Below are 56,780 nucleotides of genomic sequence, written 5' to 3'. Positions count from 1 at the left end.
CTTACATACAAAAGTATGTGAGTCCAACTTAATTATTAAAACATATCATAACTCGATTAAGTTTCCATATTACCTCTGTTTGATTACCTTTATTTCCTTTCCAAGATTAATGACAAAAAATAGACAAACTTGTTTAATTAAACTGAAAGTTACTCATCAAGCTGAACCAAATTAACATAATGTGCAGAACTTCTTTTATTTTATGAGTATATCAGTATATTTAGATTAAAATGAATAATCATTATTATCATGTCTTCTTACAATATATATAAATAAATAAAAGTAATAAGAAAGTGATCTCAGACGAACTGGACCAAATATTTCTGGAGAATAGGAGGTACGAGCTTTCTGTAAACACTTTCCGAAGGATGAAAACCATCCCAAAAAACGTAGTCTCCCACATTCTGACACGTGGGGTCCAAAGAGTTGCAGAACACTGCAGTCTCTATTTTTCCCGTACCACAACATCCTCTGTCTCCCACTTTAAAACCTGCAATCATCACAAAATTATAAACTCAACTTTTCTTACATTTTTTTCACTTCACAATTTTCACTTAACACATTTGGTATAATCTGCAGCACTCTACTCAATTTATTTGCCCTCAGAAGTATCATAGTTGATTTGTTAAGAAATATATAATAGGAGTGAAAGTTGAGATTACCATAATTTTGGTAATTTAGAATGATATCAAGTAGAGGGTTGTAAACATCAAGGTAAACCATCCTGGCATTAGGCAAATTTTGATTAAGAGAATCCAATTCCTTTGCAAGTTTGATGTTGAATAACTTGGCCGCATCGTTATACTTTTCTGCACATTTTCTTAGCAATCCTCCCAAAATTGTTCTCTGAAATGGCACACACCCAATTGGTGGGGCACTCAATACTCCTATCCTCCGAGCACCTAGTTGATATATTTCCTTTCAATTATATTGACAATAATTAATGTATGTACATTTTGGCCACACAATTTATCAAAATCATATTATTGCATATATTCTTTAATTACTGATACCTTTAAGAAACTTGAAGCTGAGCTAACCATTAGGTCAGTATAAGTAGGAATATCATATTGCAGTTCTCTAGCGTGAGTCAAAAAGTAAGTGTTGGAAATGTCGTTGCTGCCTTCCACCACAAGGACAATGCTATTGGCTAGGATGAAGTTGGTTCTCTCCTCCCCGACAAGTTTTTCGAGCTTTCTTATGTAGTCTTTGAACATGTCTATTTGACCGGACAATGATATAGCTGTCTGGTATTAAAACAGGAATAAAAAGTTCGTTAAAGAGAATCTGACTTTAAAGTTAACTCAATTCACAATAACATTTGTATCTTGTAATATTCTATGTAAGTCGACGAGACTTTCATCAAAGGTAGAACATGTTAAACCAAAATTTAGGAGGTGAAGGAGAAGAATGAAAGTGAAAATATCCTTACCGCCATTTTAGCAGTGAGAGGATCGTAGCCTGAACCACCGGATGCAAAACAAACACCAGTGAGTAGATCATTAGGTTGGAGATTTGGATCGAAATATGGTGGTAGAAGATCTTTAATGCCTAGTTCTTCAGCTGATCGTATAACAATAACAAATATTGTTACTCTTCTTCCCAAATACATCAATAAGTTCAATTGTTTCAAATTCGGGAACTTTAAATACTACACTAGATTTTAAATTATATATAAATGAATTTCTTTTATTATCCGTGTATGTTTTTCAAAAACTATTTTTATGGAAATCAGAAACCAACACAAAACCATGTACAGCACTGTAGCACTGTAAGAGAACGAAAATGTTAACTTTAAAAACATTTTGTTCTGTTCCGATATTTTTTTATCCTTGTAAAATTTAATAAAAGTTATTTTTTTTAATCGATAATGGAAAAAAATTAATTACTAGTATTTGTAAATAAAAATTAAATTCAATAACAAACTGTAACGTGCCAAAAACATTAAGATTATGAAAATACGAAAGATAGTGGATGATTTACTTATTAAAACGCTGATTTAAAACACACGTATACTTTTTACTTTAAATTACAAAAATATAATATTTTCTTATCATTTTTCTAATTTCAAATTTAAATAAAAGAATGTTAGAACATAGTTAAATTAAATTAAATAATAATTTTATTAGAGCACGAAATAATATATTTTTAGCGTAAGAAATCTTCTATATTTGAATCTCACACGTAATGCAGATAAACGTCTATTCAGTAAAAAGTAATGATATTTTAATTTATTTTAACTCACCACTCCGAACATTTTTCAGTTATTTATTTTTTAATCTTTTTTAAGTGGTGTAATGTGATAATTTTTCTAAAATAACACGTGATATAGGTAGTGTCTATTTAAATTATAATTAATGGTTAATTATGTGTTAGGATCTTCCAAGTGTATTTTGTTTTACAAGAATGACTCGGGTATTTATTTATGTCTTATAATTATAGTTTTACTTAAAAATTTACTAGCTAGAAATGAGGGTTTTTCCCATCATTCATATACAAATCATTAAATCATTGTAGTTGGATTTATTCATAAGTATATAAATATGATTCTAATTAATTTACAATTTATTGTCCTTGGATTTATTAAAACCTATTTAATTTTGATTTTTTTTTCTTTCCAATAGATCGAATAAAAAATATGCTTCAACTATTGACATAACAATACAAATCATATCAACTCAATAGTCAACAAAGAATTTTATTATAACTAAATGTTTCATTATATAATGCTAAAAGAGGAAATTCAATATAATAGTAATTGGAATTAAGAAATGAAAAAAATACAAATAAATAAAAATTAATATTATAATTACATAATAGTAATTTCATTTATATCATAAATCTATATGTTTTTATACTATTTTATATTTATCAACTACTATATAAATTACTTTATGAAATTCTTAGAATCCAATAGGTTAGTTTATCAATTCAGAATTTATATGCTTGGAATTTATCAGTTACCAGCTAGTTAATCAACTACCAACTAACTTATCAATTGCTTTTACCAAACTCTAAAGAGTATAAAAATTTAGTTAAAAAGAGAGTTTTTCTTTGGTATTATTATTATTATTATTATTTTTATTCATTCCTATATATGCTTTTTATCATTTAATAGATGTTAGTAGCATTTGATTATTGAATTCAATTGTTAATAATAAAATGCAAATATATTTTTCTACCCTCGGAATTTGTTTTTCCTATAATGGATAACCATTATATTTGGTGTTTTCATTGACTTATTACGAAGAATAATCGTCTGAAAGAGCTCACCTCATACGTGTGGGAGCTTTCGTTCGCCTTAAACACCTTTTGAACTTGCAATACTAAGAGTGTAATGAGATATCAGATTATTGAATCTGCGTTGAACAAATTGATGAAACAATGCACACAACAAGGGACTCAAACTCTGGTATCATCTATCAACCATTTCAAATACGAAATTTTAAATTGGATTTTTCTAAATTCACGATATTAATGCACTTCATGGATATTTAAGGGCAACAAATTTTTTAGTTGCTACCAAACTTCATATGAACAATGTTTAGTCATTGTTGCAAAGAGCTTAAACTAAGAAAATTATGTATTATATTGATTCGTTCAATTATAAGATGGCGTTTCTTAAAAATCTTGAATTAGAATTCAGATCTTTAAAATCTTGTCTAACTCCTACCGGATCAACTATATATTTCCTAAATGTTAGTGAAAGAGTTGAAGACCAAATCTTTTTTATCTTTTTAACTTTATCATTAACTCAATTTTATATCTCTTATCTCATTATTCTATTTGAAATAAAAGTAATGCATACGACGGTATAAATATGTCATTAATTAATTAGTTATCCAACTTTAAAAGATATATAAATTCAATTGTATAACGGTATAAATACGAAGTAAATATTAAATTACTTTTTTTAAGAGAAAAAATACTAAATTTACGATTTTAAAACAAGACAATGATATTTTAACTATTTTTTTTTTAACCCACATAATCAATTATCATTAAAATTACTTCATATTATTAAAAAGAATCCTAATAAATTATTTAATGATAATTAAAATAATAAATTAAAAATAAATTAAAAAAATAAGTTAAAATATTATTATAGTTTAAAATAAACAGAGAAGGAAAGAATAATGTACCTATAAGGTCGGAAGGAACCTTTCCGTTACCAAATCGACCGGTTGGAATGCCTCCTTGGAAGTCTCTACCATAGGGAGGGAAATTGCATTTCGCAAGCGTTTGCGTTATGTTGTTGTTGTTGCCAGTGTCCATTATCGAATCTCCGAACACCAACACTGCAGGAACCGTAAAATTTGGTGGAAGTTGCACTGCACCAATCGTTTTGCACAAAATCATCATCAACAACAACGGTAACATGAGTGAAGAAGAATCCATGGCGCTGCTACTTCTTCATCACTTCATCACTTCAACTGCATTTAAATAACTCTACTCACACTGCCACACCAACAACAAAACCAGTGTCACGCAACTATGTCCTCTCAGTTTAAACTCATTCATTGCACGCAAGAAATTTTTGCATCTAACTTCTGACTGCACGGACCATTCATTTATGATCTCTCTCTACTTTTTTTTTTCTTTCTATTTACATATTTATTTATGCTAATAACACCACTACAGCTTCAAACATTCCCATAAATTAAATACATTCCTCTCGTCAAAATCATGCTAATTAACACTTTACTTTAACTAACTCATTATTATCAATTTCATGTGTTTGCTCTGTCCATTCATCACAGGTTCATTAAATAATAAGCTGGTGTCACGGAAAGTCACGGAAAGAACTTCACTTAAGATTTTACTTAAAAGTACTTATGCATTCAAAATCAATAATCAAAAGAGTACTTTTTTCACACGACATGTTACTTCACCAGGCTTTTCTCAGCCTCATCTTTTCCACTTCGAATATAAAACAACTAAAAGGGTTCAAAAGGTTTGGTTAGTATTTTAATTCTTATATTTAACTTTTTTATTTGTTTTGATATATTTAAAATTATTGTACTCTTTTCCGTTAGATTTAATTTAACGCTGTTGAAAGGTAATTATGTATTATTTTAATATAAATAATTAATAATTGAGTCTCTATTTTAAATATATATATATATATATATATATATATAATATAATAAATTTAATTAAATATAAAAAATATTAGGACAAAAATGGATCATAAAATTAAATATAGATATCAACTTACTAATTAATATTTTTAATAACGTAATATATTGTCAAATATATTAGCATCAACTTAATGAAGGAGACCACGTGAAACCAAATTACTAGCTAAGCCTCTATTTTTGTATTTCTTACTTCATTATAGAAAAAACTATGAAAAAAAAGAATTAAAGAAGTGGTTTTTCTAATCTTTACTATAATTTCTTGTTTTTTATTTTAATTAATTATAAATTTTTAAAATATTTACAGACTTATGAAAATTTAACTAAGCATATTTTCCGATCACAAGATTCTCATGAGTTATCTTTTATAAATATGAAATCTTAAATTGAAAGAAATGTTACGTTTCTCATACATAATTGTGTATTTTGTATATTATAATTATTTAAATATTTTCAATTGTATAGGGTAAGGTATCATACGCTTTAGTATACATATATGTTATGAACTATTTTAAAGGAATAAGTATATTTTATGTAATTTTGTATCAAATATTGTATGCAAATAACATCTTTATTTAATTACAAATATAAGTTTAATCTATTTTTTACTTTTCTCCCTTCTTGACTCGTAAAAGATAAAATATTACATCAAATCAAAGTTTGTAGATAAATGATATTGCATTATATCTATTGTGTGGCTATGAAATTATCTAGTTTTGGTCAAATTTTTAAGGTAAAAATAAGAAATTAACTAAAAGTATGCGAAAAATTGTGGAGCAATGAAATATTAAAATTAGTAATATAAAATGTTCTGACACTGGGATGCCCTACTCATTAGGGCAAACTGTACAGTAAGAATCGTAAAAATTTAACAGCACAGACAGAGACCCATACTGCCAAAACATTACTGACTCACACTTTGCAGTGCTGTTTCACTGCAATTTTATTTCATTCATTACCCTAAAACTAATATATATATATATATATATATATATATATATATATATATATATATATATATATATAATTGTTACAACCCCACGTAATTTTGTTTATTATGAGTGATTTGAATTTACAAGAATAAAAATATGCATTGACATCTTCTAAAATAAATAAAAAATAGCAATTTAACAGTTATTTAATGATATAATGAAACAAATTGAATTTACTAAAAGAAATAAATAAGCTTAAAAGAAAATTTTGGACTCCATATTTATATCATATACCTATTCATCAACTCCCCCACCGAATCCTATACAGCATCTCTTTCATTCAAACTTTCAATTCCACCAATTTTGCATTCAATAACTCATGTCTCTTATGTCCTCCTTTTGTTCTCTGTTACAGTGTCTCTTTCATAAACTATGCGAAAAAATTAAATTGGAAATTAACTTTTTTTCTTTTACAACAAAATAAATAAATATCGTCTTGTCTCTAAAATGAATAAAAGAGTCTGAAGAAAAATACTAATTTTGAAACGTACATATAATATGTAATAGAAAAATAATATAACATGATTTTTTTTAGGTACAATAAGTTATCCCAAATGTACATATATTTGAGAGGTTGAGTTTATGTACATATATTTTCATATATACGAGGGTTATAGTATATATAGTATTCGAGAGATTGCAGTTTTATATATATAACATTAGTTTTACACGTATAAACATATAAGACATTTGACATTATTTTTATCTCAAAATTTTAAGACAATGAGATTATTGATTTTTTATCTTATATAATGATTAATTTTATCTTTTCGAAAGATTTTAATTCGCAGTTGGATTATTTCCGATACATAGTTCATATATGATTTAAAAATTATTCATTTTAATTTTAATTTATTTATAAGTTTATGTGGACTATGTCACCTACTGATTGAAGAAATATTAATTTCCTTATCTGTTCGTCCAACTGTATATTACCGTAATGAAGAGAGTAGTTATGTTTGTTTTGGGCCAAAAGTTTGGAGTGGGCCAAGTGATCGAAACGGAAAAGGTGTACGTTATTTTTGTTGTGCTATTTTCTATAATTGGTGAATAGCTTTCAATCATTCTTGCTTTGTCTTGTAATAAAAAACATTTGAATGTACTCTCATATAAGGGTGATTGAATTAGGTAAAGTTTAAGTAAATAAACTACCCATCCAAAAACTATTGGGTTTGATTGTTTCAAATTTTTTCATTTTTTATTATACTTAATGTGACTCAATTTTGTTTTTTTTTTTACAAAAAAATGTAATTTTAAAATATTATTTCGTTATATTTTTTAGAATAATTTTTAAAAATAAACTATTTATCTAATATTTCAAAATTTTCAGTATTATAATATTTAAAATTACATATCTAACTGACAAAATATTAAAATAAATTCAATCGTATTGTTATTTATATTATTTAGTAATTTCAATCCAATTTTGTGGGCAAAAATATTGAATTTAAAACACAACAAAAACCTAATCAATCTATTTAGATTGAATCGGGTCATATTAAATATCAAACTATCTGACCTAACAGAAAGTCCTCTAACAATTTTTCCATCATTATTATATTTCTGTGATGTTCATTTAACAATCTTAACATTTTCATTTCATTTGAAAAATGTACTTTTAAAAAGTGCAGAATAGTCGTCACCATATTTTTATTTTACTTGAGAAAATTTGATAAATCATGTTCACTTTCAAATGAATTTAAAAGAAAAGAAAATTCATGTTTGAAACCTGAACTTCTTTGTAAGTTAAAAGAATAGAAGTGATATTAAAACACAATTTATTGGTAATAAATCTCTGTTTCCAAAAAGTACTGACATATTTACATTTTTTTAAATATATTAGTCTTGTAAATAAATAAAAAATAAATTACACCACTTTTTGAGAGAAAAACCTAAATATAACATCAACTGAGATAGTGTTGCAAATACATGGCAGAAGGAATTTAAGTTGATGAAATAGGTGGCGTATCACTGCACATGGCATAACAGTACATCAAAATTCCAATAATCTACGCGAGCTCATTTATATTTCTGACAAAAATCTCATGCAAATGTGATGTGAGGCAAACACATATCGTTTCACATGCGATTCTACAATTTATTTAATTTTTATAACTTCTATAGGATTGTAATTTGATTTTTTAATATTTAAACTTTTTTAAATTTAATTTTAATTGAATTGAGTTTTTATTTTTCTAAAAATATTCAAATATTTAATTTAGTTCTTATTTATTTTTTTTAAATAATTCAATCTGACCATTCTTGTTAAGCTTGTTGTTAGTTGGAAAAGTATTATATATCAAAAGTTTAAATCTGTTAGGGTTATTTTTATGATTTTAACATATGATACCTTTTAAGGAACAAATGATTAAAATTTTAACAAGTGACACTTTATAAATATGAAAAAATTTAAATAAAAAGAATATATTGAAACTTACTTACAAACACGTATAGATGTTACAACGTATTATCATGTGATTTCAACAAACTCAGTCAACTTATTTACCCAAAACAAAACAATTTTAGGTCTAAATTTTATGAATAAATATGCTTTTAATTTTTGAATTTTCATTGAAATTGAATTTTATCGTGTTTCAAACTGTGAATCACTTTTATATTTAAATTCTTAATCAATAAATGTATTCATTGTAATCGAATAATATTAAAGATTTTTTTAGATGGCAAACAATATTGTTAAGGATGTAAAGAATAAAATCGTTTTTTGTTGAAGTGTTGGATGGCAATAATAGCCCAATAAGTGAATAACCCAACCACTCTGCTTTTGGTTATTTTGATTTCCCGAAATATCCCTATTTCCTCTCAAATCATATCCCTAACTTTTTCTGCATATTGTTCAAATATTTCTTTTATTATATATTTCTGATCACTACAGAAACAAATTTCCTTAATTTATTCTTTCATTACTAAAGTAAAACTTGACACTACAAAAGCTACTACTACTACAAATTAAAATTAAAATATAAATTCAAAAACACAGGCCTGTAAGATGTTTCGCCCCTAAATAATAAAGCCTTCTTGAGAATCCCAAAAATAATGGTGCTATAGTCGTTGATTCACCACCGCCAAGGGATATATTTTTGTAATCAGTTACGTAAATAACTACATTTTCATCACATCAATGATATAAAATCTAATTTTATTTACTTCAGTGTGTTAAGGTATAACGACTGCTTTATACTTTTTTTAAAAACATCCTACATTTATTTGGCCGTACATCCAAACCATTTTAAACCACAGATTGTAACACGTAGTAGTAGTTAATACGAGGAAAAACATGATAAGGATATAATGTAATTGAGGATAAACTTATCCTTTAAATGTAATTGGATATAATGTAACATCGGGAATGGAATGAAACTAAGGGAAGATTTGTGAAAAAAAATCCACACCCTATTTCTATTAAAGTTGTGATTCCACTTAATCAGAAATATAAAAGATATTGATGAAAAAGGCAAGAAATTCGGCTAACACCACAATTTATCGGGTGAATTGATCTTAATATTCCAGACAATGTTAACCTTCTGATCTTTAGTGGTCTTTTAAATATCACTCAGAGCTGAACCAACGAATAAACCAGAATGAATTCACCATACATACCTATACATTTATGTATACGTTCAGCGTCTATTTTATACAAGGGGACAAATAAATTGGAGAGAAGTACTCTAAAAAAGCACACCAAGTTGAAGCACAAAAAGAAGAAAAAAAAAGATGAACGTAAAATTAGGTAATGCAACAAACCCAATGATTATAGTAAAAAGGAAAGCGCAGTAATTATTAACGTGAAATAGATAGGTCCGTGAAACAATTGAATTTTAAACATGACAAGCATATAGACACCTTCATCCGCACTAATGTTTATCTGAACTCAATGAGCACTCACAAGAAATGGGTGCTGGCACACTCCACATTCAATGGTCTCTGAACCCGAGCTGGGCACCTGAACCTGCAATAACGTCCAAAATAGCGCCATATAAAGATGATGTAATGATGTGCATATATGAGAAAAGATAGGGCAATTATCACTAGATTCAAACCTGCAGGTGGACAGTGCAAATAGGACATGCAACTTCCTTCATCCGCCTTGCAGATCCATCAGACTTGGAACCTACAAACCAGACCACTTAACAGCTCAAGAGATAATTTTTAAGAATCACAACAACAAAAATTACAGTTCTTAAACTAAATTGTCCACACGAAACATTGTTGAAAGTCTACGTCAATTAACTTTTATCATTCCATTTAATGTAAATATTCTGCTTTTATTACAAGTAATCAGAAGTAGAAATAGATTATTTTGTAATCAGGAAACTGTTTGATCTCTTTCCAATATACGATTTGCAAATTCGTTATTTCCTTTTCACATGGACTTTTCAGATTACAAGACCAGGCTGATCACAAAGGGATTACCTGAAGCTTATGGAATTGGAAATTGACTATGGGAAAACTTTTGCTCAAGTATCTAAAATCAATTCTATAAGAAACACTTCGATCAGGTAGGAGACATTCTCACCACAGATCAGGTAGCAGGCATTCTAAGCAAGGGGATAGCTAAGAAACACTTTGATTACATGATTGGCAAGCTGCCCATGTAAAACATGTTCAAGCCAGCTGAGGGTGACTGTTGAAAGTCTACATTACTTATCTTTTATCTCTCCATTTATCGATGACATTCTGTTTTTATTACAAGTAATCAGGTTGAAAGGAAACAATTATCTCTCATAATTACGGGATTTGCAAATTCGTTATTTATTTTTTCACATGCCATTACAACGCCCTACTTTTTAGCCCCCTTTTTTTCTAGGAGCTGGTTTGCATTATTTTTTTCAATTAAGCGCAAAATATCACCTTCCTAAGTTTAATTACACAATTGACTAACTCAAACTACCAAAATTGAACACATTACAGTACCTGATGTCTTTCGATTTCTCTCCAGCTCCTCCTGCAAGGACATACCAACATATTACTCACGTAATTCATAGAATTATAGCCTTCCACTGGCAATAAAAACAACACAACAAATGTTTTATTGTCCCAATCATTTACCTGAAGTTTCCTGGCAAGATCCTCATGACTCTGCAAGGTAGGTTTACTTGATGACTCCCTGGCACTAGTTAGCCGCTGAGAAACTTCTACCTATACAAGAATGGAACTATATTTAACTTAACAACATCACTTCTTAAATTTCAACTGTTCAGGCACTAATTTAATTGACAACGAAGAGTAACAGAAAAGAGGTATGGGGTAGGCCCATTGACAGTATGGGGATAGGGGTAAAGTTCCTACTTGGATAACCCATTTAATAGCACTACAATGTCAGCAGATACAAAGAAAGAACGTATTCCAAAACAGTATCCATATGTTTATTATCTCTAACAAGAAATGTAACACATACCATGCACCGATCACAAACTCGAACAGGCTGTGCATTCTCATCAGCAGTTAGAGCAATTCTACCATGTGTACATTTGTCACAGAAAATGTCACCACAGTTCCTACAGTGGTGCTGTTAGAAGCACAGAGGATCATGTGATTAGTAACAGAGCAAACAAAATAGAAAACATTGGTTGAGAAACAAAACAGGAAATTCAACCTTGCGAATAAAGGCCCCAAAATCAGTGCCACATGCTGTACATTTTGTTACAGCCTCATCTGGAACCTACACAAAAATAAAACCTGGTAAGCAGCTCCAGTTTTGAGCAAACATTAACAAAGATCACAATCCAACAGAAGCAAGTTAATATGTTTGGTCAATTAATTTTCATTAAAATTAAATCAACTTCGCAAAACTTTGAAGAAGTGAAAAAAATAAAATTTAAAAATAAAGTCGACTAAAATACCAATTGAAGCAAGAAAACATGTTCAAACAATCACAACCCTCTACTAGCAGAGCACTGCCTCCTTGGAAAAATGAAAACTGTTTGAAAGAAAACATTTCTTCTAAAACCTTAGAATCCTATTTTCAAGACAGGAAGAGATACAATAACACGGAAACCAAAAGAATGCATTTAATCTTTACCCAATGATCCTTCTCTTCATTGGCAGGTTTAATCAGATTCATCCAATCGCCAAAACCTTTCTTTCTTTCTTGAGTCTGTTCATTTGTTTTCACAGGTTCAGAAGGCCTTCTGCTTCCACCCATTTCCTTGAACTGCATTATGAAAAAGAAAACAAGGGCAATCAAGACATAAAGAAAAAACAGATCCCACTATTTAAAACAATTTAATTGTTGAGAAGGAGCTAAAACCCCCAAGATCAGCTAGTTAACAATAGATTAATTGCCAACAATCAAAATCACAGATAGCAGCGTTCAGTAGCTGACTCCAAAACTGCTAACTGAGATAGTGGACAGGAAGATAACATGATTACAAAATTTCTACAAAATGCTAAAATAAGTTCAACAAGGAGGCTGCTTCCTAGTTTCATTCAATACAAATCAGTTTGTTCTCGCTGCTATGTTATCAGCACTGTCAAGGTACCCAGGGGATGAAAAGTACGATAAGCTAATGTTTATCACGCAGTTTAGAAACTGCTTGGGCCATCTATATCTTTCTATTATCGTTCATCTACCTTTCACATATAAGCCCTAATTTATTTTTTCAGAAATTACTACAGTAGGGCACATATAACTCAGCCTGTTCTCTGACCGTCACTTCTGGACATATCAAACGGTAACTCAAACTATGCAAGCAATTTTAAATTAAAACAAAACTATATGTCCAGGTAACCTTTTAAAGGAAGGAGCCAGCGTCTTCCCACAATTTTTTTTGAAAGAAGACATGTTCTAGCCAAATTTATCATAAAAAATGAACAATTGTTGAAAGAGAAAGTTGAAAATATTGAATACCTGTATTGTTGCAGCAGTCACTGTATCCAAGAGTGTGTTAGTGGTATAACTGTTAGATTGCAATCTGATTCTCCTTGGCTCAATATCCACAGGGCTTTTTGACCAAAATGCAAAGGTGGACGAATCGACTCTCTGCATTTTACAATTAGCAAAATATTATAATGAAATTGACATGCAAAACTAATTTCATGGATGTATTGAAGTTTTCTTAAGAAATGAAGAAGCTCACATCACATCTTGTTATATTCTCAAGGGGATAAATCCTCAATGTCCGGCTGGTATTTGGATCCAGCATACGAATTCCATCCAGACCAATCTGAGCAGACAAAGGTTGACAGAGTTCAGGTCAGCAGCAATAAGCTAGTGTGATAACATTTTTTACGAACACATAAAAGCAGGAATTGAACATTTAAGTTAAAGTCCTCTAATAAATTTGCAGAAGCAGTCAGTAAAAAGGAGCAGCATTTTGGATACATAGGCATGACAAAGATTTGTGATCAGTACAATGAAAGAACAAATAATCTACAATGAGAAAGAGAGAGGGTATCATATTCAAACGAGAAGGAAGTAATCCTTTGGCAAAGTATATAACAGCAAACCCTTTCGGCCAGAAATTATTACTTTTGGGTCAAGGTCATAAACTAGATGATCCAGACCCTTAATTAGCCTAATTACAAAACAGATTAAGCACCTCTAAACATGGTTATCAAACTCTCGAGTTAACTCTTAAACCCTTACGAATGTATGATTTTATGTCATAAACCCTATTTTGAATAAATTCAGATAAACCCTTTAAGCTCTCGAGTCACAAAAAGAGGTCAACGAATTTGAAATTAATGCAATTTGGGCACTTCATTGATCCTGAAGTGATAGTATTTTATTACGATACGAACTATTTGAAGAAATTAGCTCCATTTTGAAATGTTTCACTTAAGAATTTGTTTTTATGAATTGATATATGATCTGACCATTAATGTAAAGTTTAATTTTATTTACATTAATGTACTATCACGGTAATCTTAGTCAACTTTACGGAAAATTCCACAAATATTCCGTATCCCCACAGCTATGAACCGTGGACACGTAAAATAATAGTAATTACCACATTTTGCAATTGTTATTTCAAATTCCATAAAAAAAAAAAACACAAAATACTATAACAATTAGATAAATGATACCGTTCAATTAACCAAAGCTAACTTTCAAAATATTGAAGCTATCTTTAAAAAAATATGCAAAATGCTATCCCAAAATCCCATGTTCTGTGGCACATGCCTGCCCCTAGTCCCAAGCCTGACTAATGTTTACAATAACAGAACAAAGGAAACAATTTAGTTAGCCTGTTTGATTAAAGTTAATTACACTTTCACTGCGCATTGAACATGAACAAGTCTGATTTAGTCCGGCCAACATGTGATATTGAAGCAAAAACACACAACCATAACATATGACTCTAGCTGCAATTTTCATACCTGACAGAGAACATCCATGGTGCTCTGACCCCCACTTTCCGCCAATAGCTTGACCCGAAACTTTTGCACGCCACCGCCTTTCACGTCTTCATGGGTATCAACCTTGGGCACCGCTTTCACAATCTTACCCCCGCCAGAAGATTCCTTATGCGAGGGGAAACTGATAGACCTGCCGTAATCATCAAACGACGCCCAAGTCGATGATTTCGGCGCTGTGCCACGCGCCCCATAGGGTTCCACTTTCCCTCCCTGATAAGCATACACCCCATCCCCGTAGCCATCATCACTGCCGCCGCCGCCGCCTTCGTACCTCGAATTACCACCGCTCTTTCCATAATAATCGGATCCCAACTCAGAACGGCTCCGATTGAAGCTGCCTCCGTACCTGTCGTCTAAATATCCGGCGCCGTGATCAGGCCTCGCGGGAGGCTCGTAGGCGGGTGGTTCGTAGGTCGGAATAGGCGGAACGGAAGAGCCTCCGGTGTAGCTGTAGGGAGCAGGGTTGTATAGGGAGGGAGCGGGATTGGGGTTGGGAGGGGCGTAATTGGGATGCGTTTGATGCTGATCATATGGTGGGAAATAGGGCTGTTGCTGTGGTTGTTGGTAGGAAGGGTTTGATTCGAAGGGCGAATTGAAAGTAGGGTTGGAGGAAGAGGGAGGGAAAGAAGGAGGAGCAGTGGGTGGAATAGGATCGGGATTTTGAGGGTAGGAAGGATGATAGTTGGTGTAATCGGAAGGAGCGTAATTGGGGGTGAAGGGAGGTGCAGAAGCGTAGAGGTTGTTGGGGTTGGGATCGGAAGGGTTGGGATTGGGGTTGGGGATGGGGTTTTGGGGATGAGAAAATTGATAATACGGAGCGGAGGTGAAATCTCCTTGCTGCATCTTTTAACTGCAGCTGGTTGAATTGGGATTAGGGTTCTTGAGGAGCGTGTGGTGGAAGATGGCGATGATTGATTAAATTGATCGATTCCGAAGACTCTCTGAGAAGGGTTTGGGAAAGGAGAATCTGTGAAAGTGTTTTGAATGAATGCTGTGGAAGTAACTTGGGTGCTGCGCAATGTCCTTCACTGGGCTCAGGGAAAGAGAAAGAGAGGAATACTGTAAATAAATAGTGGAACTAATTATTGGGCCAACTCCATGGGTTTGTTGCTGACTACAAAATTAAAATATACAATATCATTAGGCGTTGGCATTTATAATTTTCTGGTATAATAAGATAAAATTTCTAACTAGAATGTGTGAAATATGTAAATAATAAAGATTAAAATTAAATTTCCTTTTATGAAATATGTCAATATATTATATCTGTATTTTGTTTTCTAATTCTATTAATCTGTTAAAATTAAAATAAATTCAAGGAAATAAATTTATTTATTATCCTATAAATTATTAGCTTTATTGTTTTGTGAGAAAGAAGATTACAACTTCGACTTTTAACAAAAAAAAAAAATGTATCTTTATGTGGTGGAAAAAACCTGCTACTAAAAAAGAAGGTTGCTAACATTCTTTGTCCCAATTTAGCTTGGTCACATGAAAGAGGTAAAAGGAAGGTTGCCAACATTATATGTCCCAATTTAGCTTACATGACAAGTAACGAGCTCATGAAAGATAATACCAAAACTGGAACAAAAATTTGTTCATAGTATGGCCGAACCATAGTACAAAAAACATGCACACAATTTCAGAGTGTTATCATAGAAAACATATGTAAAATAATAAAAACTAAAAAAAGACAACTAACTTGAAAAAATAATAATTTAAAAGATAAAATTAGTAAGGTAATTATCTTAATTTAAAAATAATTATTTACTAGGATATAAAATTAGAAAATAAATATATAGACCAAAAAAAAATTAATTACTTGTATATAATGATATAGATAGGAGTAATTGGTCCAATCTTACTAAAGAAAAATATAATCTGTCTAACCTTTTTATGTGAGTCGATAGTGTATTGATTATTGAAGTATTTAGGCTCAATATTTTGATTAAGAATCAATGGAAATATTAACGACTTATCATGTCATCTGTAGATCTTGCAATATTTGAGGTAACAAAATAAACCACTCAATAGGTGTAAAATGCACACTGTATTATGAACCAAACACTCAACTCCGAAAGTTCTTGTTTAAAATCCTAAAAATCTTATAACGGCTATTTTGAGTGAAAAAAAAAAAAACAATTTTACCATTTATGATTTAAACAAAATAAAAATTATATATTTCATCGTCTATTATTTCCCATTTATCTCTCTATTTATTATATTTTCCTCTATGAATACATGTTGTATCTCTTCTATTTATCTTTCTTACTTTTCTGTTTCAAAAACTCCAATTTTATAGTTAAAATCCTGGATGTCAAGATTAGGATGTCAATTAAGACGGGTAAAATATAAGTAGTAGCTCTATGGTACCATACCTGCTAGATAAATATCCGTCTCGTATCCATACCTATATTCATGCGCGTATCCATTATACAGATTCTCGCATATATTTTTAATATCCACAAATATTTGTGGGTATTTACAAAAAAATAATTTAATATTTAACAATATATTTTAACTATAAATTGAAATAAAAATACAATACAAAATATTCATAAATTTCAAACAAATTGCAAATAACCTATTTAAATAGTACTGAATGACAATTTATAAAAAAAAAATTAAGATTTTTCAAAATCAATTGATAAAAAATAACTCATCCAAAATCAATGTGTTAATGTTTTAATCACATTTTTTAATTTAAATTAAAATATAACAAGTACATGTATCCACGGATACTATGATAATATCTAATCCATAAATAGGTATTATTCATAGATAATTATTTTTTTAAAATTTAAGTGACAAAATCAAATTATTAGTGAGATAAATATTAATAATGAAATTTGATTACATATACTTTTATGTTTTATTAATCATGAAAGCAATTTTTAAAATTTGATTTCATATAAATATTAATCACGTACTATGAATCATTGACACTTCTATCTATATCTTAGTTAAACTTTTTATTATATAGTACCTCACTCAAATTGTAATTAAAGAAAAACTATTATATATTTTAATTATACGATACATATAAACCTTAACATAGTGCTTAGAGCTTAACTTCACCAACCTATGTCCTGCTCGTAAGCTCTATTATTTTTAGGTTCGGAGGCAGAATTTTTTCCCCTCCAATTAAAACCTCAAAATATGTAGTTTACTTAAGGTAGTCAGTGGTTTGTTCTCTCACTCTTCATAACAATACTCGAGTGTAGATCATCATGATCCTTACTCCTTAAGCTATAATAGAAGAAAACGTCAATTTTTACAGTCCAATAATTGCATGATTAAACAAGATGAAGCAAAAAGAGATACTGTTGCGCTTGTCTCAGCGTCAGATAAACATTTATTGTATATATATATACCCAGATTTACCAGAACAGTATGTGATCACAAATCACTGCATCCACAGGATAAATTATAAGTGTTTGTCGTGTTTACTAACACTCAACAAACTTAGTAAAATAAAACTCAATTCATTTCTTCGTATGGGATTGCTTAACCTTTCTAGCTGTGCTCACTCACCCTACAAGACTGTCCTACTGCACCATCCATTTCAGAAAACCATTTCCCAATCCTGGTGTGCTCTACCATATCTCTACCTGACTGGAGATGGCCGATGGGTCTCAGAACACCAAACACAGCAAGATCTGCTAAATTAGGATCCAACCCACCTGCAGAAATCAAGAATATATAAGAGCTTGTTGAGTACTCGTGGTAACTTACATACCCAACATTTTTTTAACCAAGTTAGTTGAACATACCAAGAAATTTACGGCCGTTCAAAGCATCAACCCATTGTTCGGCAGCTCCATACAGTGCTGCTCGCTCATCAGTGATGTTGTGTCTCTTCTTCAATTTCTTTGACACAAAATACATAGCTGCAGCCCCACCATACTTTGCCACTAACCTCTCAGAAAAACTGAAATTTCCTGCATGTAGAAGGAAACATAAAATTGTTTACAAAGCATCACACGGTAGACTTGAGGATAAAAAGAAATTAAGGTTAAATAGGAGAGCGAGAAGGAAAGTTAGCAACAGTGAGGTGGAGGAATAATTAAAATAATAATGCTTGAAAGGTTTGATAAGCATTGGCTTACAAAAGGCATACAACTAGTGTATATTTTAATAACAATTGAATTAAAGTTTCCCCTCCCTCCCTCCATTGGTGTGCCTCAATTAAGTGTCACTATTTACAGCCATGCGGGTACAATTTAACAAGGAATACTTAAATTTGAAGAAGAAAAATAGTTTGATGGATCAAGAGGTCTGTTTACTGTCATGCATTAATAGGTTCAGGTTACTATCCATTCCATTGTACGTATTTTATGGTCACTGCAGAATAATCAAATAAGCATCAAGTAACTGAAAATAACAAAGAATTATCGGGATCCAATAATGACTTTCCTCCATATGCAGAAAATGAGACCGAAGAGCACCGATTGCAAGAAATATAAAAAATTATGGTAAAATGAAATATGTTCAGTATTTGTCAATCATTGTTTTTTGGAGAAAATGAAATATGGCTTAAAGGGTTACAGAGCAGCACAATGTCAGCCAGAAAAACATTATCAGCCTATATTTCATCTGTTAGATGTAACCAACGATAAACAACACATATCATGTTTGCTAATATGTTAAACTATCCTTTTTTGTGTTTTGAAATAGACAGACTTTTAGTCAAATCTTACCTTGGGTGGTGATATAATTAAATGATTCAAGAGCTTCAGGAACACTTCGATATATATTTGGTGACAAGACATGCACCAAGTGATTATCCACCCACCTATATAACATGTAACAGCATAATGTTCATATTTATGGAAGCAGTTGGTTATAGATACAGGTACTTAATCTTGCATCAAATATTACAAAAAAAGACAACCAATAGCTACAATGCAATAAAACAGTACTCCTAATAATGGGGCATCAGAGGTGTGACCATGTGTTACCAAAGAACTGAGATAACAATGCAACCATGTAGTTCAGAGTAAAAAATAAATCTAGAATAAATAATCAGAGAAGCACGATAACAAACATACTCTCGCCACTTCTTCTCTTCTTCCGCATGTAGATCATAATCTGGATGTATCCTTTTGATCAACTTATCAATTATGTCTGCCAAAAAAGGAAGGCGAGTTTAGTTACAATACAACCACGTTTGCTAAGAGTTTCTGTTGTAGCAACATGAGGTATCTGAAACTTCTTTCTTTCTTTTGCACTTAATTAATCTCCCTAACACCAGATTGACCCGTTTTAGAATAAAGTAATGTCCACAATAGCGAATTTATGTAATGGGGATTGAACCTCAGTTCTTAGTTACGAGACTGGAGAGTCGAATCACTCGTCTCAACTACTGTTGGTTTTATTGGTTTTACTAAAATGCATAGAACACAGCATAATAAATGAAAGCATTAATAATAGAGTTACTTAAGAACCTGAAGAATCAACCATCTGTTCACCGTCAACAGTGAGGATGGGCACTTTCTTGTAATCGGACCACTTGATTTCCTTCTTGTTGATGGGATTCACCTCAACCACTTTGAACGGAATATCGTAATAGTCCAGAAACGCTGCAAAACCAAAGCAATGAAATAGTAAATTAAGTTCTGAAATTTCAAGCGCTTAATAATTAGAAGCTTAAATATGTTTTTAGCCTCTGTAATACGAAATTGACAAAATTGGAATTCCTTCTTGTCTCAAAATAGCTTAGTCTTCAAACTTTAATAACAAATTTAATTCTGTTGGAATGAAATTACTATATTCATTCTTAAAATTTGAAGAGATAATAAAATCGTATTTAACCCTAACTAAAAAGATTAGAGAAATAGAGAATTATTAAAAGGGGAATTCACCTGCAACCTTATTGCAGAATGGACAGGCCTGGTACTGAAAGAGGACAAGTTCTTTGGGGTTGAAAGCCTTGGTCTGGGCGTCATGGGCCAGAGAGGTGGCAGAAGAAGAAAAGTATCTAAACCCAGTAACAGAAGGATTGTTGCCTCTCACGGTGACCGTGTCATGGGGAACCACTCGGTGAAGGGTGGCGGTAGCACCGGAGCAGGTGGTGAAATTCCTTCTCATGGCTCTGCTTAGAAACATTGCTCTGTTCAGCCCTCTCATCTTCTACCCAAATCACCGTCACACACAGACAACTTCTTTTACAACCACCAGATATCGTACAACTTCAGGGTTTAGGGTTTTACTTCTTCCTACAGCATAAAAGAATTATTTTTTATACTATAACTGGAGTTTTTTTTTTTCGGGATATAGATACACTCCCTCTCGTCTAATCTTGTCAATCGTCACCATTAACTACACTCTTTTTAATATTTAATTTTTTTAAAATTGTAAAATCATAATTAAATTTGTACTATTTAATATATATATATATATATATATATATATATAGATACACGTTATTATTAGAATCCTTACCAAATTAGGTTGCTGTCTTTTAATTAAGAATGTAATCCTATTTTAGGATAGTTTTTTTATTCTACAATGACGTATGGTAACATTAAATTGAAATATTATTACCTATATAGCTTAAAATGATGCCAATTGACCAAATTCGACATAATCTTAATGTAGGAGTAACACTTACACGTTACATTATAAATCAAGTAGATATCACAATAAATAATAACCTTTAAAAACATTAATTAAAAAGTCAACAATAATAATATCACGGGGGTTTATAATTAAATAACCGTATAAAGTATTTATATATTTAATATAACAGATAAAGTTTTAATAAATATAACAAAATCAAAATACTAAGATTCGAAATAGTAATAAAATATAAATTTAATTAATTCAATAATTAAATTTCATATTATTATTAATAACATTAAGTATACAAAATATCAATTACATAATTTATGAAAAATTATATATATATATATATATATATATTAGTTAAAATAAAATTTTGAATTGATTAAATATATATTCTATAAAATATTAAAAATATGTGTAATATTTAAGTCTACTCTCCTTCTCTATAACAATGCTCTGGATTCGACTCTTTTATCGTACAACTACTTAAAATGGCATACCGAATAAACAAAAATAAAAATGAATTGAATGCTAAGTAGAAACCTTAAACACCTTTTGTTTACCAAAAAATCAGAAAAAGACGAAAGGAAATTGACAGTTATATAATTAAGTTGATTGTGGTTACAAAATATGAAATGAGGAATGATCCAAACAATACAAGTTCAAACTGTACATAGCCTCCTGCTTGCTTCAAAGGGAGGACAAGGAACAAAACAATACAAATTGATGAGATGCAGCAGTAAGAGTTGGTCAGACAGTCACTGCCTAATATTAATTTCTGATTCTCGATCATAATATGGAGCAAGCTTTTTGTGCCTTCCTCTTCTTTTTCTTTTGCTTTGGTGGTTGGAGAACCACCTTGATGGCAGCGTCAAAGACAGCTTTCACATTCTGTCATCCCAAGAGTACATCACAATCTGTGTATAAAGACAGAAAAATTCGCTACATAATATTTTAGCAAAAGATAGATAGAAAATGCACCTGTTGTGTTTTTGAACTACACTCAATGTAAGCTGGAGCACCAATCAGTTTTTTCAATTCTTCTCCCTTCAACCAAAGTGAAAACAAATATCAACGGGCGGATCAATCTAATTTCTGAATCAAGAACTCAACTCCCCCTCTACGGGGATTAGGAAAATTTGTTACATATCTTACCTGGGCTGTAGTGATTGGAACAGCACCAGGGTGATCCATAAAAAAATGCTTATCTTCCCGAAGATCTGCAGACAAATCATGCATTTTTAGTTGCCAAATCATTCCAACTCTAGAAATGAATTGGCCAAAACTGTTAAAAGCAGCATTCACCACAGGTAAAAATTTAACTGTGAATCAATATCATAGCAAGAGGAGAAGTTGGCACGTTTGTTATGTTCCATCAATAAAAAAATTACACAAAAGTCTTATGAACACTGTACTGATTGCCTTTTCTTCACAGAGATCAAATCAAATTAGAATTCACACAAAAACATTTCATACTCTTAGTCGTTACAAGAATAAAGAAACTCAGAAGCAAATGTCACCAAAAAATGCAACAAATTAGAATATACATGATGTGATTGGGTAATAGATAAAGTGATACGATGCGTCCCTTGACGTTGAGAAAGGAAAACTATCAGAGCCTTTAAATAACCAAAGCTAAGCAGGAAGCTCTAACAGTAACATGATCACATAGTGGTTAAACAATAGCCTATAACTAAGGGTGTGTGGTTAAATGCTTACCTAACTTGGTTCCGACGAGAATTATTGGAACGCCAGGGGCGTAATGCCTTAGTTCAGGGATCCACTGACAGAAAAAATAAGAAGAACAACTTCATCGGCTACAGCTATATCATAATAAGTGCACAAATTGGTTTTAATGAAACCATCTTAACTGAATTTTTGACATGAAAGAAAAGAAACAAACCTTCTTAGCAATATTTTCATAGCTAGCCTTGCTAATGAGAGAAAAGGCAAGTATAAAAACGTCAGCTCCTCGGTAGCTCAAGGGTCTTAATCTATTATAATCCTCCTGACCTATACCAAACAATATGTTAAATCACAATAAACAAACACTATGCAGAAAACAATACTAAATTCTACATAAACTGAATTAGTAGCCATGTTACCAGCTGTATCCCACAAACCCAGATTTACGGTGCTTCCATCCACAACAACATTAGCACTGAAATTGTCAAACACGGTGGGCACGTAGTCCTGTCATCATGATATGAGAAACGGTGAAATCAGAAAGCCATAGCATAACTCATCGAAGAAGAAAACCAAAATCAATTGGAACAAAGACCATCTGTTATAAAGATGACAGTATAGTGAATCTGCATATCAAAAAAGTAGGTGACCAAGTCAAACTCTACTTGGAAACTCCAAAACAACGGTGCTTACAAATCCACCGCATATAACTCCAATTTGAATTTCAAATATTTACAATTCAGAGAGAGAGAGAGAGAGCGAAAGAGCAAAGTAGAAAGAAATAAACCGTGGGGAAAGTGTTGCTGGTGTAGGAGATCAACAAGCAGGTTTTGCCGACAGCACCGTCACCAACGGTGACGCACTTTATGAATCTGGACGCACTCATTTTCAGATGAATGGTGTACGCAGACAAGAATGTGTCTGAACTTGAAACACCGAAACCGAGGTCAGTGTAGCATGAACCCTAATCGTTATATGCAATTGCAGACACAAACGTAGAGGGAAAATTATATTGAATTGAATTGAACTTTGCAGAATCAAATTCAAAAGAAATAAAGAAGAAAAGAGAAGGGGGTAAAGAAAAGGTTGGAAACACGGACTCTAACTACTGTGATTGAGCCACACAACAGCACAAAAGGACCATTTGGCAGTTAGTATTTGAAAATTGAAATCGAACATTATTACACTTTCATATTAAAAGAAAAAAAAAAAAACTCAAATTTGAGAACCGGATAGTTTGCAAGGGAAAATTATGTTTTAAAAAGTTAAGATTTCAACGTACAATATTTGCATACTTTGTTTTCGTATAAATGAAATATAGCAATAATGTAAGAATTTTAGCATATCAATTATTACATTTCAATCGACATTAGTTGAAGCAACCTCGTATAAGCAAAAGTGGTATTTGCAAATTATTTGCATAAGTTGAAACATTATTTTGTTTTTTTAATGAAATATGAAGAATATAGGCTCGCCCACTATTATTCTCCCCCCTTCTATTTTTCAAAAGCTGGTATAAAGAAAGTCATAAAGGAACAGTCTAGAAATATAAAGAAATATAAAAGCACAAAGAAAAAGAGTAACTTTCCGTCTTGTATTTCTCTTGAGTTACAAGGATGAAAACGCAGAGAAATTTGAATTTAGAGATTTTTGTGGTTTATGATTTCTAAATATTTTAATTTGAGTTTCATTCATATAAAAACTGCATACATTCAAACAGAACTAATTATTTTAAAAAAGAATTTAGTCCAATAAAAGTTTAATTATAATTTATTATTAAACTATTTTTTTTTTTACGGTGAACCTCCAATATTGTATTGACAAATGAAATTTCTCAATTTGTAGATGATTTTAGGAGTAAAAAACACGATTGATAGAAAAACATATTTAAGAGTATAAGCATGTTTGAAGTTGTTTAACTCTGTTCATCTGTTTTCGTATAAGCATCAATGAAAAGAAAAATGTACATATTAATGTTATTTCTCCTCTCTTTTCGTGAATTCTTGGACATTTGGTGTGTACCAAATATATATATATATATATATATATATATATATATATATATATATATATATATATATATATAAACGTCTCTTGTCGTGTTTATTTCAGAGTGAATGATACTGCAGTGGTCCTCCTGTAAGTTCACATTATTTTAATGGCGTCCAACGAGTTATTGAAGATGAAATTTTAATTTTAATTGGACGTCATTAAAAACCAAATAAATTTTTCTGCTGAATTCTTGTCAGAGAAATACATGGTTGTATATATTTCTATCAACTTGCACAAAAAGTGACGTATTGGACAAGGAAAACGGGAAATTTGTATTCCCAAAGCAAATACAGCTACATCAAATTAATTACAAGGCTTTGCTTGGGGTGTGTTTGTCTGAAAAATAAATGTTTACTTTACATAAGTAAAATGTAAAATAAAGAAAAATATTGACTGTACCCTTTTAATGCATCAAATTTAAAATAAGTTTACTTTTTTTACCGTTCAAACTTAAAACTACTTTTTGCAATTCGTGTATATTTTAACAGATCATGTTAATATATATATATATATATATATATATATATATATGTCTTATTTCTAAACAGAAGTCAAAATAAACAGTTTTAATAAACATATACATAACATGTTTGATGATAAGAAGACAGGATTAAAATACATTATTATTTACATAACTTGCAGTTCAATAGTCATGCAACAAAGAAATGAAAACATTTTTTTTTTCAAATGTCAGAATTAAGAAAAAAGAGTACAAACATTTGATATTGCACACACTATTTTAGAATAAATTATATAATAACAATCTAAGAAAAATTCACTATACGTTATCAAATGTTATACAATTCTAAAAAAATTAGGTTTGTATGCCATTATGCCTTAATGTAACTTTTTAGGGTGATAATTTAACTCTTAGAATTAAAAAAGGAGTGGCTTAAGTTAAATATCCATCAAGTTCCAAGAAGCTCCCTATTTTAAGACGAGTCTTTGAGCTAAGAAAATAACTTAAAGTTTAGTTTGAATTTGAAACTGAATCCCCTGTAGTTGACTAGTAACCTCTACCCCTTTATTCGAATACAAAATCAAGAAATTTCAAAAGTTAAGATCTGTGCGGTTAAAAAAGTCACGTCAGGCTCTGGATCCACATATGCAACAACACGTAGAACTAAGTAAATATTTAAATGGAACATCCCATGGTCTAAAATGGAATTTTATCCTTCAATCAGAACCACATCCATAAGTGTTAAAACGTAAAATGTGCGACAACTGTCCAAAACCATTAAATAAATCCAAAGAAGACATCACAAGGGCCATATGAATATCACCTCATTCACAAAGCAAGCAGTATTTTAGAAGGCTACTAACATACAATAATAGTAATAACAGTAGTAGAAGGAAATAGGTCGGCACTGAGTTATGTAATTGAGCTAGTTGTAATTACAGAGTATGAAACGAGACAAGCCAGTAATCATGTGATTATAAAGGCCTAATAAGTCAGTCCAAACTATACACAGTTTCCTGCTCTCAGCTACAGAGGATAGGGATCAAAACGAGACAAACCAATGAGGGGCAGCACTAGAGGTTGGCCGAATAGTCACTACCACCTACTCATTTCTGATTCTTAATCACAATGTTCAGCAAGCCTCTGATTCTTAATCACAATATTGAGCAAGACTTCTGTGCCTTTCTCTTTTTTTTCTTTTGCTTTGGTGGTTGAAGAACCACTTTGATGGCAGCGTCAAACACAGCTTTCACATTCTGGTATTAAGGGTACATCAGCACTCGTGATATACACAACATGAAAACAAAAAATCACTGCATGTGTTAAGTGACAGAACCGCACCTGTTGTGTTTTTGAACTACACTCGATGTAGGCAGGAGCACCAATTAGTTTTCTTAATTCTTCTCCCTTCAACCAAATTCACAACAAATATCAAAGTCAAGATCCATGTAACTTCTGAATGAAGAACTCGTAACTTCCCCTCTAGCAACAGAAAGGGGGAGGGGCTAAGAAAATTTATGGTACTTTGTACCTGTGCTGTAGTTATTGGCACTGCACCAGGGTGGTCCATAAAAAATTGCTTATCTTCCCGAAGATCTGCACAGACAAGATTATGGGTTTACATTAATAAACAATTCAACATTGATGGTGTTGAATTTGCCGAAAACTGTTTTTAAGCAGTATTGACCATAGAAAAAGAATTGATAGTGAACTATGTCCTGGTGAAGAAAAGAAATTGCTACTTTTGTCATGCACAATCTAGATACAAGTCTTGTGAACTATGTCCTACATCTACTTTCTTCTAACAAAAACAGATCAGACTAGGATTTTCTCAACTCCGTAGATTGATTCAAACTCCATAGTTCTTTCTTTTTCATTTCAGCAGCAAGCGTTCAGCATTGAGAAATGAGAACATGTTATTTTTGGTAGACATTATATACAAACTTCTGAAAGCATTACACCAGGGCCGGGGCATTAATAACCCCTTAGGAAAAAGAAATAATAACCACTTATGAAAATGAGAAAAGCAATGTGTCTAAGACGCTGCTTAAACCATTTGATACTCTAGGTTGGTGTGTGCACGAAAGAAATTAAGAACCAAGTGACCTCAAAGAAAAACAAAATATGACGAAAACAGAACAGCTTTGATAGGATAAGGCAGTAAACTGATGTGAAGAAGTGGAGTTTGAAGTCAAGAAAACCCTTTCAGTAACCAAAGCTAAGCAGGTAGCCCTAACAGAACCATCTGCATTGGTTAACCTAGGACAATATGATTGAACGAATGAAAGTCGTGAAGACTTACCTAACTTCGTTCCAACGAGAATTATGGGAACACCGGGGGCGTAGTGCCTTAGTTCAGGGATCCACTGCGAGAAGAAATAAAAGAGAACAGCAACCTCATCAGTTATATCATACTAAGTGCAGAAATCGATTCAAATGATGACCCTCCTGATTGAACTTTGCACATAAAAGTAAAGAAATAAACCTTCTTGGCAATGTTCTCATAGCTAGCCTTGCTTATGAGAGAAAAAGCAAGTATAAAAACATCAGCTCCTCGATAGCTCAAGGGTCTTAGTCTATTATAATCCTCCTGACCTGCAAATCAAAGAAAACATGTTAAACCACAACAAACAAACACTCCGCCGAAAAAGAAAAACACCCAATTCAATATAAACTGAATCAGTTGCCATGTTACCAGCAGTATCCCACAATCCCAGGTTTACCGTGCTTCCATCCACAACAACATTAGCACTGAAATTGTCAAAAACGGTAGGCACGTAGTCCTGTAATCATGATATGAGAAACGGTGAAACCTGAAGGCATTACACAACTCGTTGAAGAAGAAAACCAAAATCAATTGGAAAGGTTAAGCACTAAAGAGAACAAAGAGCATCTGTTAGTGAGAGTAATATCGAAGCACACGATTGGTTAATTAAGATGCTTAAAAATAACAACAACGACGACAGTGTAGTGAATCTCCATATTAGGAAAGTTGGAAACCAAGTCAAAGTCCACCTGGAAACTCCAAATTAACAGTGCTTACAGTTCCACCGCATATATCTGTAATTTCAACAGCAAAAGAGCTACAATTGAGAAGAGGAAGAGGTAAAAGGGCAAAGAAGAAAGAAAGAAACCGTGGGGAAAGTGTTGCTGGTGTAGGAAATCAACAAGCAGGTTTTGCCGACAGCGCCGTCTCCGACGGTGACGCACTTTATGAACCTGGACGCACTCATTTTCAGATCAAGGATCTGCACAAACAACAATGGCTCCAACGAACTTGAAACCCCTAACGAGTTGTTGCAGGTGCAGAGAGAGAGAGAGGGAAATGAAATGAAATGAAATTGAAATGAAATTCAAAAGAAAGGGTTAGACTTGCTGACTGTGACTGACCCAGAGACAACCTTTTGCCAGCTATCTATAATTCATGTGACCATTAGGTCCTCCATCTCTTCATACCCTATTCTTTTCACTTAATTAAATCACAACAAAATTATTATAACTTATAATACAAAATAATTTAGTTTTATTTATTCCATCAATGTATTACTTTGATTAAAAAATAATAATTTCAAAGTTAAAAAATTACTTTGTTCTCCATTCTGAAAACAGGTGAGGGAAGAATTTTTCACTGCTCCTTCCTCCTAAAGAATCTTCAGACACTTTGCTCTCTCACATGCTTGAGCCATCAAAGAAAATTGTGTAAACTATTAGTTTAAACCCTTTGATACTTTGACAATAAATCTGATAGCCATTATAATGTTATCTATGACAAATCGTATATTTTATTTTCAATATCCTTTTTCTATTTTAAAATGTCAAAGTAAAATTTCAAATCAACAAAAGGCACAAACGCAACGTTAGTTGGACACACCTCATTCATTACAAAAGAAAAAACATTATTGGACAGGCGAATGATGGTCTGGATTTCACGTCGTTCATTCATAATTTAAATTTTAAAGTTACTCTTTCGTTTTTCTTTATTATTTTCACGCGTCAAAACTAGTTTACCACACAGATAAATGAGCTTTACTTTTTGTAATTAAAAAGTTAAGAATCCTTGAGACCTATGTTCTGATCGTTTTAATCATTCCAGACAGGGTTTATTTTTTATTTTTCTTTAGTTTTTATATTTTAATTTAATTGGTGTTCTATCTTTTAGCTAATTAAAAAAAAGTTTTTGTGCAGTAGCCATATACAGTACTTACTAGTTCATACTAAGATTTTTTTGTCTAATTGCATACCAAACCTTGATCGAAACTACTGTATATGCATGAGATTTTGTTGGGATTGATGTGAAGAATGTTGAAGAAGGAACGAGATTAACTTTTAACAAACCTTCGTCTCTGGAACAAACACAGTGGCCATTGTTGTTTTCTTCCTCAATGGCTTTTGTCTTGCCTTCCAACTAAATAGTGCACTCAGATAAGATCGGTAATTTCCTAGACTCAATTCCTAATTCCTAATTACTAAAAATACATTATTTATATATATATATATATATATATATATATATATATATATATATATAATTTGTACTAAAACAAAGTTCTGCATGTACTTTTTCCTTGGGCTGATTTCATTAAAATGACAGTGAATTTTGGTGCATTTATTGAACAATTATTAATTTGTCATGAAATTGGGATAAATGAGTAAATTTCATATACCAAGTGAGTGCTCAACCACCACAAAAACAACACCCGAGGTGTTGAGAAGAAACATCTCATGCATGCAATCATAATAATGAAAATGTGATTTTTTATTACCAAAATTACTTGGCATATCTGTTGGTAAAATGCTTAAATTGTGTTAAAAATACAGCAAAACTCATGGTTATTTATTCATTTTGATATTAATGTAATTTTCTTTTATGTGTTTCTTATGCATTTAAGGTGATATTCTCTCTCTATTATATATATTTTGGAACTATCTTTTTTAAGTTGAGTTAACTTTTCACTGCAAGAAAATCAATGGACATTACAACATATTTCTCCATCTGCAATAATGTCTGTCTGATCATGATTAACCAACACCAGTGGTTTATTCTTATTTTTAACTAATTTATTATTATAATAATTACAATAATTTTATACAAAATAAATTTTTAAGCAATATAATTGTGTATTATCTTCATCTCAATATATATATAGAGAGAGAATAATAATAGTTAAATATTAATATTTATATATTTTTTAGTAATATATACAAACTTTATATTAATACAATTTTTTTAAAGGTGACTAAGGTAAAGAAAAAAAAAGAATTCAACTGTATCAATTATAAACTTAGAATTAAATTATCGGTATAAAATTTTACTAATATTTATGTAAAATTAGGCTAATTAAGAATTTGAAAAAAAAATCAGACATCAAAACATGCAAAGAGTCTCATCTTTTGATTGTAAATAATTTTTTTCTAAAAATATTAAATCATACACGGAAAAATCGTACCCTTCCCAGATCTCACCACACCTTGCATTCAACCAATTTATGATATATATATATATATATATATATATATATATATATATATATATATATATATATATATATAATAAAGTCCCTCAATGCTGCTTATACAAAGCCTACTCTAACTGTTTAACAAGAAGATTACACGTTAATTTTAGTCATATTTCCCATTCTTAATCATTGCAATCAACACAGATTGTTCTGGCAAGAAGTTCATCATCTTCCAATTTTTCCTTCTCTATGAAGAAAAAACTTTCCAAATTCATATACACCGTGCAACTAAAAACGAGAAGAAAAAAGATGCAAATGGAAATTAAATAGAGAAGAATAATAATAATAACCTGATCATTTAAGTACACTATATGGAACTGACATTTTAACCCAAGCGGATGTTGCGTACAAAAGTTTACATCCAAAGAACTACCAAGCATGTGCATCCCATTCCAAAAAAACATAGGCGATGCACAACTTCAACTAACACAACAAAACAAAAAACAAAGCAAAGCAAAGCATATTCACCAACACCCCAATCAGCAATTTACCCTCGCCGATCTTTTTATTTACACATAATAACACTGTAGTAAGATAATAGTAGGTGCAAGCATCAAGTAACGTGACCCAACAAACTAAGCATATTCAAGATCATGTTACACACGATCGATCACGCAACCGGGAGAGAGGTAGAGAGACAGAAAGAGAGGTTTACAACGTCATCGGAGGCGTAGAAGTCGCCGGAGATTGTTGGTTGCTCCGTCGTCAACGCCACCACCACCGGCAGCGGCTTCCGCTTTGCAACCGAGTTTCGATCTGAGAGAAAAGTTGGGCAGCGGCAAACTACTGGGTGGCGGAGCCAAATTAAAAACGGCGGCCGAAACGACGTCGTTGACGTTTCCCATCCCCGGGAGCAGTCTGGGAAGGTCCTTGGGATCCGGTCCCCAGGGGTTTTGAGAGGCCACAATAAGAAACTGCGTCCCCGATCTCTTCTTCGCTTCCTCTCGCTTCGTTGGCTTCGATTTCTTCGGCGTCAGAGACTTGTCTCTGCTTCGAATGCCTCCGGAAGCGTGAGGAAGAGGAAGCAGAGGTGGTTGCTGTTGTTGTTGCAGTGGTTGCGCGTGGCGGTGGTGATTGAAGAGAGAAGAAGCTGAGAGCGGTTGAGAGTAGGAGAATGACATGGCGCGTGAAGGAGGAGGGTTCAAGAGACCTGCATAGGCGTCAAAATTCTCAGAGCGTTTATAAGAACTGAAATTACCTCCTCCGTTTTTCTTCTTCGGGGTTTTGATTCTGGTATTCTTGTTGGGAGCCTGAGGCGTCAAAACGGCGTCCATTCAGATTTAACGGATCAAACAAAACGACACCGAATTCGGATCAAACAGTTAATAGAGAAAATAAAAGAAGTTAAACAGGCGTTGATCTTCTTCAAAACAAACGGATCAGTTGCCTTTGAATTAGTTTACTGGAACTTGATCTCTTAAAATCAGATCAGGAACAACTTTATGATATAGTTATCATAGTTATCATAAACCATAAAATAAATATATGAACATATAAGAGACCCTGGCTTTTAGAAGAGATGGGTCTGAGCCACTCAGCGATTATAAACACGCTCCTATGCCTTTAATATATGGCAACACCAACTGCTCAAAACTTTTTTTTTTTTGCAGTGAAAGTTGGTGATAGGATATTTGTAATTATTTTAATAATTATTATTTTGTTTGGTGACGATTTCTCCTATATTAGTGAGAACCGTTGCGGTAATCAAATACAGTGGAATGGTTTGAAGGGCGGCAACCGCCGGGGCGTTGAGGACCGTTGGATTCCGTCTTTGTAAATATATATAGCCGTTGGGTGAAGAAAGCGATGTTGATAACTTCATCGGGGTTTTCCAAATTGATCCGAGACAGAGAACAGAGGAGAAATCCGAGCCATACACGTGGCTAATATTGTGGGCCGGGCCTTTTGATATTTGTTTATTGCCCCGTGACCTCATGTACCGGGAATAACTCTGTGCTTCCCAATCTCTTCTCTGAAGAAAAAAAAACAAAAAACTAAACTGCTTCGAGTTGGCTATTGTATCGCTATCTTGCTATATATATATTTTTATTTAAATATGTTTATGAAAATTTTAGTTATAATTATTGTGAGATATTTTGCCTTTTAGATCTCTAATATTTTAAAGTTGTCTCCTTTTAATCTTTACGATTTAATTTACAAGCATGTTTTTGTAAGTAAATCCCTAGCGAGTGTTTTGGTTGTCTAATCATAGGAAGCACGTTTTTTTTTTTTACATGATATTATTTGTGTCGAAATTTCATTGAATAAAATAAAGCATTAATTAATGAGATCAATTAAAAAAATATAAGAAAGTAGAAATAATTAAGGCGCCTAAACATCCCAAATCATTTTGGGACCCAACGGCAGCAACAACAACATCATCACTGTTCCTCTTTCATGTTACATTATATCTTAAAAGATGTTAAAATTTGTAGTCAGCCATGCTATGTGGAGACAAAGCTCTGGAAAACAGATTCCATGCCAAAACCTTAACGATTTGTTTTGAACACCTGTTAGAACTCGATTGGTCCAGAGCAAGATTCGAATATCTTTGAAAATTTCAGCCACCTTTATCGTTAATAAAAGGCAACTTCAGAAACCTACAACACAAACCTTTAATTGTAAAATTATTATTAATTAATTTATTATTGTTATTATTATATATTAAAATCCATAAATTCATACTCAATTTGATCAATTCAGCTCATCTAATTTGCTATTTTGAAATTTATATCTAACTATTCGATTTATTGAATTAGTTAAATTTTAATTGTTCAGGTTCTAGCTTAATTTGGGTGGGTTATTCCATCTGGATCAAATCCTTTTCTTAAACGAACAACCATTTTTTTATTGGTTTATTTATAGTAATGAATGAAAAAAATAAATGTGTGCGGTTTTTTATGATATGATGTATGGTTTTACAGTTTACCATTAAATATCAACCAAACAAGTACACGAAAAATAAATGTGGATAGCATTGTAGAAAGTTTTAAAAATTCAACCACACGTATGTCTATAATTATTGCAAATTATATGTATACAGATCTAAAATTCAATATTTCAACTGTTTTATTTTTTGAGCATTTTTCCTCAACGACAAAACTCTAGTTCAACAATTATTTGTTTTCTAGTATATCAACTTATACAAAACATTTAATTTATTAACAAAATACTAAATGCAAAAAAAAAATGTAATAAAAGAGTTATTGTACCTTGAATCATGAAATTATAAACAAAGAACACGTGATTTTTGAGGCATTCGTGTCCTCTACTTATAAGGAAGTTAGAAAGACATGCACCCAAAAGCACTTTGTGAACCAATGTGATATATTGAAGATAATTACTGAAATAACTCTTTTAAAACCACAAGTAAAATGCATAAATGTGAATTAAAATTAAAATACAAAAATAATATAGTCTTGAAATTATTTATTCAAAGAGACAATATAAATATATTTATGATTTCATAGAATCATCATGCAGCAAACCAAAATTATTATTTAATAAATTAAGCGCTACATAGACAGTATAGATCTATGCCGTGAATTATTTTTCACTTATTCTTTAATTACAGTGATGTTTTTTCTAAAATAAAAATATACCACTTTTATTGCTACATACCACCTTCATGGTTTATAGAGTATCATTACACACTTTTTGTTCGATTTTTTTATTATATAGTGGGTCTCTTATATAACTATATATCTATTAACTTGTCTACTAATAAGGTTATATAGTTCGACTACGTTCTCTTTAAAAAGTAAACAAATAAATAAAAAATAGTGAAGTTAGTAATAAATTGGGTTAATGTAACTAGTTACATAAATTGTGAAAATAACCATAATAAAATTCATTAAACATATTATAGTTGATGACTGAGGTAGCAAAAGTATAATTTGGTGCAAGTGGGTCGCAAAAGAATGACGTGAGTTCACCGACCAATGATTAGATTTTCCAAGTCTACCCAACAGCCAGCAAAGACTCATTCATTTTTTCTTAATATTTTGCAACAATTAATATTAATTAAGTATTTAATCTACAAAATAATACTGACTAATTTTTAATATATATGATTTTATTTAGATTTACACAATAATAATTATATATTAATTATATTTTTAAGAATTATTATATATTTTTTAGATAATATCAACATTTATTTAGATGCATCAGTTTGATAGTCGTTTTTAAAAATATATCAGTTGGGTACCAAAATGACACATCTAAATATATATGAATTGGATACCTAAGTGATAAATCTAAATGAAAGTTAGTATCATCAAATTAATTAAACCTATTTTTTTTATTTTTTAATATATATGTATCAGTGTTAAGGTTACTTTCATTTATAAAATATTTGGGATAAAGTTTTCTGAAAAATGAACTTAAAAGAGGAAAAACAGGTCAATGAAAAACGTTTGTGACTGTATCTTAAAATAGAAACAATGATATAATATATAGTTTTAATAAAAGACTATTTTTTTTTCAGAATAAGGAATCTTGATTTTCTTCTTGGTCGGTTACTTGACTCGTGGCATCGTTGTCACCCGGCACACACTTTGAGTTTAGGTTAAGTCATTCTATAATTTTTTTTGGAAAACAGTTTTTTAGTTAATAGAAAAATACCAGCTATTTCTTAAATTCATGACCTAACTTTTCTTAAGACAAGTTCAATGTACTCGTACTAACAATTTCTTCAAATTTAAGCAATAAATTTATAGAAAAAAAAATCCAATTTTCTCGTTCCTAATGGTCCAGTTTCCCTCATTTAGCACGTTCCATCGGATAATAAAAAATTGAGAAATAAAAATCATGTTTATACTTGATACTCTTATATTCATATATGTTTGATTTAGTTTTCTGTTTCAATGCTAACCAAACAATTTTGTCTATTCTTAAACATGCATGAATTTGATTTAATTGTTATTATAAAGTTCTGAATCACAGTTTTCTTCATAACTTCATATTTAAAAGTTTAACACATAATAATAATAATAATAAAAAAAAAAACAACTCCGTGTGCCAATGCATCCAATTAATCACTATTACATGTATTACTACATAATAGTCTATTTATAAATATATACTTGAAATACGTTACAATAATTTTCATTAATTATTTTTTTTTCACATTATTAACTTTTTATTTAAGTATTAATAAACACATTTTGACCAAACACAATGACAAGTAAATTATATCTTTTCGAGTCAAAATATTAAATATAAAAAAAAAAAACCGCTGTTCCTCTTGACTAGTTTTACATAACAAACTACCTTCAAATGTTTTCTTAAAAGAATTGATAATACAAATATTTGAAAAATAATGTCTGTTTACAGATTTAATCCATATGAAAATATTACTATTTTCACGTGACAAATAAATATTTTAATTATTTAGACACAAAATTTCATTATTACGTGAAAATATTGTAATTTTTTAAACATGAAAATAGATAATGTTTGAACTAACTTTTTACGACTTGTTTTTAAAAATGCTACTCTTTAAACTAATCCCTCCTCCCCCATCCCTGTTTTACATAAAATATACATTTTCAATTCTATTTAATCCATTTTACCCTTAAAAGGTAGAAAGTTAAACAAAATACTTAAATTAAATTCATTGAAGGTGCAAAATAGAGTGAAGGAAAATAATAAAAGAATGCTACGTGCCTTGCTATTATTTATCTTTTGGGGTGAAGAGGCCTTTAAAACTTGAAACATCCCAAAGTTAAGTATTTCTTCCTGCACCTCCATGCTATACTTTTTCTCCACTTCCACCTCTCTAACCCATCTTCTCCATCCATCTCAACCTCATCTTTTTCTTCCACGTTTACCTACACCCCTTCTTCTTCTTCTCCATCTATTATTTGTTATTTTTATTATTATTACATGATAACAAAATCCCCATAATAGATTATATAGTCGTATAATGTAATAACATACTTAATTATTTATGTGTTTAACTTTCCACACACTTTTTTGTTTTTAAATTGGAACAGAAAATAAACACGTATAAGCACATCCACAATTACAGCATTTCTATTAACGCCAATGTAAAATGTATTAGTTTATGTACAAAATTAATATTTATAAATAGGATTAGTTAATTTTTTACAGTCCCTCATATTTAATACAAGAACACTTTTTGTATGTCATATCTAAATTATAACTTTAAAATCCGAGTGTTTTAAATTTGTTTCCATAATGAAAAACGCTGATATTATATCAAATTTAAAAATTTCTTTTTAAGAATAAAAACTATTTTCATCTTAAATATACGTCTTAATTTAAGATTTTTTTTAGAAAAATACTAAATTGAATGTTTTATATAAGCTTTTGAAAGTTTTATAAAAGTTTTTTGTATTCAAATAAAATTGTAATAAATTTTAAAAAATGGTGTGACAATTAGAGTTTTGAATTTTGAATTTTCAGTATGAACTAAATCATAAGTTTAAAAAGTGCCTACTTTTTTAATCCCCAAACTTCCGCTCTTTTTCGAGTTCAACGGACCAATACGATGGATTCGAACACTTCGCCACCGTGCCCCGGCACCATCACCGTTCGTCGGAACCCTCCCCGGAGAGCTCGCGCCACTCCCAAAATGACGCCGAAAAGCTTCGACTTACCCGAAATATCGGCATTTCCAAACGACGGCGTTTTGCCGGCACAAACGCCACAAAAGCCCTCAACGTCACCGGAGAACGAAAACCTAAAGGTTTTCCTCCGAGTTCGACCCCTTTCCTCTTCGCCCATTCAGGCACCCCGCGTGAGAGGTAAGAGCGCGTGGCCTCAGAACCCCGTAAAGAAAAACGTGCCCCCGGCGGGGGCTAAAATTTCGAAGAGCAAGACCTCCAGCACGTGTATAACGGTCAACGACTCGCAGTCAGTGACGTTATCAACTCCCGTTAGCTGGCATGAATCGAAGCGAATCAAATCGGAGACTTACGGAGGCTTCTCGCACGTTTTCTCTTCGGATTCAACTCAGGTAGTGATGTTCTCCCCATTTTCAGTTTTTCGTCATTCACGTTTGCTCTTCTTCTTTTCCTTAGCTAACAATAGCGGTGTGATGGAGAATTTAGTTTCAAGTGTATGAGAGAATGGTGAAACCTTTGGTGGATGAGTTTCTTGGGGGTAAAAGTGGAATGCTTGCTGCATTGGGACCTAGTGGGTCTGGGAAGACTCACACCGTGTTTGGAACCCCTAGGGATCCTGGAATGGTACCTCTTGCACTACGCCATATTTTTGAGGACGCTGAGCCACATGTCAAACAACCATCTAGGTACTGTGCATTAATTCCGATTTATTTGTTACGTATAAACTTAAGTTAAGCAGAGTATCAATGTTCGATTATGAGTTAGGATATAGCATGCCTTGTATTTGATTACAATTACAATTAATTGATGTCAAACGTGATATTTGAGAGCAATAGATATCTAATTGCTGTAGGATAAAATCGAACGCAGATTCACGATCCACATATCAACTGAAGTTACTTTGAATAAGTTCTATTCTTTCCCATTCTAAACCTACGTCCAAACCTATGAACACCAAATCAAACACGCACCAAGTTCCTGTTTGGTTTTATATCGAGTTATCCAAATTACATTGAAATGTTAGCTAATGAGATATAATGCAAATGATCACATGTTTGATTGTGTCCAGAAATATTTGAGTAGAAGCAACTTTAACTGACTTCTGTATTGGATAAGAAGATTTTATAATTCGTTTCTCTGAATTTGGTTTTACTCGTGCATAAATTGCTTCACTTCAAAATCAGTTTCATTCAAAATCAAATTTGCAGATACTGAGCCACACACACTAAGCTTAGCACAACATTCTTATCACGGTGAACATAAACATGGTAGTACGGTGTCAAGATTTAGAGTTTGAAAAACACTCTGCAACTTTGGTTCAGTTTGTTGTTTGATTGAATGAAATGTCAATTTTCTGCCATTGTGTAATTTGCAGAACCTTTTACATGTCAATATTTGAGATATGTTCTGAACGGGGTAAAGCAGAGAAACTGTTTGATTTGTTATCAGATGGAGGTGAAATAAGCATGCAACAATCTTCTGTGAAGGGATTGAAAGAGGTATAAAGCTACATCTGTGTATTTGCTTTTCCCAGTTGTGTGTAAGATGACTGATGTTGATTTTATGTTTGTTGTGATTGTCTGAACAGGTTCCCATCTCTAATACGGAACAGGCAGAGTCCTTGATTGCACAAGCAACACTTAGACGCGCTACTGCAATGACAAACACTAACAGTCAGTCGAGGTAGGATGTTGCATAGGGATGTAGGAATGTCTCATCTTTCTCTAAAAGAATATAAAAATAAACAAAACGAATGCTAATAACACCTCTTCGAATGTTCTTTGTATCACAAGTTAAAATGTACTAAAAACCACAACGTCACAAGTGAAACTCATTAAATATGAAGTTAGACCTATATAGTTTTTGTGGTTTCTAATGATAGGAGAGTGTTTCAAATTATATTATAGGGACTTGGGTATTAGGGGTGTGACAATGTTGCTTAGTGTGGTACTTAAATCTTGAAATTTTCTTATCTAATGAACTAATTTTCTTGGATTGAAGTCCTCTCTTGTACCTAAGTCCTAATAATGGGTGCTTTATTTAGGTTTGGACTACGAAAAGGGTTATTATAGGCTGATTTAAGGTGTAAAATAGATAATTGTATATGTGTGAAGCCATCAAAAAGAGATAAGAATTATCATTGGGTTAGTTTGATAGAGTGAAAGCTGCGAGAGCTCAACTTTCATGGGCAATGCTATGATAGAGATGTCAATTTTCAGGGGTTGATTATCCCTGAAGTTTTACTTGAATTCAATTAGTTCCTATCGTTGACCTTTTAGGATGGTAAACCATAGTTGGTTTCATCCAGAAATTGGAAGAAAAGAAAAGGATTGACCATGAAGTGCAACTGAGTATTTATTCCGAATAAATGAGCTGGAAGTAGGTGGTAAGTTTTGTTATACAGATAATGACTTGCTAGTAGCTTTGGGATTATGCAACAAATAATGTAATATTAAGGTTTTTATTTCTTCTCTTTTGTACTTGCAGCCGCTCACAGTGCATTATTAACATTTGTGATGCTCCCCCAAAATGTAAAGGGGTGGTCAATCCTAAGTCAAACAGTGCTGTTTTGACAATCATTGACCTTGCTGGGGCTGAAAGAGAAAAAAGAACGGGGAATCAGGTTCTTTTCGTTTTTTCCTTACTGTTATGAGTAAATAGGCTTGATTTGGGGGTATTGTGTTGTTTTCATTTTTGGAATATAATATGAATGATCTCTTACATGTCATATCATTACCCTCTTTGTTGTCTTTTGTATAACAGATTTATTATCTTTTGTAGCCGTTAGCTTAGAGAAATTACCGAGCCTTCATATTCTATGAACCATGACTTTTGTGCTCCAATAAGAAATTGATCTTGATTTCTATGAATTTTACTTCGGAGGTTTCACAATGTTTGAAAAGTATAAGCATTTACTAATTGCTAGAGTGAAATTCTTCAGTGTCTGGATAAACTTTAATATTTTAATATCTAATAGAAAGGCAAAGCCTCTTAATTATAATATATTTGTGTGCAATTTCAAATAACCAGTATGTCATCATTTCTTAAATCCAATTTGCACGTTTTACTAGGATTTTTTAGTGGGGTGAGTTGATCCTTGCGTGAATCTGCATCTTGCCTGGAATAATATGGGTTGGTTGCTATTGTATTTTTTTTACTCCATCTGAACCTTTTTCTGTGATGTTGTAGGGGGCAAGATTGCATGAAAGCAATTTTATCAACAACACATTAATGGTGTTTGGCTTATGCTTAAGAGTATGTTGCCTATACTTCTAGCCAAGAATCCAATTTGGAAAAAAATGAATATATTTTCTCTTCTGCCTTTACATTCCTCTTACTTTATGAATTATTTTTTCTGTTTTAAGTCACTATTGGAGCACCAAAAAAATCGCAAGAAACCATTGCAGAAGCACTTCCAGAGCTCCATGGTATTTTTTTTAATAATGTAATTTTTATTTTTTTTATGTACTTTGTTTGTCATTTGCAAATTTTATATCAACAAAAATTGGCTAAAAGCTTATTCACTTTATCTGCTTAGGAATGTCTTTTAGTCAATGAAATGAGGAAGAGTTACTACTTAACGAATTTTACTTTGTTTAACGTTATTGCAGTTAACCAGGTACCTGCGAGATTATTTGGAGGGCAAGAAGCGCATGTCCTTGGTATGTATATACTTTTTTCAAACTTCATTCTCCAAGCTTATCAAAGTTATACTTACCCATATGGGGTTTTCCTTTCATGAGAATCATATTCAAAATCATCAATTTTACTAATCCCTTTTGTTAAATTTTACTTCTTATTTCCATAGATTTTAACCGCAAAACCTGGAGAAGAAGATTTCCTTGATACTTCTTACCTACTGAGACAAGCTTCTCCTTACATGCAGATCAAGTGAAGCTCTTCATTTTCATTGCATGATCTTACTTGGATTTCATGTTTTCCTCTTATTGATTTCTAAGTATCTATATTCGTTTCTGTTAGGTACAATGAAGTTGAACAATCAAATATAGTTCCCAAAAAAAGGCATTACCAAGGTTCGTCAATAATGGATGATTCAAAACTATCTCCTTTATCAGAAAATTTGAAGAGAATGAGACTTGTTAGTGAACATACCGAGCAGGTTTTCTTCTACATCCTAGCTTGAATCCGTGTTTAAAATAGAAAAGCTTGTTGAGATTGTCATAAAAATTGCATTTGAATATGTTGCACGTACATATAAGAAATGGTATATGAATAGGTAGCATAAACATTCTTTTATAGTGGATGACATTGACATTGACCTCTTAGCATAAGCAATTTTTCTATTTGAATAGGTAGCGAGGTTTTATGAACTTGGGTATTACAAGCCAATTTAATTTACATCTATAAATGATCAGAAATCTGAATGAAAAATATTCAGGATTTTGTTAACGTGAATTTTTAGAATTAAGAATGTGTATGTAGTGAAGACAAAAAAAAAGGTGAATCAGATGTTAATTCAAGAAAAGGAGAATTGGGACTTGGCATATGGGAACATATGGTGGAGGGTCATTGTTTAACATTTAGATATACTTGGTGGTTTAACATGAATAAATTAACATTGTGCATAGAGAGGCTTAAATAGATTACACAAAGGTCAGAGAACTCCATCTTTGTGTTAAGTACATTGAGTTTGTGTGAAAGTAAATAGTTCTTAGCATGGTGTGCTCATGACTAATTATGATAAACTTTGCTCTTGACTGTTGATATACCCTGTATACTTTGTGTGTGCTTCACTTTCACCAATTTTGAAATCTGTTAATGATCATCGTCTTCTCATTTATTTGTATGAACACATGTTTGTTGTTAGGATGTTCCATTTGTGGAACCATCTTAATTGTAGATTGTGGACTGAATAAACTTTTTGTTTTTATTTCAGTTTTACTTACTAATCCAATTTAAGTTTTTCTTTTCCCTCAGAATGATAAAAACATTGCCGAAGAAAGGGAGAACATTACAGAAGGTAGTACAGGACATCTAAAAACTGTGTTAAATTTATCTCTTCTGTTTTTTCCCTTAACGGGAGGCTACGCAACAAGGTCAAGGATAGCATGCATAACCCAATGCCTTTCCTTATAAATATCAATTTGAACATTGGACCTTCAAGAAGAAGGACCCAATGTTCAAACATTGGTGTGAGATTTAATTTATTGCATTCTAAAACTAGGCAGTTCTTGCATTGTTCTAATTTAGAAATTTTCGATCCTTTGGTCTGGTAATTATTGCCTGGGTCCTGACCTTGATTTTGTGCAGACTCTTCGGCACTCGGCAAATTAGATGCCAATAGTTCTGTCTCTTTGAAGTCAGAGTTTGATAGTCAAGTCCCGAGTGAAAGAAGCCACATTATTATGCAGAATTTTGCAAAAGTTATATGGAATGTTCTGAAGCAATATAATTCCAAGCTGAAGGTAATAAGAAAAAGGAAGCACGTTAAGATGTCATTAATTTGTTTTCTCTTTCATTAGAGTGCTGTGACTGTGGTGTTTGTTGGCAATCCATGTATCTGCGCATAATGTATTTATTTTTTCATAATCAGGTTGCAGAAATGGAAATAGAAAATCTCAAAGAAAGCATTGCGAATGAAAAGACAAAATACTCGGAGATAGAAACACAATTGAACGAGTTTAAGGCAAATTGTACTTGCTGCAAAGTAGATAATATAAAAAGTGATCCTGAAGATTGTTCGTCAGTTAGTCTGGTTCAACCACATAATTCAGAGCAAGAGGTTGAGTACAGTTTTCCTGAATTCCTGCTTCCTTGTATGAAGATTAGTGAGGTTTTCATATATGCAATTTCATTGCTCGTTCACCTTAAATATGTTCGTCAAGAGCTGATATTCTGGATGGGGTGCAAGGTCACTGTATCAAATAACTGCTGAGCATAAGGGGAAACTAGGCTGTCAGCTCTGGAAATTAGTTGTATTTTAACTTCACTATATGCAATAATTATTTTTTATTAGTATTTGGTAACTACTTAGCGCAAGTGCCAATCTGCTTGAACTATATTTGTTGATTCATTCCTGATTTTGCTGTTTCAATAATAAATTTAGTCTGAGAATGGGTTGATTTGACATGAAATGATTTCATGTAGTGGAAACCTATGTTACCTTGAACGTAATAATTGGCTAACCTGTTTTTCTGGCTCTTACTTCCTTCTCACATGTGGTTATTGCTAGGTAATGGTTTAATGTTTTGTTAGCGGGTTAATAGGCTTCGCTTGATTAAATTAACACAATTATACTACTAAAATCATCCCATCTAATATGTGAATACTTTGTGCATATTATATGAAATGAATCACCCGCTAGCTTTTTTCTTCACCAAAAATATGTACAAACTTTAGTCAGATTGCAATGTTATATGTAATTGGTTTCCATTCTTTCCAGGAAACGTTTCATGCAGAGTCGTCATTTGTGGCTAGAGTTGACCAGTGTGATGAAGATGGGCTCGTGCTCAGTACTTCCTGTACGCAGTTATGTTCTGAAAACTCAGATAGGTTAGTATTGTTGTGAACAGTGTAGTCGTTCAAATGTAACTCCCGGTTATCTTTATTGGGTTTGGAGTTTCGACAAATATTCTTATTCCTAAATTCTACCTGGTATAATAATACAGGGAGACTTTTTCCTTGACAAAACCTGAGCATCATAGTGCTTCGGAGGTTGATGATGGGAGCAAGATACTTAGTGTGAGTTGACTTTTCCATTTGTTTAATACGTGCATGTGTCTATTTCCTTGTTTTAATTTATTGAAGGAGAAGTGAACTGTTGATTTGCTTGTATTATTGTCTCCATATGTCGGGTTCGATAGTTAAATGATGAACTGTGCTTTTGCTCGAGAATGATCCTCCATATTGTTAAGGAATTGAAGTTGACGTAAAATAAATCATATCAGCTGCAAGATAAGTTAGCTTGAATTCATAAACTAACATGTTTCCCAAATCCTACTTTCCTCTATCATATAGTTTTTGGTTTTCGTTTTAATGTCTTGTTTTTAGTTAAATTAGGCTTCAGCAGATCAGAAAAAACTGTTATACTGCTTGGTGTACCTCATCTGGTGTTTGAATTAACTTAGCTATCATACTTTGTGTATTTATTTGGGGAGAAGGTTCATCCGCAGTTCTTTCTTGCAACTTTGTGCAAGCTGTATTTTTTTTGGTGAAGTTATCATGTATGCATTTAATTTGATTGTTCATTCTTTCTAGGAACCATCTGATGCGCAGTCATCGTCTGAGGCTAGACTTGACCAGTCCGATGAACAGCCTACACTGGGCACTTCCTGTACACAGCCAGATGCCAACATGTCAGATAGGTTCGTATAATGAAGAATGATGAGCCCACGCATTTTTTCTTGGCTTTGAACTAGTACACTGATTCCTTAATTCTTGCTTGTTGTAATGTTATAGGAAAATTTCGACCTCCTTATTAAAAGCTGAGGACCATAATAATGCTTTGGAGGTTGAGGCTGTGCGCAAGAGATCAAGTGTAAGTTGACATTCTGTACGTTAAATGAGTCAATTCGCTTAACTTTACAATTTATTTAGAGGATCACCCATTAGTTGTTTCTTGAAAATATTTGGTTGTCCATTCTTTCTAGGAATCATTTGATTCGCAGTCATTGTCTGAGGTTAGACTTGACCTGTCAGATGAAGAGCTTACACTTGGTACTTCCTGTAGACAGTTAGATTGTGAAAAGTCGGATAGGTTAGTATTATGAAGAATGATTGGTTCATTTTTTTTTTCTTGGCTGTGGAACTAATTTACTCATTATTTCTTGCTTGTTTTGACGTTACAGGGAAATTTCTATCTCCTTGTCAAAAGCAGAGGATCATAATGCTTTGGAGATTGAGGCTGTTCGCAAAATACCAAGTGTAAGTTGAAATTCTTTTATGTTAATGCGTACGAGTCAAAATTTTATACGTTGCTTCATTGAAGGATGGATTGTGCCTTAACCGAGTTCAAATTTTTCCAGTTCAACGGTGAACTAGGGTTCAGAATGAGTGTGCATATAGTTCAGGAAATTAGGTTGACATGAAATAAACTCAGCTAGTGAGAAAGCTCGGTTAGCTTGATCTCTTAATATATTGTTAATAACTAACTACTCGGTTATTTGAAGGATTGGAAACGCACTAGTTTAACTCAACAAGGATCAAACAACGAATTAGTTTGTCACAAAGGTGTGGTTATCATAGTTTAAATGCTAATTAAAGGTTCATGAATATTTTTATATATTTACCAAAAAACCTAGATTTTTATAAGTGATATTTTTTATCTGGAATCTAAATAATGATTATAAGGGAAATGGAAATTGGGTGGGGATGGCGGGATTAAATGTGTTTCTATTGTTCGTCCAATTATAGCTTTCTAATTGAATTTTTGAGTGATAAGTCAACCTTTGAAATGATAGGTTTCAGTCAATTTGGTGTCAGAAATTACAAAAAAATTGCATTGTTCATATTAATTGAACATGAAAATCATACATGACATTTGTTTCCCTTTTTTTTGGCCTTTAGGAATTATTCGTTTCGTCATCATCGACAGAAGATGACAAGTTGGATCCTTTGTCTCCCAAAGATGCTTCATCTACTAAAACAGACAACCTTGTGGATCCACTTGGTAAGATTGGTGTCGATATCTCTCGCAAACCTCCTAAGCCAAAAAGGTCAGTGGTGTACTTCTGGTACAAGAGTATCGAGTGGTGTTTAACATTTTAACATTGAACATTTTTTTCCACAGCATTAACGAAGTTTTCATTTTTTTTTTCTGGTTGTCGAAATCAGGACACTTATGCCTTCCTCTTCCATGCTATCAAGGGACTTGAGTACCTTTGATCTGTGTGACGAATCTGAGAAATTAAAGGTACCATATTCAATTTAATATTTGAATTTGTCAATTCAGTTTCAAATAAAGCGCACACGCACGAAATTACAAGCCTTTATCCAACACTATTATGTTAAAAGAGTCCCAGAAAGGACAGTGAATTAGGAGTAAACACACAACACTGTTGTGCATTTGCAGGGGAATCGGGGCACGAGGAAGTTATCTGCACATGAACCTCAGAGATCAAATGGAAGCATCTCTCTGCTCCACTTGCTGCACGTTAGAAAAAACAATCTTCATCGCTAGCTTAGCGATTTAACCCTTTTTTGTTTCTAAGGAAAAAAGTAAGGGATAGATATGTCAAAGTTAGTTTTTTGCTAGAAAATCTTGTTTTTCTTGTCATCACAATTCACAACCTTCGGTTTTAAGTTACACTGCACAGGGTAACGTGTATATGTTGTGTATATTCAGGTCAAAGTTGTCTGAGAACAAAGATATAAGGAATACCAACTTTTATTTTACCTATAGTAATATTACAGAATGTAATGCTACTATGAACATATTAATTAATTTAAAATCTTAAAATATAAATATATTTGCTCAGTATATGTAAAAACTGTTCAAATGTAATTGTGCAAGAGGTTTGGAATCGATCTAACTTGTTACGATTAAATATTTGATCTTTTTTTTCTTTCATTATTTCTCCTGACAATATTTGATTTACTACTTAAAAAAGTTATACTACCTATTGACTAGCTCATGGTTTTTTTGTTTGCTGAGTTGAAAGACGGTTTCTAAACCGTTACCATTAATTTTTCTTTTCAATTTATTAAGGGTGTGTTTTTATGTGGGTGATAATTTGAGGGAGAGGGAGATGATCGATCTGAGTTGATTAAAAGGTGATATTTATGTTGTTCTTTTTTATGGATTTGAGGATGATAGCGGAATAGATTTGAGAATGATTTTTGTGAAAGTTTGTGAAAAAATTGACTGACATGACTAAAAAAATTAAATTTAATAGATGAAAATGTATAATGATCTAATTATCTTTGGTGTTAAAAAAGTATAATAAAATGATATTTATATAAGTTGTAATTAGTTTTTCATATTTTATTATTATAAATAAAAATATTATAGATATATATTAATTGAAAAAAAATTAAAATATATTTGATTTAGAAAATTAAATATTTTAATTAAAAATAAATAAACATTTCTAACCATACTATTAATAAAAGGTCGATTCCAAGCATGACAAACGCATATTAGTGAATGAATGGAGTAGATTCCACAAAACAAAACAAAAATTATAAGGGTTAATGCATGCATGGCTGATGAGTGAAATGGAATAGATTCCAAAAAAAAAGAACCGGTTAAATTGGAAGCTTCAATGGGTTGAAATCAGATCCAGAAAAAAGTTAACAGGTTTCACTGCGAAAACAACCACAAAAGGGTGATCATGTAAATGGTCTTGATCACTCTCTAATCTCTGCACCTCAGAGGGGTGAGAGCGCTCAAATAAAGTATAAATCACAAATTAACAATTTTCACATAAAACTTATTCAAGGAAACTTTAAAGCGAAATTTATTTATTTATTTGTTTAATAAAATAAATAGTTAAATAACTTATTTTTATTTAAAATAAAAAAATATTCTCAAAATAATGATTAAAAATATATTATTTTTACAAAATTATATATAAAGATGTAAATGCATGTATACAGTAGATGCGTTTTGGTGGTATTAATTAATAAAGGTTCCTTTTTTAAGGAGACAGTAAACGGTGCATTACTTTGTTTGTGGAAACAGACATTAGAATGATGATAACTTCTTCCTGCACCTCCATACATTTTGTCCTTATCTTCTTCCTCCTCCACCTAAGTCTATGTAAGAGCCATCAGGTTCAAAAGTTTTTCAAATTTAATTTTCTTGATGAAAAATACCTAGTTTGAATGTAAAAGAAAGATCAATAGCTATGCATTTTTGCTGAATGATACCAGTTTTGGATCCTCCTCGTGTAACTTTAGTGCCTTCTCTCTGGTTGTTTTATTCATAAATTATTTATTTCTGTAAATCTGACTCACCGTTAATAAAATCTTATTTCTAATTAGTGTTTTTATCAAATATATTCTCCATCTTCTTAAAATTTCTTATATTTTTTATATCTTCCCAAACAATAAACGTGTTTGGGCTAGGATAAGGTCGAACTTTAATAACTTTTAATATTCAGATAATTACCCATTTAATATATTATGGTAAGTGAATAATCAATTAAATATTAATCATGATTAATAAATGTTAATAATGATATATTATATATTTTTAACTTTTGAAGAGCTAAGAAAATAAAAATTTCAGAAAGATTAAGAATATATTTTATCCTAATTTTTCCATCTACAAAAATAGGCAAGAGAAACAGATTCAGAGAAACAATGCTTGTATTATTACTGAAAGAGACATTCAGAAAACCCACAATTTTTGTCCTCATCTTAACGCACATCAAAATAATCCATTTACAATTTTTACTGATTACCCTTCATAAGTTCTCTTTTTAGGGGAAAAAAATTAAAAACATAAAAATCACTTTTACTGTCCGTACTTCTATAAATATGCAGTTTTAATTCCTTTAAAATTTTGATTTTTATATTTAGTCATACAAATTTTTAAAATTAAAAAATTTTGTCCATGATTAATATGTAAGGAAGTTGTTAATGGAGAATGTTGAAATTTTTACCTGACATGAGATATTTGGATAAGAAATTTTAAAATAAAATAAATATTATAATATAATAATAATAATTGAACTCTTTAAAATTAGACAATTTATATTTTATTTAGAAATCTTAGAGATTTACATTTTTTTATACTCTTAAATTCATATATATTTTTTTCTCACTTTGACTTTAGTTGGAATTGTTAATTTGATTATCTATTAGTTTTAGTTATTAACACTTATTTAACGTTTAATTTTTTTTACATTTGATGATAATTAAAATATTTTAACTAAATAAAAAGTAAAAAGTTAACGAATTTAAATATATTATTCAAATAGAACGTTTATAAAACAAGATAGATTTGAATTCGTGAATGTTTAAAAGCGGTGAAACTTTAGCACGTTTTAAACAAAACTTAAAGTGTATATTAAGAATGGACTCGACTTGTTCAAGTTTAGAAATCTAAAATATCGAATGCGTATAAGATTCAAACTTGTATATGCACAAAACCATGATAAAAAAACTGAATTTACACTAAAATAAACCTTAGAAAGTTATGTGTATATTTTTTTCAAGTTTTAAAACACTTTTGTACAAGTTCTTCAAAAATTAATCCAGTGCTTTTGTCAGTGTTTTCTTTTTGTTGCCTCTATTATATTAATTGTGGGGAATTTGTTTTTTCATTATTTATGTCTTATTGGTAATATGTCATTGTTGTTGGTTTTATCAAGAAAAATTAGAGAATAGGTCAACATTAGATCTTCCTCTAGGAGACCACACCACTAAGTTTTATGTTTTAAAATTCAAACTAAACCAAATACTACCTTTTGTATACTATAATTTGAATAATTATTTTTTAATTCAATTTTTTTAATTCAATTTTAATTTATTATTTTAATCACTATTATATATTTATTTATATTCTTTGTAGTGATGTAATGTGATAATCTAATGATAATTAAAATAATAAATTAAAATTGAGAGTCAAAAATAATAAATTAAAGTATCATTATTCCTATAATTTTTGTCGTACATTATTCTTGAAATCATTTCTCGAAAAAGAAAAAAAAAACTAAATTGATGTTTTTCGAGGAAATAAGTTGGATAGTTTTTGACGAGCATTTATTAATGGAAAAAAAATGATTTGTTAATAAAAGGTTGGTGATATGAATATGATTGTGTGAAGTGAGTGAAGAAAGGAAGATGCGATGCATAGAATGGGTGAGAGAGACGTGAAGGTGACGTTTCCTTCTCAGTTTGTTTTCTGCTTCCTCTCTTCCAAAACTCCTTGCTTCATATAATCCTTCAAATAAAAAGACAAAATATACCATCATTTTTTGTTTTTTTCTCTTTCTTTATCCATGCATTTATATATCTTATCTTATTTTAATCATTACCATTTTACATTAATTTAATTGTTTTTTAGAGTCCAAATTTGTTATTGATGATTTTTTTACTTTTTTTTAACTGATCATCAAAAGTACATTGTTATCTTTTTAATATATTTTAAAACACGTTAAAATTAGTAATAATTAATGTTTAAAAAAATACAATAAAAACATAACACCAAAAATTCTAACAGAAAGTTCAAATTATTTTTTAGAAACAACACAATCTTTTAGAAACAACACAATGATCCATTCAATTTATTAAGATTAAGTTAAATATGAGTAAATTTAATTTGATTTGTAATTTTGATTTGACTCATCACATATCATTGTTAATATATTATAAATTAATTTATTTTGAATTTGTTTAACTCATGCATTAAATGAGTTATATTTAGTTTAATTTATATTTAAATAAACATTTTTTCAATCAAATGTTGATTTATGGTATGTTCTTCGTGTTTTTTTTTTTATTAAAATTTTCACATAAAAATAGCTATACCATGAGCCTATTCATACAAACACAAATTTCTTGGATAATAGCGTGCGGTATAATTAAAGAAAAAATAACATATTATTATAGTTAAATTAAAACATTAAATCATCTTTTTTTTTATTATTATTATTATGAATATTTGTTCTATTTTATTTTTAGACTTTTAATTAAATTTTGATTTCAAGGGTTTAAATGTAATGTTGATGACGGAAGGACAATGTGGATATGGAAAATAACAAGTTTTTAGTTTTAATAATGAATAAATTTGTATCGTTTAAAATCTTTTTTCATTTTTTTTATTGTGAACCATTCATTAAAAATGTATACTTTCTCATGTTTTATTTTCATTAAAAACTATTAAAGTGCTTTTGAAATTCGGTTTAAATTGAGGAAAAAAATTAATCAATTATGTTGAATATAGTGATTTGGTTGATTAAATATATTTATAAAGATTGACAACCTCAAGAATAATTTATTATTTTGACTTATGATTTTAAATTGAGATAATATTATTTATAAATAGTTTATTATACGGGTAAAATTGTAATATTCTCAAAATTAATCTATGCTATAAATTCATCATCAAAGGATTTGTACAAGATAACGAGCTAAAATACACCGTATACATATACAAATATTTATATAATGTAGTTAAAATAAAATAAAAATGATATATTTATATTATCTTTCAAACATTATAATTATATATATATATTAAAAGATGCATTACAATTAATAAGTTACAACAATTCATTCTCATTTAAGGTTCAACCTACAACAATCATATAAATCAAAGATGGGTCTATACATCAAAATATTCAACAAGCACAATATTAATTAATGCTTCCAAGGATATTTATTGACTACGTCCCACTAAAGAGTAATATATGATCAAATACTCAACTTAGATTTACAAACAAATCTAAGTGAAAAAGATTAGGATAAGTCCTCCTTCATTATCTCTATATAAGTGTCAATACCATAATATTTAAATGAAACAACAAATCACATATTATCCATGATATGTGACCACAAATTCACATAATTCTCATTAATTTTGAAAATCATATTTATATGATTCACAAATTTCATCAATCCTAATAAACATTATTATATAATATAACTCATTTAAATAAAAACATAAATCAATCATTAATGGAAATTAATATTTAATTTGCATTTATAAAATCGTTCACACTCAATGAGTTAAAAGAAATTAACTTTGTTTAACTTAAGTGAAAATTTAATAGAATTTGGGCTTAAGATGCAATGTTATTTTTGTTTAAGTGAAACAATATAAAAAATTGATTTTCAACTATATTTTAACTTAAGTGATTTTCAACTTAAGAATTGATTTTCAACTATATTTTAACTATAAGCTAAAATATGGTAGAAAGTAAGATTTGGAACTATATTTTTGTTTTAGCAAAAGTGTTTTGCTTAAGTAAAAAAATATCATTAATCAATATCTACAACTAGATTAAAGCATATTTTAAGAGTAATTCCAAAGGCATCCTAATAATACAACTTTTAAGCAATTCACATGATTACACCCAAGTCATAATTTGTTCAAACATAATTATTTACTCGTTCAAATTCAGTATTGGTTTCCTTAACTCGTATGTTTATATGCATATTAATTTTATAGACTACTCATTCAAATTCGTTTGTTTTAGCGAACGTGTTTCGCTTAAGTAAAAATATCATAAATCAATCTTTATATCTAGATCAAAGCATGTTTTAAGAGTAATTTCAAAAGCATCTTAATAATATAACTTTTAAGCAATTTAAATGATTAAACTCATTCATAATTTGGTCAAACATAATTATTTACTCATTCAAATTCAATATTGGTTCTTTAAGTCATATGTTTATATACATATTAATTCTATAAATTATCATAAGGAAAGGTATGAAAAAACAATCTTCTTGTATAAACCATAATGAAAGTTATATTCAAGTAAAATACATAATTAACATGCATAATATGGTCTCTAAATAAACAATTAATAACAATATATAATTCAAAAACATTTGAATAATGGCTAACCAAACAAAACTCTAAAAACAAAATTCAATGACATTCAAGTCCAAACAATTAAACTTCTAAAATATTTATCGTAATTTTTTTCTGAAAGACATAAATTGTTCTCATTACCCATAGTTCAAGCATGAGTTAAATCAAAATTTAGGACCTACAGTGAGATAAGTTGAGAAATTAGTTTATTTTTATTTTATTTTTCAAAATACTAAGATTGGTGACAAAATCACAACAAAGATAAAAGACAAATAATCTATAGAGTAAATATAAGCTTTCAGTGATTGGTTAAAATTGATCCTTATGTTGTCTTATGTTGTCAAATATGAGGACATGTGATCATATTATAAAATAGATGAGGTATGAAAGAGAAAAACTACAAAATAAATAGAAGAGAGGAAAGAAAGGGTAAAGAAGAAAGAAGATGGAGGAAGAAAGGGAATATGACAAAAAAGCTCAAAATATTTTGCATGCATGTATTAAATTTAGTTTTTTAAAATGATTGCTTATATTTTTTGTGATAAATTTTCTTATTGTGCATACGTATATAAGATATCTCCCTATTATCCCTATTAAACTGTAAATTTCAACGCGAAATAAAATTTGAACTTTTTTTTATTTAATTTAAGAATATTTTCAAATTTTAATGCTGTGACGACAATTTTTTTTAATTATTATTATTATTTCCTATAATATACTAATAAAATTTAAAAGCAAAATTATACATAAATATTCAAATATATATATAATACTATATGCATCTTATATTTGCACTGTTTAGTACATCTTATATTTCCTATACTATAAGGGGAAAAAATATTATTTATTTACAGTTTTTTCCTTATATACTGGCTTTCAAACAGGTGGAGGGAAAATGTTATGGATAGGGTTCACTTAGACTGTTGGGGGTAAATAAAAGGTAACTCCGATTTGTCCTTCGATGACAATCGACGCATTCGGAGCAGAGAGAAAAGTAATGGTAGAGTTTCCCGTTCCCTGAAATGTTACAGAATTGTTTACTGCATTGGTTTGCCATGCGTTTCCCGGAAAAACAACAACAATGTCGGCGAATAAGGGATCAGGCATGTTTGGAGCAGCCATCTATGATAATGTTATAAAATTTTGTTTTTCACACACAATCATAAAATAGGGAAGTGAGACAGATATCACATAAAAAAAAACTACAGCGTATCATAATAAAATAAAGTGAAATGAAAATTCTCCCAAATTTATAAAACTGGATTTTATTATACTTTATAAAGATATTGATTAATTTTTGTAGTGACTAGTCAGGATAAATGAGCTCATGGCTAACAAAATAACTCAAGAACATCTCATCTTGAGTAATACTAACTCGTTTAAATCCTCAAGGTCATACCTCCAACTATAATAATCAAATCTTTATTTATCATAATTTTTTTTTTCAATATTAAACCATATAAATAAATAAATAAATAGATAGGATCAATGAATAATTAAAATAGATATAAATAAATAAAAAGGGTCAATACATAACTAGAGATAAATATAAATAAGTAAATGAGAGTAAATATAAATTGAATAAATAGGATTAGTGCACAACTAGAGATGAATATAAATAAATAAATAGGAATGGAAACTAAATATAAATTAGAATGAGGTTAGGGACACCTCACTTAAGGTAAATATAGAGATAAAAATAATTATGAATAGATAAAAAAAATAATTAAAGTAAAAAGATAAAATGATAGATGTCTCATTTCCTTACCTCAAAGATTGAAAAAGATAAATGCACGTTTCTCCTTTTTATACACTCAGATTGTAGCACTCTTTTTTTTAACGCATTCGTTGTTTTCTTTTTGTATATCTTTCACTTCTTTGCTTCCTTTCACTCTCAGTGTCTTTTGTTTTTTGTCTTTTTACAGCTTTGAATCTCCATTATCTATAGCCATCTAAATCTATACATACATATATAGATATAATTTTGCATTCAATTGCTCTTAGATTTTATTCTGATTTGGGTTATCTTCATTTATCCGAAACTCCCAACATTTAATGTTCTGACATTATGTACTTAAGGTTTATCCAACAGCGTTCAACGTGATTAGCCAAGCATGAGTGTTATTACTATATTCCTTGCATTCTGCATCCAAAGAAATACAACTCACATATAATATATTTATATTATAACACACGACGACGCATGGCTCTTTTAATATATATATATATATATATATATATATATATATATATATATATATATAAATTTTCTTTATTATTTATTTTATTTTTATTATTTTTTTTTAGAAAAAAAATTATCTTAATTTCTTTATCCTTTATATTTTTTTCATTTTAAATGTTTATTATCATCGTTATAGTATTACTTATTAATTATTATTATTACTATTCTATATATACACATATATTACTATCATTATTTCTAATAAAATAAAACATTTCTAAATAATGTGATATTAATAGATTGTATTATAAAATTTATGGATGTTACAAATGCCAATATTTTTATTAAGATATGATATATTTTTTAAAATACAAGTAAATTTTAGCTATATTTTTTTTTATATAATGATACATAAAGAATTAAGTGAGAACATTATAAAAAACTAATGGTTTGAATACGTTTTTAGTCCATGAACATTTACGTAGTCGAAATTCATTCTTGTCTAAATTTCGATAGAATTTGGTCCACATATTTTACAAGATAAATGAATTCGTAACTTAACTACCAATTAATTTGAATTGAACTTTTTTGATGTGTGAAATTACATTTTAGATTTATGTTTGAATTGTTCAGACCGTGTTTAACATATTCAAATTAAAATGTTAATATGGGATATTATTTAACACGAAAAAAGTTAAAAAGAACATATTAAAAAAATACATTTATTAATTTTTAAAGTTTAAAAACAAAAATTGTAAAATTTTCAAATACAAACAAATTTTAATTTTGGGTCCAAATTTATTACTAGTAATATATTTAAACTAAAACTAATTTATTTAATTGATGGATTATGTTTACGATCAATCAATTATTTTCTAACCGCATATCTATCAATTATCTATTTGTTTTGAAATTGATTTCATATACATAATAGTCATAATAATATAATATTACGTAATTTAATATTTAACTCATTAAATTCAGATTCTATAAATATTTTTTTGGTAGATTTAATATCCAAATTTCTCATTTAGAATAAGTAATTTTTCCAAATTTGTATTAGTTTTTTTAAAGAATTAAAAATACTCAGTTACTATAAATCTTTTTTATCGAAGATCCACCACTCATTAATTAAATTTCTTAAACTAAGAGAAAAGTCAAGAAAGGAGGAAATATTATCAGAATTCAAATATAATAACTACGCCCTCATTAATTTTGTAAGATTAAAAACGGATTTTGATGGAGTAAACTTACCTTATTTATTTTGAACAAATATTTAAGGAGAGATCGGATTTAATTTAATTACACATAAATGTGGAAGCATCAAAAGATACGTATTTTGAAAAAAAATATTCGCCTCAAATACAGAAAATTAATAAATCAATAAATAAATAATTATATTTATTATACTAGCAGATATATATTCACTTAATAATAAAGTTACTGTTATTATTATTTTAATTGTTATTATTATGTTGATTATGAAATTAAATATAAATAACTTTTATAATTTTTTTGTAAATAATTTTTAATTATTTTATAGGTAATTTGATAATTAAAAAAATGGTTAAATTTAAAAAAATAGTTAAACTAAAAAGATATTAAATTGAAAAATTAGTAAAATGATAAAATAATAATTTTAATTTTAAAAAATGTTTAAAGAGTAAATTTGGAAAACAAATATAAACATGAAAATTCTTTATATATAACTATATATATATAAATATATATATATATATATATATATATATATATATATATATATAT

At 30.3% G+C, this 56,780-nt stretch overlaps 7 protein-coding genes across 7 annotated transcripts; 1 reads left to right on the top strand and 6 right to left on the bottom strand.

Annotated features, from left to right (window-relative positions):
• Window positions 1–299: 299 nt before the first annotated feature.
• Window positions 300–4,451, bottom strand: LOC114163115 (GDSL esterase/lipase EXL3-like). Its single transcript, XM_028047203.1, has 5 exons — window positions 4,143–4,451; window positions 1,433–1,563; window positions 1,014–1,247; window positions 663–918; window positions 300–490 (listed from the first exon to the last, which is right to left on the bottom strand). Exons 1-5 carry the CDS (start codon window positions 4,396–4,398, stop codon window positions 300–302), a joined length of 1,068 nt encoding a protein of 355 aa, XP_027903004.1. The 5' UTR covers window positions 4,399–4,451.
• A 5,257-nt stretch (window positions 4,452–9,708) lies between these two features.
• Window positions 9,709–15,569, bottom strand: LOC114163112 (protein FREE1). The gene is made up of 10 exons (XM_028047201.1): window positions 14,471–15,569; window positions 13,228–13,314; window positions 12,999–13,130; window positions 12,171–12,302; window positions 11,745–11,810; window positions 11,547–11,657; window positions 11,198–11,287; window positions 11,063–11,093; window positions 10,189–10,259; window positions 9,709–10,097 (listed from the first exon to the last, which is right to left on the bottom strand). The coding sequence occupies exons 1-10, from the start codon at window positions 15,350–15,352 to the stop codon at window positions 10,020–10,022; spliced, it is 1,680 nt and encodes a 559-aa protein (XP_027903002.1). The 5' UTR covers window positions 15,353–15,569; the 3' UTR covers window positions 9,709–10,019.
• A 2,211-nt stretch (window positions 15,570–17,780) lies between these two features.
• On the bottom strand, window positions 17,781–20,744 carry LOC114162112 (prostaglandin E synthase 2-like). The gene is made up of 6 exons (XM_028045890.1): window positions 20,374–20,744; window positions 19,957–20,091; window positions 19,561–19,636; window positions 19,210–19,304; window positions 18,283–18,450; window positions 17,781–18,192 (listed from the first exon to the last, which is right to left on the bottom strand). The coding sequence occupies exons 1-6, from the start codon at window positions 20,636–20,638 to the stop codon at window positions 18,026–18,028; spliced, it is 906 nt and encodes a 301-aa protein (XP_027901691.1). The 5' UTR covers window positions 20,639–20,744; the 3' UTR covers window positions 17,781–18,025.
• A 904-nt stretch (window positions 20,745–21,648) lies between these two features.
• LOC114163248 (rac-like GTP-binding protein RAC1) lies at window positions 21,649–23,923 on the bottom strand. Its single transcript, XM_028047432.1, has 7 exons — window positions 23,550–23,923; window positions 23,182–23,269; window positions 22,980–23,089; window positions 22,796–22,859; window positions 22,232–22,296; window positions 22,058–22,123; window positions 21,649–21,967 (listed from the first exon to the last, which is right to left on the bottom strand). The coding sequence occupies exons 1-7, from the start codon at window positions 23,646–23,648 to the stop codon at window positions 21,866–21,868; spliced, it is 594 nt and encodes a 197-aa protein (XP_027903233.1). The 5' UTR covers window positions 23,649–23,923; the 3' UTR covers window positions 21,649–21,865.
• Window positions 23,924–26,030: 2,107 nt separating this feature from the next.
• Window positions 26,031–28,675, bottom strand: LOC114163247 (rac-like GTP-binding protein RAC1). Its single transcript, XM_028047431.1, has 7 exons — window positions 28,409–28,675; window positions 27,970–28,057; window positions 27,760–27,869; window positions 27,577–27,640; window positions 26,806–26,870; window positions 26,616–26,681; window positions 26,031–26,530 (listed from the first exon to the last, which is right to left on the bottom strand). Exons 1-7 carry the CDS (start codon window positions 28,505–28,507, stop codon window positions 26,429–26,431), a joined length of 594 nt encoding a protein of 197 aa, XP_027903232.1. The 5' UTR covers window positions 28,508–28,675; the 3' UTR covers window positions 26,031–26,428.
• A 2,377-nt stretch (window positions 28,676–31,052) lies between these two features.
• On the bottom strand, window positions 31,053–32,351 carry LOC114196004. The gene has a single exon (XM_028086475.1). The coding sequence runs from the start codon at window positions 32,062–32,064 to the stop codon at window positions 31,450–31,452; it is 615 nt and encodes a 204-aa protein (XP_027942276.1). The 5' UTR covers window positions 32,065–32,351; the 3' UTR covers window positions 31,053–31,449.
• A 4,923-nt stretch (window positions 32,352–37,274) lies between these two features.
• Window positions 37,275–46,791, top strand: LOC114162424 (kinesin-like protein KIN-6). Its single transcript, XM_028046305.1, has 22 exons — window positions 37,275–37,775; window positions 37,870–38,069; window positions 38,759–38,882; window positions 38,972–39,066; window positions 39,871–40,006; window positions 40,573–40,638; window positions 40,749–40,811; window positions 40,995–41,045; window positions 41,192–41,274; window positions 41,365–41,503; window positions 42,322–42,364; window positions 42,655–42,809; window positions 42,938–43,126; window positions 43,787–43,896; window positions 44,013–44,085; window positions 44,602–44,708; window positions 44,803–44,881; window positions 44,994–45,100; window positions 45,192–45,267; window positions 45,910–46,058; window positions 46,177–46,255; window positions 46,415–46,791. The coding sequence occupies exons 1-22, from the start codon at window positions 37,308–37,310 to the stop codon at window positions 46,520–46,522; spliced, it is 2,700 nt and encodes an 899-aa protein (XP_027902106.1). The 5' UTR covers window positions 37,275–37,307; the 3' UTR covers window positions 46,523–46,791.
• Window positions 46,792–56,780: the final 9,989 nt, after the last annotated feature.

This window comes from Vigna unguiculata, chromosome 9, assembly GCF_004118075.2.
Source record: "Vigna unguiculata cultivar IT97K-499-35 chromosome 9, ASM411807v1, whole genome shotgun sequence".
NCBI classification, from domain to species: domain Eukaryota; kingdom Viridiplantae; phylum Streptophyta; class Magnoliopsida; order Fabales; family Fabaceae; genus Vigna; species Vigna unguiculata.
This window is presented reverse-complemented; position numbering and strand designations above follow the sequence as displayed.

Coding starts and splice junctions, on each gene's coding strand:
- LOC114196004 (XM_028086475.1), bottom strand. CDS start 32,064: ATGGACGCCGTTTTGACGCCTCAGGCTCCCAACAAGAATACCAGAATC.
- LOC114162112 (XM_028045890.1), bottom strand. CDS start 20,638: ATGAGAGGGCTGAACAGAGCAATGTTTCTAAGCAGAGCCATGAGAAGG. Junction 19,637..19,956: donor ACAGATGGTTGATTCTTCAG/GTTCTTAAGTAA, acceptor CTTTTTTGGCAG/ACATAATTGATAAGTTGATC. Junction 19,305..19,560: donor GAAGAGAAGAAGTGGCGAGA/GTATGTTTGTTA, acceptor CATGTTATATAG/GTGGGTGGATAATCACTTGG.
- LOC114163115 (XM_028047203.1), bottom strand. CDS start 4,398: ATGGATTCTTCTTCACTCATGTTACCGTTGTTGTTGATGATGATTTTG. Junction 1,248..1,432: donor CTCTCACTGCTAAAATGGCG/GTAAGGATATTT, acceptor TTTTAATACCAG/ACAGCTATATCATTGTCCGG. Junction 491..662: donor TCTAAATTACCAAAATTATG/GTAATCTCAACT, acceptor TGATGATTGCAG/GTTTTAAAGTGGGAGACAGA.
- LOC114163248 (XM_028047432.1), bottom strand. CDS start 23,648: ATGAGTGCGTCCAGATTCATAAAGTGCGTCACCGTTGGTGACGGTGCT. Junction 23,270..23,549: donor CCAGCAACACTTTCCCCACG/GTTTATTTCTTT, acceptor TCATGATGACAG/GACTACGTGCCCACCGTGTT. Junction 22,860..22,979: donor ATGAAAATATTGCTAAGAAG/GTTTGTTTCTTT, acceptor TTTTTCTGTCAG/TGGATCCCTGAACTAAGGCA.
- LOC114163112 (XM_028047201.1), bottom strand. CDS start 15,352: ATGCAGCAAGGAGATTTCACCTCCGCTCCGTATTATCAATTTTCTCAT. Junction 13,315..14,470: donor CCATGGATGTTCTCTGTCAG/GTATGAAAATTG, acceptor TTGTCTGCTCAG/ATTGGTCTGGATGGAATTCG. Junction 12,303..12,998: donor TGACTGCTGCAACAATACAG/GTATTCAATATT, acceptor TTCATAATGCAG/TTCAAGGAAATGGGTGGAAG.
- LOC114162424 (XM_028046305.1), top strand. CDS start 37,308: ATGGATTCGAACACTTCGCCACCGTGCCCCGGCACCATCACCGTTCGT. Junction 39,067..39,870: donor AACACTAACAGTCAGTCGAG/GTAGGATGTTGC, acceptor TTGTACTTGCAG/CCGCTCACAGTGCATTATTA. Junction 40,007..40,572: donor AAAAAAGAACGGGGAATCAG/GTTCTTTTCGTT, acceptor GTGATGTTGTAG/GGGGCAAGATTGCATGAAAG.
- LOC114163247 (XM_028047431.1), bottom strand. CDS start 28,507: ATGAGTGCGTCCAGGTTCATAAAGTGCGTCACCGTCGGAGACGGCGCT. Junction 27,870..27,969: donor GGGATTGTGGGATACTGCTG/GTAACATGGCAA, acceptor TTTGATTTGCAG/GTCAGGAGGATTATAATAGA. Junction 27,641..27,759: donor ATGAGAACATTGCCAAGAAG/GTTTATTTCTTT, acceptor TTCTTCTCGCAG/TGGATCCCTGAACTAAGGCA.